The 59,951-nt window shown below is 31.9% G+C and overlaps 7 protein-coding genes across 7 annotated transcripts in view; 4 read left to right on the top strand and 3 right to left on the bottom strand.

The window, feature by feature from the left end:
• Positions 1 to 1,268: 1,268 nt before the first annotated feature.
• Positions 1,269 to 3,405, bottom strand: LOC126673390 (proteasome subunit alpha type-4-like). Its single transcript, XM_050367520.2, has 2 exons — positions 3,264 to 3,405; positions 1,269 to 2,215 (listed from the first exon to the last, which is right to left on the bottom strand). The coding sequence occupies exon 2, from the start codon at positions 2,207 to 2,209 to the stop codon at positions 1,457 to 1,459; it is 753 nt and encodes a 250-aa protein (XP_050223477.1). The 5' UTR covers positions 2,210 to 2,215; positions 3,264 to 3,405; the 3' UTR covers positions 1,269 to 1,456.
• Positions 3,406 to 9,815: 6,410 nt separating this feature from the next.
• LOC126673389 (probable serine/threonine-protein kinase At1g54610) lies at positions 9,816 to 14,687 on the top strand. Its single transcript, XM_050367519.2, has 7 exons — positions 9,816 to 10,343; positions 10,450 to 10,734; positions 12,196 to 12,513; positions 12,881 to 13,108; positions 13,311 to 13,411; positions 13,507 to 13,630; positions 14,093 to 14,687. The coding sequence occupies exons 1-7, from the start codon at positions 9,996 to 9,998 to the stop codon at positions 14,441 to 14,443; spliced, it is 1,755 nt and encodes a 584-aa protein (XP_050223476.1). The 5' UTR covers positions 9,816 to 9,995; the 3' UTR covers positions 14,444 to 14,687.
• Positions 14,688 to 22,053: 7,366 nt separating this feature from the next.
• On the top strand, positions 22,054 to 39,035 carry LOC126673391 (uncharacterized). Its single transcript, XM_056105159.1, has 3 exons — positions 22,054 to 22,507; positions 33,766 to 33,976; positions 34,100 to 39,035. The coding sequence occupies exons 1-3, from the start codon at positions 22,337 to 22,339 to the stop codon at positions 38,860 to 38,862; spliced, it is 5,145 nt and encodes a 1,714-aa protein (XP_055961134.1). The 5' UTR covers positions 22,054 to 22,336; the 3' UTR covers positions 38,863 to 39,035.
• A 1,223-nt stretch (positions 39,036 to 40,258) lies between these two features.
• Positions 40,259 to 48,454, top strand: LOC126673388 (uncharacterized). The gene is made up of 6 exons (XM_050367518.1): positions 40,259 to 40,546; positions 41,014 to 41,224; positions 41,520 to 46,282; positions 46,701 to 46,786; positions 47,857 to 47,962; positions 48,059 to 48,454. Exons 1-6 carry the CDS (start codon positions 40,274 to 40,276, stop codon positions 48,068 to 48,070), a joined length of 5,451 nt encoding a protein of 1,816 aa, XP_050223475.1. The 5' UTR covers positions 40,259 to 40,273; the 3' UTR covers positions 48,071 to 48,454.
• A 1,689-nt stretch (positions 48,455 to 50,143) lies between these two features.
• On the bottom strand, positions 50,144 to 51,338 carry LOC126674135 (NAC domain-containing protein 83). The gene is made up of 3 exons (XM_050368523.2): positions 51,038 to 51,338; positions 50,626 to 50,930; positions 50,144 to 50,515 (listed from the first exon to the last, which is right to left on the bottom strand). The coding sequence occupies exons 1-3, from the start codon at positions 51,219 to 51,221 to the stop codon at positions 50,285 to 50,287; spliced, it is 720 nt and encodes a 239-aa protein (XP_050224480.1). The 5' UTR covers positions 51,222 to 51,338; the 3' UTR covers positions 50,144 to 50,284.
• A 3,958-nt stretch (positions 51,339 to 55,296) lies between these two features.
• On the top strand, positions 55,297 to 56,155 carry LOC126671472 (mitochondrial import inner membrane translocase subunit TIM8). Its single transcript, XM_050365240.2, has 2 exons — positions 55,297 to 55,455; positions 55,821 to 56,155. Exons 1-2 carry the CDS (start codon positions 55,408 to 55,410, stop codon positions 56,007 to 56,009), a joined length of 237 nt encoding a protein of 78 aa, XP_050221197.1. The 5' UTR covers positions 55,297 to 55,407; the 3' UTR covers positions 56,010 to 56,155.
• Positions 56,156 to 57,310: 1,155 nt separating this feature from the next.
• Positions 57,311 to 59,951, bottom strand: part of LOC126673740 (probable protein S-acyltransferase 7) — a 3,684-nt gene continuing 1,043 nt past the window's right edge. The window contains exons 2-5 of the mRNA XM_050367988.2: positions 59,823 to 59,951; positions 58,688 to 58,984; positions 58,115 to 58,348; positions 57,311 to 57,994 (exon numbers count right to left, since the gene is read on the bottom strand). The exon at positions 59,823 to 59,951 is cut by the window's right edge and continues 54 nt beyond it. Coding sequence (XP_050223945.1) covers positions 57,461 to 57,994; positions 58,115 to 58,348; positions 58,688 to 58,984; positions 59,823 to 59,951 — 1,194 coding nt within the window. The 3' untranslated portion in view covers positions 57,311 to 57,460. The remainder of the gene's footprint in view (positions 57,995 to 58,114; positions 58,349 to 58,687; positions 58,985 to 59,822) is intronic.

Raw genomic sequence — 59,951 nt, 5'->3', positions numbered from 1 at the left:
TAATCATTTATAAAGTATATAAAATTATTTTATTTATATTAAAATAAATATAATTTAATAACTTTTTGAAAAATTTATTACAGATTTATAAAAAAAAATATCTAAATAAGTTTAAACTAAATATTGCTTCTTATAAAAAAATAATTATTAATACTTTTATTAAATAATATATGATATAATATATTCATAATTTAATATATAAAAACAAAAATTATGCCCTTTACGGTCATTTTATATATAAACAGCTACAGCTAATTAAATCTCACCAAACATTAATGGTCTATCAGCTATCAGCTATCAGCCAACAGCTAACAGCTATCAGCAACAGCTAACAGCCACCAGCTATAAGAAACAGCTGAACCAAACAGGCCCTAAATGATTTGAATATTGAATTTTGAGCGAGTCTAATTTAACTGTTTTTTTTTAATGTATGTTATATGTTTTTATATTTGCTATTCTCTTTATACATAATTTAAAATAATGTATAATTTTTTTTCACTCTCATATCATATTTACAAGAAAGCTTTTCTAACAAAAAAATAGTAACTAAAAAGTGTAAAAGAATTAAAGCAAAATGAAAATTTTCAATTAGCGCGAGACTTAAAAAGAAAAATCATATCAACTAGATTGAGACGAAAGAAGTATTAATTTTTTTAATATCAAAAGGTATTTTTTGTTATTTCTCCCTTCTAAAATTAATGTACAAGTGAAGTAGAGAGCGGCGGGAGGACAGTTTACGAGGGGAAAGGGTCACACTTGTAGAAAAAAAATCATCTATTAGAAATGAGAGTTAATAGACAGGCAGCGGGAGGAAAACTTCAAATTCAACACTTTTCATACTAAGCACAAGACTAATTAAATTGAGTGGTACTTGTTGAATTGTTTTTCTTCTTCTATAATCAAACTCTCCTTTTCATGTCCCTTGCATTTTCTTTTGTCTTGAAACCTACCCTTCATATCATTTTCAATTATACCAAAATATTCCTCCAGAAAATTAGACCCTTCTTAAGCCAGCGTAAGATGTGCTAACTGATAGCGATGTCACCGCTAATTTGTAGAATATTAGAAAAAGTAAGTAGAAAATCAAATTTAAATTACCTTTTTCTAGATTTGTCACTTACACCTCTAATTTTACATGCTGCAAACATATCCTGCCTGTTATGTTCCAATCTTTTATTTCGATTGTGATCAAACAAAAGATTATATGCTTTCAACCATAAGTTCATGAAGCAAAAGGAATAATGAAAGGGTGGCAAAGAAGCCACAACTGTTCAGCAAAAATGCTTTCAGATCTAGATATCATCGAACTCATAAATCATAATCAATGTCAAACACATGCAGTAAGATTCAATTTTGTTGTATCAAAGCACAAACAACTTAGGGAAATATAGGCATGTAGTACACAATTTGACACTGAATGCGCTGAAATTCACGTCTAAAATTAAACTGCAATAACTTACGAGGCTTCAGTAGTAGGTTGGTTGACTCCGAACTTCACTAACAACTTGCTCAGAGAGTCTGGTGAGCTAACCTGGTACTTCACTTCTCCGCCTGGAAGGAGAAAGACTTCAGCCAATTCAAGCTTATCAGAAGTAAGACTCGTGCTGTCCATTGTCTTGCTGAGCACCTTTAGCGCCAGCTGGACCGCCTCTTCTCTTGTGATGTCATCCTTGTAATCCTGCTTCAACATTGACTGTGCTGCTTGGTTGTTTGCTCCAACAGCTGCAGCCTTCCAACCGCTATAGTTGCCACTAGGATCGCTCATGTAAAGCTGGAAACCAAAGTTTTTGTCCCACCCAGCAAAGAGAAAAGAAACACCAAAGGGACGGAGTCCGCCGAACTGTGTGTAACCCTGCTTGGTATCACAGAGAGACTGTACAAGCTGTTCAACAGGCATTGGTTCCTGGTATGCAAAAGTGTAGCGCTGAGCTTGAACTCTAGCTGTGTTGATAAGAATGTTGGCATCAGACATGATGCCAGCCACAGCGCATGCTACATGGTCATCGATCTTGTACATCTTTTCAGTTGATGTTGAAGTCTGAAGGAGTTTAGAAGTAACCTTCTTTTCACCAACCAAGACAACCCCATCTTTTGACAATATCCCAATTGCACTTCCTGCATTTCCAATGGCCTCCATTGCATACTCTACTTGGTAAAGACGACCTTCTGGAGAGAAGATCGTTGTGCGGCTATCATATCTTCGAGACATTTCACACTGAAAATGGAAAAGACAGGGTCAAGTCAGCTAGAAAAGATAAAAAGATGTGCATGCAGTTGCACACATGCATCCCCCAAAGTATACCTCAAAGGCTCAATGTGATCAATGAGATATAACAGAACATGTATGATACAAATAGACTAAGTCATTTCCTTTCAAAATGAAATCTAAGTGCTCACTGCTCAGCATACTGATAAAACCTCCGAGTGTTGATAGAAAATCATGCCAAGCAGACACATTAGAGAACAATGTTCATTTAACTACACTGGCCAATCATTAGCATTTGGTTCTCTATTACTTATCATCACAAAAGCAATTGAGGGATCTATAAAAAAACACAATACTTCTAAGAATTTGGTTTGGAATTACTAAAAACCATGGCAGATGCTATCAAACTAACTCTTTTTTACTCTGTAATTAAAACAATGCACTAATGAGCCAACTTTAGAATTTTAGAATCAAGAATAAACAAAAAAAGGCAACATTAATACACTTTTGTGGTAGGCAAACACGAAAAGTTCCAAATTCACTGAAATATCCTAAAAGAATGATAAAGAATTATAACCAAGTTAATTGAAAAGAAATTTCACTGTGAAAAACTGATTTAATCTGCCAACATAAGCACAGTATGGCAGGAATGGGCATCAAATAAGCTAAATGTGAACTAAATGAAACTAACTTCCAAGGTATGATAATTAAATCAGAATAAGCACTCTTAAATACATACAAAATACAAATTATCCAATAAATTATGCCGTTCTCATTCGCTATTATTGCAGAATGGCAATGAAACAAAACCTACTACCTAAACACGTGAAGACTGGAGACCGAACTCTAGGGTTAATCTGCTCTGATTTTATTATAATTAAATTTATCAAAATACGCTCTCAAACATTAGTAATAACAGTAAATAAAACAAGAAATAAACAAAGTTAATTGAATTTAAGAATGAGAAGTATAGTGGAAAAATTAGGGATTTGAAATTAGTAAATTGGTTCAATTAGAGTAATATTGATTACAGAGGTAATGCTATGCTTTGATTTACCCGATATTATCAGATTCTGTAATGAGGACGAAATTGCTAGCTCCGGCGAGAGTTGATAACCGATTGAGACTGAGATGAGTGAAGGGAGTTTTCGTTTTGGATTCTGAAATATTTTTCTTGTCTTTTTGGACAAGTTTTCTATCGTTCTGATTGAGACGACACGTCGTTTAGCCAATCCTCTTTTTTTTTTCTCCTTAAAAACATTTGATGTTTGTTTCAAAAAAAAAAAAACATTTGATGTTTCGGGCTAATTACGAATTGGGCACGTTAGTTTATTCAATAGATAACTTACCCAATTATTTATTTATTTTTTTGAGAGAACTTACCTAGGCCAGGGGTGTAAACGAGTCGGGCTACTCGCGAGTTGCTCGAGGTCGACTCAAAAAAGAACTCGAAACTGGCTCGAAAAATTCGAGCCAAACTCGAGTATGAATCAAGAAGGCTCGTAAGGCTCGCAACCCTAAAGAGGTCAAACCGGTCTAAATGAGTCTCACACATACAATATTAAAATTAATTTTTTTATTATATTGGTTTTTTATATCTTTTAATTTAAGTGTATATCCTTTTTAATTATTAAATGCTATATTTAATAGCAAAAAATTTAAAATACATTAAATAATACAAAAATTTGTATTGATTTGAGTCGAGCTCGAATAACTCGTTATTGGTAGGGTTTGAGCTTTAAAATTTAGACTCATTCGAGCTCAAGTATAAAACATTCGAGCTCGAACTCAAATTTTGCCTAACTTGAATTTGGCCCAGTCTGTTTTGTTTTTCGTCGATCCCGACCCTAAACTTGCCCGATAAATATACTGTATAATAATTAACCAAACTTTACAAATTTGAGCGTGCATCAAATTTAATAGAGCTGGTGAAGTGGGTGGAGAGTTGACAAGTTATTCAGCTCAATTTACCAACGAATTTATGTCTATCGTAAAATCTATCGATAAAAAAACTGTTTTTTAGTAGTGTGATTTATTGTCAACTCTTTTCATTATCAACTCTCAAAGAATAAACATATTTGATAACTTTAACCATGTTGTTTTATAAAAGTAGGAGGGAAGCAATGGGGGTTGGTCCAAGTGGTAAGCGGCTTGGTATCGCTTAAGCAAGGTCTCGGGTTCGAGTCCTTGTGAATGCAGAAAATTCCCACTGGCAGACTCACCCACCATGCCAGGTGCGCGACGCGGGTCGGATCCGGATTAGTCAGGGCGAAGCCTTGGAAACCGGATGGGCTTACCAAAAAAAAAAAAAAAAGTAGGAGGGGCAATTGTTTATAAAGGTCGTTACACTTTCAGATTATTTGATTTTTATCATGAAATTCTTTTAATTTATTTTATTTTGATAATTAAATTTAAATTTTATTTCAACAATACAAAATCATGGTCACTATAATATAAGGGCATCTCCAACCCAAAACCTATTTTTAAGTTTCAATTTACCCATTTTTAGGTTTGCTACAGTGTTTTTACTCCAATCCATTACCCCATTTTTCACACCAAAAGAATATTCTCTATATATTCTCTTTTATATTTAATACTACTACATTTAACCATTTACCATTTCACATCTATATTTATATTTTAAACATATACATCCTCATCTATTCATTTATTTAATAATGCTTAAATAATATTAAATTAAATATTAATTTTTTTAATATTATTTAATGTCCAATTATAAAAAATAAAATAAATAATAATTAAAATTGAAACAAAATAAAATTATAATTATAATAACACATTATATTAAAATATTAATAATAAAATAACACATTACATTCAAGGATTAGTTTAATTAAATAATTTTAATGTTTAATGTTTAATGTTGTTTATTAACTATTATGTTAATTTCCGTTCTAGGATTAGTTTAATTATAATATTTATCTACCGGCTTTAATGTTTAATATAATGTAATGTTTATGTTTAATGTAACGTAATTTTTATGTTTAAATAAAAAATATGTTGTTTAAATTTTATGTATTTAATTTAAAGAATTTATTTTATTTATTTTATTTTTACCTATAAAAATAATTTGGATTACATTATTAAAAATTTAATTGGTATTTAATGAAAAGTTGGACCAAAATGAACATTTGCAAAGTTAGCTATATAAATTGTAATTAAAAAATAAATATCCAATTAACCAAAAAATGGGTTTGTGTGAATAGTGCATACCAAGAAGTGGGTTGTTACTATTCACAAACAAAGAAATGGGGTGGGAAGTAGGTATGGGTTGGAGTTGAAAATCATGACCCAAACCCAAAAATAGGTATGGGTTGGAGATGGTCTAAACGTCTAGTTTATTCTTTACTGGTTATGTGTCTATATAAAATATCTAAATATAAGTTTAACATAAATAGTTAAACATTGTTGACCGTATATGTATATTTTATTTTGAAAATAAGACAATTTCTCTTGTCAAAATAAAATTAAAATTTATTTGTTAAAATCAATAAATCAAATTTTTACTATCAAAATACAATAATTTAAAAGTTCAATAATTTTCATAATCAATTATCATATATTAGAACTTCTAATATAAATAAATGATTCTATCAGCTTAAATTTGAAACAGCTAAATTTGTAGAAAATTCAAAAAATGAATTATGCAGAACCAGGTGGACGTGTTAAAAAATTTGCGACACTATCCGTAGATCTTCTTTCGTAATTTTAAACAAAAAAAAAAATTTACTCATCTCAACATAGTTATTCATTTTTTTTATTATAATATAGTTTAAAGATTTTTAAATTGGATAAATTGGAGTATTAAAAAGAATAAAGCGGACAACTCTATTCGAACAGAAAAAGTACAAATTTTAATAGTAAAACATAACCATCCCGAGTTATATCAAAATATACTTGTATTACCATTAAATGATTCTACAAAGTTGATTAAAGAACACAAATTATTGACCAATTTATGAGAATATAATGAAATGGGTGACGAAAAAATCAAATGAAAATAAAGAAATGTTTGAAGGGGGGAAAGAGTTTGATCAACGAACATGAGTCAAATATGCCAATACTTTCAAACTTCAATTACACGTTGCTTTGAATATGTAATCCTTCAAACATTCTTATTAAGAGGAGAAATAGTTTGATCAAACTCACCTTCAATTACACCTTAAGTCAATTGTTTTCTCTCCGACCTTAAGCTTCAATTACTAGAAACTCATTTTATATTCCTTTTTTTATATAGAAGAAAAAAATCATGATGATATTTCAAAATTTCTTCCATTGACTAGCAAACTTTTTTGCACAAAATATGGATGTGCTCCCTATAGGTGTATCCATGAGCAGACCTATATAGAAGGGTAAGATCGGCAATTATTTAATTTACTATTTCGGTTTATAATATTTATCGCTTTGAACTATTTAGACTAAAAGGATAATTGATGTATCTTGATTTTTATACATTTTTAAATTTAATTTTTTTTTAGATTCATTACATTATTTATTGATAGAAATAATGCCCTTTCATATTTTCTATAATATTTGTTTTGAATATAAATTAATTTATAATAAAAGTAATTTAAAATATTAAGTTAAATCTTATTTTATCCCTTGAATCCTTTATTATTTTTATTGTTTAAAAATAAGTATTTTAAAATATAAAACTATTAAATTAAATTGTCATAATTTTTTTATTAATTCTTTTCATCAATAAAATTAATGAATATACTAATTAATTTATTAAATTAAATGTCATAATTCTTTTAATAAAATATATTACTTAATTTTGTCTGCAAGCACATGTGCGTTACATTGAGATTCTCTAAGCTCGAAGTAACATTTTCATATCATTTTAAATACAAAAGGTTTTAACTATGTAAAGAAAACATTCTGTGTTTTATAATTTAGTCCACTTAATTTCGGAATTTTCTTTTGATACCAAAGCAAATACAATAAAAAAATTAAGTTTATTAAATAACAATTCCATAGTTTGAATTTTAAAATATTTAATGTGGAAAATAATGATACTATCAATTATTCATTGCCAGAATTTGATGGGAAAAAATAGAGTAGGGAATAAATAAATAGAAATGTCAGGTGATATAAATGAGCACGGCATGGTAGGTGAAATTGGTTCTGGTGTCTCTCTGCTCTGATGGATTGTTTTCTTTTTTTGTATTTCCTCAAAATTTTGACTAAAAGACACAGTGGTCCCTTTAAATAAGCAGAAACACTTCTAGACATCTTTATTAATGCAAATGGTATCACCACAGTACATTTTAAAATCACATATATAAAACAATTAAATGCCCCTCAAATAATATAAGTTGGACAATAAATTTTTAGGTCGTGAGTTCAATTTCTCCTACAAACATTTCTCCTTTTTTTATCACAAAGAATGTCTCTTTGCTGTTCATTTGATTTATTACATGAGTCCATCCTAAATTTTTTAAATTGAATTATAATATCTTTATCATAAAAATACGTTTTACTAGTCATTTTAAATGTAACTCAAATGCTAATAAATTATATTTATAATCATTAAAACTACCGTCTATTTCGTACAAATATGAAAGTATAAATTCAATAAGTAATAGAAACTCAAAGACAAATATTGAATTGTAACTATTTAACCTATTGGATTTTTGCCCGTCTAACTAATGTTGATTTATTAAATTTGATATGACCTCAAATAGTGTTATATATGTTACTTATGATTGGATTTGGATTATATTTTAGATACCGATTGAAATAATTCGGTTTGATCCAACATAAATTCAATATATGGACAAAGCTTGAATAAAAAAAGTTGGCTTAATACATCATTTGACCCCTAAACTATACACTTTTATTCTCTGAGACTCTTAAACTAATCTGATATTCTATTAGACCTCTTAATTTTATTTTTTGTTCTATTTAACCCGTCAACTGAATTTTTTTTGCCTATCTGACCTTTTTCCTTTAACGTGGCAAAAGTGCATGTTTCAAACGCTTTGAAGCGCGTGAAGAATAATTAAAATGCATAAATTGTTTTATTGAACCCCCGAACTACACTATTTTATTCTATTCCCTGAACATATTTTATTTTCCTATTACACCTTCAAACTTTTAATTTTTATCTATTTAACCTTCTCGAAAATATAATTATTTAATTTTTTTTCCATTTAATCTTCTAGAAAAATAAAAAATATTGGAATTTAGTCAAATAATTACATAATATAACTTCTTGTACATGTAAATATTTGTTTACATTTCAATAATGATAAATGAGGTTTGTCTATTTTTAGCGATATTATAAAGTATATAAATTTACTATGTTGTGATAATATTAAAAAAAGACTAAATTTTTTAAAAAATTATAATTTTTAGCGTGTTTCACGAATTTCCAATTTTTAAATTTTTAATACACCAGCTTTTAATTTTTTGCAATTTCAGACTTTTCAAATCAATTTTGAATTTTAAAAATTTGTGTTAAAATTGGAAAACACGCTAAATTTCATGATTTCTAAAGCCTTAAATGATTTTTTCAAATAATATGTAAAGTACATCACTTTTTATTTTAAATTAAAAAAATATTTAGGCTTAATATATTTTTGACCTCTAAACTTTACCCTTTTATTCCCTATGACCTCTAAACTATTTTAGTGTTCCATTTGACCTCTTAACTATTTTTTTTTTTATTCTATTTAACCTCATGTCAGCAAAGCCATGTCAGCAATTTTATCCACATCATCGCGCGTGGTGTGCACATTCCGAATGAGGAGTTAAATAGAACAAAAAAAAAGGAGTTAAGAGGTTCAAAAGAAGACGAAATTAGTTTAGAGGTCGCAGAGAATAAAATGGTATAATTTAGGGGTCAAATAATGTATTAAGCCAAAAAAGTTTGAGCCGGTTTGATCTAAACCGAACTTAAATTTGTAGATAAACTTGGTTGAGTCTGTCCTAAATATGCTCAAACTCATCCTGTTATTAAACTTACCTTGAATTGAATCAATTCATCGATTATTGAAATTGAATCTTTAAAAATATTCAAACTAAAATATCAATAATGTTGATGATATTGAATCAGAGACTCAGAAATTTTTCATAAACTGGATAAAAATATAAAGTTATATTATATAGTAATAATTTTATAAAGATTGACAAATAAAACCCAGACCCGAACTCACCTAGCAAGAGAAGATGCCAATGCCAAGGGCACATCAAAATGGCGCCGGAATGACTTGCAGACGACCCTACCCTCTTTTATAACCCACCAAAAGATAGATTAAGGGCAGCCTGTCCTTAATCCCAAAAGTAACTTTTCAACTAATTTTCCTTTTTTTCCAGTTGAAGAAAAAGTAAATTTCCTTTTTATTGTCACTCCTCCTATCACTTTAATACGTCACTAGTAAAATCTAAGCAGTAATTATTTTTTGTAATATTAATAATACAATAATAATATACTTTTGAAAAGAAACCTTTGTCCATCTTGAAGTCCCCTGACACGTGACAGCTCATAATCAGCATGGCAATTTCGTAGATAATCTGAAACTCCATGCCCTTTTTCAGAAATGTTAAACTCACTCACTATCCACAGTGACTCACTCAACCAACTAAACAAGAAGCTTAAGCTAACTTAGAATCCTTCGCGGTTTTTATCCCCCTCTCTCTCTACAAAAATCTGCATATCTATTTATCTAAACGTCGTCGCTTAATTAACTTGAAGCTTTGAAGCGGTTTCCCGGCATCGGAAAACCACTCATTATCTCAGCTCTCATGTTTTCCTAGTTTAAAAATGGGATGCGTTCATGGCAAGGCCACAACTTCCGGAGACCGACGACGGAGTCGTTCATCCGCCGCAGGATCTTCAAATCGTGACCGGAGCTCCGATGAACCTTCTGTTACAGTTAATGAGTCTGTTAATGCTGTTACAAGGACTAAGAAGGAAAGGCAGAGAGCTAAAACCGCCGGTGATTTACACGTGGAGGTTTTCCCGGCGGATAAACGGATTCCAAGGTCGCAATCGCCGGCGGCTACTCTTAGATATGAGCAGGGATGGCCGTCTTGGTTAATGGCGGTCGCCGGTGACGCCATCGGTGATTGGACTCCTCGGCGAGCTAACACCTTTGAGAAGCTTGAGAAAGTAAATAATTATGCTCCTTTTCATTTAAAATGATTATTATTTGTGACATTTGATATGACGTGGCAGCTTTTAATTAATACTGATGAGTTGTTAATTTGGTGATTAGATTGGGCAAGGTACGTATAGCAATGTATACAAGGCAAGGGATCTAATAACAGGAAAGATTGTGGCTTTAAAAAAAGTAAGATTTGATAATTTAGAGCCCGAGAGTGTTAAATTTATGGCCAGAGAGATTCTTGTTTTGAGAAGATTAGATCATCCTAATGTGCTTAAGCTTGAAGGTTTGGTTACTTCAAGAATGTCTTGTAGTCTTTATTTGGTTTTTGAGTATATGGATCATGATCTCTCAGGACTCGCTGCTCGCCAAGGAGTCAAGTTTAGTGAGGCTCAGGTACACTCTAATTCATGCTTTTCTGGATTAGATTCGGGTTCATTGAGTAAAGTAGAATTATTTGTGGTATTTGTGTTGTTGGGGAGTTAGTTTGGTGGTGTGGTGTGGATGGGTTCGTTCAGTTCGGGTATGTGTTTCTCAAGGTTGTTTCTTTAGCTTTTGGATGTTTAGTGCATTTTACTCTTTGATTACCCAAGCAGAATTATGTGGCTATGTCTATGTTTTTAGTTCAATTGCTGAAGTTCTTCGGTGTTATTACAAATACGAAGAATTTTCTACAGTAATTGGGCCCCATGTCTAGTAGTGTTTGTATTGACAGTTTTGTGGATTTTGTGCGCTATGATGTATGGAGCTTTCATATTTTTGTGTGATGTTTTGTATTGTTTTGTGGCTGAAAATTCACCGAAATTTCATAGCTTACATCATAACATGTGGAATCATAGCAATTACAGACATCCTTTGTTGTCTCTTTATATTTATATTTAAAGTAAATGTACCTTGTCTCTTTTGCCTTTTCCTAATCAACTTTTTGAATGTGCACAGATTCACAGAAAGATATAAATTAACTTCATAATTATTAATTTCTATGGCCTGAAATAGCTTTATGAGATTCACTTGATTAAATATGTTTTACATTATGTTAGTTCAATTGAAGTTTTTATTTTGCAAGATAAGCGGAACAGGAAATATAAGCTATCATATATATTTACTTGACATTCAGGCAATGTCACAGCTAGACCAAACTATTAGTCCAGAACCTTATTAGTTCTATTAATTAATTATCTATAATAACTTAACGAGATAGTTACTCAATCAGTCAGGCTGAATTATCTTTTCTATTTTTCATTAAAAGACAGGCATTTTAAATGTTGCGGATAAAAAATCTAATAGCTTTCCTACTTTTTACTGCTGTTTATGCTCTTAGAAGTCCCAGTGCGCTTTTTATGAGCAGTGCTGTGGGATTAATGCGTGGTTTAGTTGAACTAAGAAGCCTTTGGAGGCATAAGAGAGAAACTTTTAGTGTTTTATTTAGAACGAATTAAGTGATTATCTCGCACAATTCTCTAGTTCATACTACAAAGTTGCAACTGTATTTAGTCTCTGCTTCCAAGAGGCCAAAGTGTTGTTTTCCCTTCAGATTAACAGTTAAACTAGGAACTGTTTAGTCTGCGAGAGAGGTGATATTGTTATAGCATTGAAGTCCCCTTTTCATATACTCCATAATCTTAATGCATATTAAAAATATAGTTTTGACTGCATGTGGAGCATATATTGTTTGATATATTGTATTTGGAATTCTCAACTATGCAAAGCCTGACTAGTGTCTTGCTGAAAAGAAAATAATCTCTTTCATATTAGTTCTTCTTAAGGTATAGTAGTACCTTTTTATTTAACTTTTCTCTGTGCCCTTCAGTGTTCTGGCTGACTGATATACGGTTTTTGCTATGTTCTTCTTTGTAGGTCAAGTGCTACATGAAGCAATTGCTAGCTGGCATTGAGCACTGCCACCGTCAAGGTGTCTTGCATCGGGACATCAAGGGTTCCAATCTGCTTATTGATAATGAAGGGGTTCTAAAAATTGCTGATTTTGGACTGGCGACTTTCTTTGATCCTGATCGAAAAGTTCCCATGACCAGTCGAGTTGTGACCCTTTGGTACCGTCCTCCTGAGCTTCTTCTGGGAGCTACCTATTATAGTGTTGGTGTTGACCTTTGGAGTGCTGGCTGCATTTTGGCAGAGCTACTTGCTGGGAAGCCAATAATGCCTGGTCGTACAGAGGTACTGTTCTGTTAATGTTTAGCAGGTTTAATGATCTCTTTACAGATCATTCCTTGTGCTGAAATGATGATGTGGTACTGCTAAGGTCCTTTGTCCACGATGAGTCTTGACTACACATGGTCATGATTTGATTAATATGCTCTAAGAAATCTGTGATCAATCTCATGAAATTCTCCTGATAAAATTTCCACTTGCTGGAATATTTTAAAGATTGAAATTTTCTAGGAAACTCATGCTGATGCAACAAAATTAATATCTTGCTTTCTATTTGATTTTTTGCAGCATTATCCTATTTGTCTTTTTTTCATGCCATTTCTGTCTAAGCAAGTTCATTGTTGACTTTCTGTTCATTTATTTTCGTGCTCAGGTTGAACAACTTCACAAGATATTTAAGTTATGCGGCTCCCCATCCGAGGAATACTGGAAGAAATCGAAACTTCCTAATGCAACGCTGTTTAAACCTCAGCAGCCGTATAAACGCTGTTTATCAGAAACCTTCAAGGATTTTCCTCCTTCTTCACTACCTCTGATGGAAAGTCTTCTTTCAATTGATCCCGATAATCGTGGCACTGCCACTTCAGCTCTAAATAGAGAAGTAAGTGATGTTGACCAAGAAAAATGGACAAAACTAATTGCTTACTATTTTTATACAAAGGAACATTTACGTGCTTGCTACCAAGTATGATGTTTGTGTTTTCTGGTCAAAATCGGCTTAATGTAGCTGTCCTCAAACTAGCATGTCAATTGACATTCAACGGTTTGTGAGTGTAACTATGTAATTGGTTTTCTGAATTCAGTTCTTTACTACTGAGCCTCTTGCTTGTGAGCCATCAAGTTTACCCAAGTATCCTCCTAGTAAAGAAATGGATGTGAAGTTGAGAGAAGAGGAAGCAAGAAGGTTTGCTTATTCTTTCCTCACTTCTAGTCTATTTGTTATTGGATTCATCTCAATTACTTGCTGACAGTTAATACTAATTTTATTTTGTACCTCAGGCAAAAAGGCCTAAGCGGAAAATCAAATGCTGTTGATGGTGCTAGAAGAGTTAGAACTCGCGATCGGGTTGGTAGGGCCGTTCCAGCCCCAGAAGCCAATGCAGAAATGTCATCAAATTTAGATGTATGTAAACTACAACTTTATTCAATGACCGGATAGATAAGTTGTTTCTCACATTATTTATTAATCGTCCTAGATAATAACCAAACGAAGAGTAAAATTTTGTCATTTTACATTCTTTACTACCGGAAAGGGTTCATTTAGGAAATTAGTAGCCCCTAGGGTATAGATTCGCCGCAACTATCAGTAGTGATGCCTCATCTTTGACAATCATACTGTAGTCTAATTGGTCTATCAAGTTGCTACTCTTTTCACCATCCTTACCAAAAGTGTTGAATCATGGATTCAAAGGGATTTAGTCATCAGGACATCGTAATTTTTCACCTGATCATTATAGGCTAGTTAGTATGTGAGAGAGAATTGGTCTGTCCTAGCATTATTATCTTTTGATGTATAGCATTACATTTATACTCTATGCCTGCAATTTTACATGTAAACGTTGACTTAAATTTCCATACATTGCAGAGATTGAGAGTGATGGCTCAAGGAAACCCTAAGAGCAAGAGTGAGAAATTTCCACCACCTCATCAGGATGCAGCAGTCGGACATCATATAGATTCATCACATAAAGGCCCTGTATCATTTGGTGCAACTGATACTTCTTTTAACTCGTCTATATTCGATTCAAAATCTTCATCATCCATTAAAAGTGCGGAGGCTGTCGGGGGCCCTTCCGGAAGAAGAAAAAACAATAAGGAAGATCCCAAGATGGCTCCATCGCGGAAGTTCATCCGTCAATTTAATCAGTCCTCAATAGGACTATCATTGGATCTGTTATTCAAGGGTAAATCTGAGGTTTTTGGCAGCCGGAGGTAGAGAAAGAAGTTGTTATGTTGCAAATTTTTTTCTTCAATTAGATGCTCAATTTTCGTGGTGGGGCTTCAATATTTTTGGTTATTTCCCATATTTAATTATTGTTCTCATTTATTATATAAATATTGGGTGTATAATCCACGCAACAGAGGTCCCAGTGACTGTGTATAATCTGCCACTTCTCTTGTACAGCTATTTTAAGAAGCAAGTGCTTCTTCAAGTCAGAATGAAAGTGGTTTTGCTCCAACATGTTGCGTGTTCGTCAAGTTATCTGTCTTTTTAATTATTATTTTTCATAAATGATATCTAGTGTTCGGTTTTCATATTAGGAGTAGGGCTGTGCACGAACCGAACAAGACTGGGAAACTGAATTGAACCGAATGGAAATTCGTTATTTGGTTCGGTTATTCGGTAAAAATAATTTGATTTGTTTCTAGGCTTAATTACTTAAAAACCACCCACCTTGTAATTTTTTTTCATTTATACCATGATTTAGGAAAATTTTCAATTGTACCATATTTTTGATTTTTATGTTTCATCTCTACCCTCATGAGTTGAATTGACTTTTTTTTTTTGAAAAAAAAGTTTAAATTAGTCCTTCATTTTTAACTTATATTCTAATAAAACGTTAACGATAATCATTTATGTATCTTGTTTTTAATATTTTCCTCTTTAAATTAATAAAATTATTAAAAAAATTACTCTTGAGGTACAAACGAAACATAAAAATCAAAAATAAGGTACAAATGAAAATTTTCCTAGGTCGTGGTATAAATGAAAAAAAGTTATAAGGTGGGTGGTTTTTAAGTAATTAGGCCTTGTTTCTATTTAGGTAAAGTTTAGTGTTCGGTTTTTTGTTTGATTTGGACATTTTGAAAACTGAAAAAACAAACAAACCGAACTACAATATAAAAAAATATAAAAAATAAAAATAATAATAAATATTACTACATTATGTTCCTGATTCTTTTAGAAATATTATGTTTTTTATTTTAGTATAAAAAATAATATTAAAGACTTTTTTTTTATAATTAGGGAAAGAGGGAGTGTTTGTGGGAGAAATCGACCTAGCAGATCGCTGCTCAATGCTTATACCATTTGAGTTATAACTCATTGGTAACATTAAACACTTAAAAAATAAGAAGGTTGAAAAATGATCATTATATATAGTTCGCATCTCTTACAAGCAACTTATGTATTTCGGATCTTGATAATAACTCTAACATCTTTTTTTTATGAATAACTCTAACATCTTAAAAACAGAAAATTATATAGGCTAACCTTGTGTCATGTCATTCGTGCAAGTAGGGATTAGCATTCGGTCGAAACAGAACCGACCACCCTTTAACCGAATTAACCGTTCCGAATAGCCAAAATTAAAATGACCGAATAAGATGTTTAAAACCGAACTAACCGAATAGTCAAAACGAAACCAACTACCATTAACCGAATTAACCGTTCCAAATAGCCAAAATCAAAATGACCGAATAAGAAGTTTAAAATCGAACCGACCGAATAGGTCAGTTAATTCGGTCGGTTAAAACCGACAAAACTGCGAGAAAAAAATTCAAAAATTTGGTTATTTTGGTCAGTTCGGATAATTTATTTATAATTCAAACCGAACTGATAACTGAAAAAACGAATTTTTTTAATTTTAAAACTGAATTGACCGAACTAACTACTTTAATCAAATCAAATCTACCGAAATTCATCGCTTTGGTCGGTTAATTCGGCCAATCGATTTTTTTTATCACCCTACGTGCAACAAACCAATAGTGCATTAGTATATGAAATATTTAATAAATAAAAAATTGATTATAAATTTTTATAATTTCAAATGCTAATTAATTTGTTGTAAATTACAATATAACACAACTATTATGTAGGATAAATTCTCTTTAAAAACTTATCAAAGAACACAAAAAACATAAACAGTATTAAATTAAAATGTAAACAAATTAGAGAAAATTAGGGAATTACATAAAGGCTTAATTACTTAAAAAAACCCCACCTTTAATCTTTATCTCGTTTATACCCTGACCTAGAAAAACTGTCATATATACCCTTGACGTTGTCATTATGTTTCGCCTCTACCCCAAATTTCAAAAAAAAGATGATTTCCTAAAAACAACTAAATTTAAGGGTTATTTTATACCTTTTTCTATTAAAAAATGTACAAAATAATACTTCATCTTTAAAAACGTTTAAATAAATCCTAAAATTAATTAATTTTTTTAATTTAAATAAAATAAATAAATAAAATAAAATATTTTTATTAAGTCCTATTAATAACCGTACTTCTATTTAGAAAACCCCTAATATTTTTTTTTTATTTTTACGGAAATAAGCTCCTTCCTCCATGGACTCCTCCATCCATGGAGGAAGGAGCTGCTCCTTCCTCCATGTGAGGAAGGAGCTCGCACTGCTCCTTCCTCACATGGAGGAAGGAGCAGCGTGCTCCTTCCTCCATGAGGAAGGAGCAGCGTGCTCCTTCCTCCATGAGGAAGGAGCAGCGTCCTCCTTCCTCACATGGAGGAAGGAGCAGCGTGCTCCTTCCTCCATGAGGAAGGAGCAGCGTGCTCCTTCCTCCATGAGGAAGGAGCAGCGTCCTCCTTCCTCCATGAGGAAGGAGCAGCGTCCTCCTTCCTCATGGAGGAAAGAGCTACGAGCTCCTTCCTTCCATGGAAGGAAGGAGAAGCTCAGGAGGAGCTATTTTTTTTTCAATTTTTAAAAAAAAAATTAAAAATAGATTTTAAAATTAAAGTACGGTATTATATTGAAATTAATTAGTCTGATGTAAAAAAATTTACGGTTTTTTATATTTAACAAATTATTGATAACTAATATAAATTAAATTATTATTATTAGTTGAATTTTTTAAAGAAGAAAGTGTTTTTGTATAATTAATAACATTGACGTGTAATTAGAATATATGCTAAAAATGAAGGATTATTTTAAACTCTTTTTCAAATGAAAAGAGGTCAATTTAATACCTCGAGGGTAGAGGCGAAACATAATGACAACGTCAAGGGTATATGTGACAGTTTTTCTAGGTCAGGGTATAAACGAAATAAAAATTAAAGGTGGGGGTTCTTTAAGTAATTAAGCCTTACATAAATAAGTAAAATAATAGCAAATACCTACCGCAATTTGTGGACTTAACTTTCATACCTAACCGCCTCAGCCAATTACTTTTATACCCTGATTTATTTATTTTTATACCTAAATAATACTCCACGTGTTTTCATTGTAACAAACTTCTTCTTTCTCCTCAAAACTTTCAGCTCATCTTTTCTTTTCTTTTTCAGATCTCAAAATCACGAATTCCCTCTTCAATATTTTGTCAGATTCACTCGATATACTGCTACATTATTCAAATTCATTCATTACGATCATCAATAACTACGAATTCAGCAAAAAAAAAAACGGTAAAAATTTGTTCAATCGATTTGTTTTACAGTTTTAGTATGTTTAATTAGGTTTCGGAGATTTTTCGAACATTAACGCAATAAAATCTATATAACAGTTGCAAACTGTTTCATTCGTTTATTTTTTTATCGTTTTTTATATTATCAGATTCATATAATTTCTGTTTTATTTTATACGTGTTTACAACAGTTGATAACAAGTGCAATGATATGTTTCATGAAAACTGATTTAAATTAAAAACGTATAGATCTGTTGCAAACTGTAAAAACTAAACAAAACAGTTTATAATTATATAAAATAAAATATAGTACAGTTTCTAATAGTATCAAATAAATTATAACAGTTTCAATGTGTATAAACCTAATTTTTAAATAAAATTTAATTTTATATCAAATATTTTTTATATTTTAAAGTTTAAAGCAGTTGCATATGTAATTTACATGTGTTTGCAATAGTTGACATTAGTTTAAATGTTATTTACATGAAAATATATCTATTGTAGGTTTAAATGTTGACATTAGTTTAAATGTTGATTGACATTAGTTTAAATGTTAGTTGATATTATTTAATATTAGTTTAAATGTAAGTTTACACGTGTTTATAATAGTTGACATTAGTTTTAATCAGTATAATTTTGATTTTTTAATTATTTATAGTTTTTTATATTATCAGATTCATACAATTTCTGTTTTATTTTATATGTGTTCACAATAATTGATAACAGATGCAATAATCTAAAAACTAAACAAAACAGTTTATAATTATATAAAATAAAGTATAGTACAGCTTCTAATAGTATCAAATGAATTATAACCTAAGTAGCACGGAAACGGAAACGGGAAACGGAAACGATACGAAACGGACACGGGGAAACGAAAGTTTTTCAAAATGAAGGACACGAAACGTGGGGGAAACGTGTAAATAACAAAAATTTAGGGATATATTTATAAAAATATTATTTAAATATTTATGATAATTAACAAAATAATTCAATTTAATGTACTAAATATTTAAAATTTTATAAATATATAAAAAATATAATACAATTCAACACAAATAAGTATATTTGTTATATTGTGGGCAATGCGAATGTAAAATTTATGGGTAACTAGTTAGATTTTTTTATTTGTGGGTAAGAATTTTAAATTTTTTACAAATTTTAATTTTTATTATTTACAGAAACGGCCCGAAACGTTTCGTACGGGTGTCCACGAGTTTCCGGTTTCCGAAACGGGAAACGCAACTTTATCGAAGTTTCAATGTGTTTAAACCTAATTTCTGAATAAAATTTAATTTTATATAAAATATTTTTAATTATTATAAAGTTTAAAACAGTTGCATATGTAGTTTATATGTGTTTACAATAGTTGATATTAGTTTAAATGTTATTTTAGATGAAAATATATATATTGTTGGTTTAACTGTTGATATTATTTTAAAAGTTAGTTTACATTAGTTTAAATGTTAAATGACGTGCGTTTACAATAGTTGACATTAGTTTTAATCAGTAAAATTTTGATTTTCTAATTGTTTACAATGAGTTACAATCGATTATAACAGTATCTATATTATTTACTATTTTAATTTTTACTTCAGGAATGGAAGATTTACAGATTTTATTACAATATGATGACTGATGGGAAGATGATTCATCTTATTCAAATTATAGAGTATCTGGAATTATATTACCAAAGAATTGTAACTTCACAAATCTTGTTGATATTATAATCTCTACTGAAATGAAGATCCAGCTTAAACAAAATATATTAGTTATTAAGTACAAAATCAGTGATGATCGTCCTCCAATAAGTATTGAAGATGATTCAGGTCTTACATTCTACAAAGAGCTTAAGAGAAAAGATAATGACATCACAAAATATAGAATATGTGTAACATTAGAGAAAAAGAGGAAAAAAGTCTATTCTAGTGAGACATAAAATGCAACTGTAAACCAAGATAACATGGAATTGGTTTTACAAAATAACATGTTGTCTATGGAAGGAGAATTTTCAGCATTAAGAGAGACATCAGAGAATAGCATGAAATGAGTATTACACGAAGAACGAAATGCTAGCTGCTTATGAAGACATAGTCTATCCAATTGCAAACGAAGAAACATGGGATATTCTAATAGAAATAAAAAAATCAAGTTGTTCTAACAACAAAGGGAAAGGTTAAAGCAGGTAGACCAAGAAAAAGAAGGATCAAAGGACCAAATGAAAAGTCAAGCAAAAACAGATGTGGAAGATGTGAAAAATATGGTCATAATAAGAAGACATGTAGAAATCATCCAAAAAATTGATACAATTCTTGTTTTTATTTTTTAATAGTTTTGAACAATTTTAAATAATTTTTTCTTATTGAATTCATTGTAAGACAATTTACATAATAGCTTTGAAAAAGTTACAATCAATTTCTTTATATAATATAATTTTTAGATCAGTTGCAAACTGTATATAACAGTATATAAAACAGTTAAAACTTATAGAACAAATCAAAATGAAAAAGGTTTGTATACTGTTATATACAGTTTGCAGCTATTATAAACAATATTATATACAGTTTGCAATAGTATAGATGTCAGTTTAAAATGAAATATAAATGTTTATATAACAATTGCATACGGTTTACAAAACAATATTTACTAAAATTGTCAAATGTAATAACAGATATAAAGATACAAAATCAAACAATACAAAAATATAAAAATTACGTATTGTCATATAAAACTAAAAATAATTGTTCAACAAAAAAAAAACAACATCAAACAAAGTATTCCAAAACTAACTAATCAGACACATAACCACTGAAATTCTTCCACAAACCATACATGTATAAATTTGTAGCATATCTTCTTAGGTAGAAATCAATCAGTTTCAAACGGATTCTAAAAGCAGTTTCAAACATTTCATAAAAAAATTAAATTAGTTATAAAAACAGTTTAAAATAGTTTACAAAGTTTTCAACAGTTTATAAAGGTTTCAAACAAACAATTTACAACGATTTTTAAAAACAGTTTCAAACGGTTTACAATAGTTTCAAACGTATGAACAAAAATTATCAATAAAAATTAATACATAAAAAAATAAAAAGAGGAAGAAGAAGATGCAGAATAAGAGGACATGGCGTTGGCAGTGGCAAATATAACCATTTTTCAAAGACAATTTATAAAAGAGTTTAAAACGATTTGAAAACATACTTTTCAGCCATTTTTAAAGACATAAAGGTTTCAAACAACTTCAAATACATAATTTGCAACATTTATCTAAAACAATTGAAAAATACAGTTTCATACAGTTTACAACAGTTTCAAACATATGAACAATATTGTCAATAAAAATTAACAGATAAAAAAATAGAAAGAGTAAGAAGAAGATCCAGAATAAGACGATACAACAATGGTGATTGCAGAACGGCCAATTTTTTTGAGACGAATACGGATAATTTTTTCATCGGTGATTTTTTATTTGCTTCGTTATAGTTTGTGTTATATATCAGAATTATTAGATGAAAAATAAAAAATTAGATTGAATTTGTTAAGAAATACCATTAAAAGGAATAAAAGAAGAACAAAATCACAGAGAAAGAAAAAAGAAGAAGAAAAGGAAGAAGACGAAGAGAGAAAAAGAGGAAATAGAAAAAGAGAAAAAGGAGGGAAAAGAAGAAAAGATGTGTAGCTGTCACAATGAGGTATTTTTACAAATAAAAAAAAGCTTTAATTGAGGTAGGCACAAAAACAATACATAATAGGAGTAAAAACATAAAAATTCAAAATTGAGATATTTAAAATAAATAAATATATAAAGGGAGTATTTTGTGCAAATTCCTCAACAAATTTGAACTTTTCGTGTCTTATGATGAAATTGGGCCCAACGGCCCATAATTAATGATATCTTATAATCAACAAAAGAAATAAGGCTAAATGTAGTTTGGTCCCTAAATTATACGATTTTGATTCATTAAGTCTCTCAATTTCTATTTAACTTTTTTTAGATCTCTAAACTTTTGTTTTTTATTTCGTCCAGTGCTTAAACTTTCGTTTTTTAGGCTCATTTGGTCTTTGAATAGATTTCCATAATAAATTAAAAAATAAAAATTTAAAGACCTGAATAACTCAAATAAAAGTTTAAAAATCTGATAAATCAAAACAATAAATTGAAGAAGAGAACGCATGGGGAAGCCGCAGAACAGACGAGACGAAATGGAAAATTCTGAGTTGTTCACTCTTTATTCCTTCACTCTTGAAATTCCCTTCATCTTTTCCTTTACCAATCACTGCATTTTCTTCTCTCTTTTTTCTCTACTCCTTCACGAAAATATTAAATTGTAGTTTCTTTAACTTCCCCATGAAGTTGTCTCTCACACTCCTTCACTACAACTTTAACTCCACTCCCCATTCTTTTCGTCTCTTCACAACACTCGCTTATTTTCTCTCCGTCTCCGTCTCTGTTTGATTTTGGTTTTGCAATGGCGAGTCACACTGATACTCCTAAAAATCACATTGAGAATCTCAGGAAAACAAGGTTTTCTATCGGCGGAAATGAAAATCCATTGGCTTGCATGCTTGACAAGGCTGTTGAATATCTCTCCGCTGAACTCTACGCTAAGGACGTTCACTTTCTCATGGAGCTTATTCAGGTACTTTTCCTTTCTTTGTTTGTTTCTCGAGAAAATGCAGGGTAATAAATAGTTTTAGTTGGGTTTTTGACATTTTTGTGTCTCATAGATTATGATTTTTAGTTAGTTTTTAAAAATAAAGGATTTATTTGTACTTTTTTGAATAAAAAAGAATTTAATTTCATGTTTAGACTTAATTAATTGAATGATTTCATCATTTAAGTAAAAAAATTAACAAAAATTAAAATATTGGGGTACAATTGAAAATAAAAATTTAAAAGTGGGTAAAATTGACAAATTTCCAACGTCAGGGTGGAATTGAAAAAAAGTTTAAAGGTGAGGGGTTTTTGAGTGATTAGGCCTAGAATAAAAGACTTCTAAAGCTGTTTTATTTTTCATTTCACAATTTTAATATTTCCAAAAAAAATTATGAATTCCAAAATTTTATTTAATGATACAACTATTTGTTCATCGACAAATAAAACTAGAATAAATTAGGGTCAATGTGTCCCCTAAACTTGTGATACGGGGTCATCTAATTTAATTTATACTTTTTTGACCAACTAACCCCAAAATTCTTTACTTTTGGGTCAAATAACTCCATAATTGTATTTTTAAAACACGTAAAATACAAATCAGAGATGAGAGATGCAAAAAAGCAATTAGATACTTCCCTAATTGTTGCGATTTAATTATTTTAAATCTATTTTTTGAAATAAAAATATAAATTATGGGGTTATTTGACCTAAAAATGAAGAGTTTTGGGATTAGTTGTTTAAAAAAATATAAATTGGATTAAATGACTCCGTATTATAAGTTCAGAAGGTACGCTGATCCTTTGTTTAAAAACTATTTGTCCAAATTCTCAAAAACTAATTGAAAACAAAAAAAATCATCAAAATGAATTATTTTGATGGATCTTTTTATGATTATTTTATTTTTTACACAATAAATCTTACTTTATTCATTTATTTGGATGAAATTTCATCAAATTTATCCGACGGTGAAATAGATAAATTATGCTAAAAACAAAGTATTTATAGCATTTCTCTATATTTTAATTAAAAATTTATGGTGCCTCGTAGTTTGTGTTGTTAAAATTGAACAAATGATCAATTCACCCCCTCAACTTAGCATAAAATATCAAATGAATCATTTTAGTTTTTAAACAAATGATTTCCCGAATTTGACAAAAAAGATCACATCGCACCTCCCCCAAAGAATGAAACACACTCTCCAATTTTGAATGATAAAAAGATCAAAATAATACTTAATATTTCTTTTATTTTTTGGTTTAATATTCAATAATTTTTATATTTCAATTTTATCTCTTATATTATAAAACTTCAAAATCAATTTATTTTTTAATTAAAAAATTAAGGACCAAAATTTCCTTTTTTTTCTTCTTCTTCTTCCTGTCTTCCACTTGATCCCTTCAACCGTTTCTTCCATTTTTTCTCATCTCATTCTTCTTCTTCTTTTTTTTCTCTTCCCTTCCACCAATCTCCTTCCCACCGGCGTCCTATTATTGTCACAGTGACGAGAATAGCCCAGTTCTCGTATGAGAACAGATTCGTGCTCAGTCACTGAGAACGATCATTTGTTCTCAGTGACTGAGAACTGAGAACAATCATCCGTTCTCAATGCACTGAGAACGACATGGCCGGTCGCCGGCGGCTATTTTCGGCGGTGGCAAGGGTTCCCGGTGGCGGCAAGTGTTTCCGTTGATTAGTTTTAAATAATTAATTAGAATAATTAGATTTAATTAGAATTTTACTTAGATTCAATTAGGTTCAATTAGTATTAAATTTGAATTAATTAGGGCTAATTTCTTTTAATTAGGTCATACACTCTTCTTTTTTGTGTAAAAAGGGTGAATTTGATTCGGTCTGGTAAGTTGCGGGTTGAATTGATTCGGTTTTGCCAAGTTGCGGGTCTGTTTGATCCAGTTTCGTTCAAAATAACTCATTTGATATTTCGTGTCTAGTTTAGGGGGTGAATTGATCCTTTATTCTGTTAAAATTTGATGAACCGCACAAACTAGCATCAGAAGTTGAGTGAATTGTCGTTACTACTTACTGGAAGAAAAGTTAATGGAATCAGAAAAATTGCGTCTCTTTATAACTGAGCCTAAACCCATTTACATACACCTTTTACTGGCCCAAATAATGTGAACCTGGAACTGTGTTGGTCCCATTTTTTAGCAAGCCCATTCATAAGCTTTTTTCATAAGCTAAACTGCATATAGTCATGCAATTTCCAACTTCAAAATGAAATTCTATTAGGGTACCGTATAAATATTAGCTAAACTGTCTTATCAATAATCAAATTTTGGGAAAAATTATAATGTTTTTGATTTAAATAATAATGCAAATGAAATTAGCTAAACATAACAATTTCAAACACTCTATTTATATAAAAAGAAATTAAATTAGATGTTGATTAATAGAGTGTGAATATATGGAATAATCTAGGCTTTCGGAATATTATAAATTACTCTATAAATAAGGTAGAAAATTTAAGGTATTTATATAATAGGCACATGCAATGCTTAAAGAGTAAAACTAGCAATAAAAATAGCTAAAATACAAGGAAAAATGAGCCTAAACGAGAGTAACTTCATCAATTGGTAATTCACCATTGCCATTTGTATCTTCATCCGAATTCTCCTCTTTATGCACTTTATTATTATTCCCATTACATATAGGCAATACTGAGACTACAGTATGTGCCTTATTCATTTCTTCTGCCTTTTCTGCTACGTTTTCTTCCTTTACCATTTTCTTCTTGTCCCTGTAAATTCCATATAGTACCAATTGCATTGCTCCAAATATGATTCCGAAAATGTTCGGAAGCTGTGATTGAAAATTTGTCGGTCATCATAAAATTATAAGCTTTTTATTTATTGGCATAATATATATTCGGTTCTTGCATTTCTAATTTTATAAACATTGGGCCCTAAATCATAAAAAGTGTCAACCGAGTCAATTCAGACAGGAAGCACCAGATTTAAAGACGCAATGTCAACAAAAATAAAAGTGTTTGGAATAAATTTTAATAAAGTTAAAATATGGAAACAAATGAAAAACAATTATTCCAAAGTCGGGAATACATTCTACAGTTTCATAATGAAAAAATCTAATGTCTATAAAATTGAAAATGTTTGGACTCTATATTGACAAATAAAAGTGTAGCGATTCTATGCCAAAAAAATGAACAACTATAAGGACCCAAATATATAAATGAGCAAATTTATCATTTCAGAAAATTCTTTGAACAACTCACCGCAATGTACAAATCTTTTTGTAGGAGACCATAGAGCAGCCACATTATTGCACTCAATGTCAGGCAAATTGATAAAGCAAGCGGCATGAACTGCACACTTTTGGTTCGTATCACTACCCTCTGTACATATTCACATATATACAAGAAATATTAGCTTCCCAATAATGACTAAATAAACTTAATTAACTAAAATTCAATAAATGAAAAACAAATTCAATAATATTGAGGGTTAATAACCCACATGGTTCCAAACTTTTGCCTCTAGTTTCAATTTAATACAAAAACTTCACTTTGTATAAATATAGTACCGTAAATTTAATTTATATTTCGATGATGGTTCTTGAATAAATTCAGACTAACATATGTTGATGTGAGATAAATCTCGTTATCTTCAAATATTACATCGATGGACGTATATCTGAACTTGGCCAAGTACCGTCGTCTTAAAAATAAATTAAATTTACAGTACCATTTTAATACGAATTAAAATTTTTGTATCTAGTTGATGCTAGGAGCAAAGATTTGGTATCAAACAAGGCTAATAACCCTAATATCGTCCTTACAATTACGCTTAAAGGAGCAGCAAACAAAACTGCAGAAACTACAACACAAAACCATCCCACAATGTGAATCCGAATCGATCCTTTCGCAAAGAAAGTCGTAAGAGCAACAATAGCCAAAAATCCGCAAAAATTCATCAGAAATAATAGCTGTAAAGCTAAAATCTGCAATTTTCACATCACATAAATTAGATACTCCAATTTAAAATGAAAATTAACTAATGAGTAGTAAATTTTCTTGCATAATACCTTAGGTTTTTTTGGTGCATACAAAATGTAGCAGATAATGTAGATTATTTCTACTAGACAACCAACAGAATTTATGCTGAGAAGAAGATATTCCTCAGATTTAAGCATAGCATAGTAAATCCAAAGCATGCAACTAAACAGTCCAACCAAATACGGAATCGAATGAAACCCTTCTGTTGATTTCTTTTTGTAAACCCTAATAAATGTTGGCCTGCAAATTTATATTTATCACAATTATATATACGTTTACATTCTTATATATTTTAACTTTGTAATATAAATATCAGATAAGCTAAAATCATACTCACATAGGTGCAAGAAGGATATTAAACTCCCTAGGTCATTAGGGTTACCTCAAATTACAAAATGATCACTAAACTTCATTTTGTTACAAAATGGTCACTAAACTATACCTTTTGTTACAAAGGGGTGTCACTCATATAAAACGCACCGTTTTCAAGCTAATATTATTACAAAAAGAACACTAAACTTTTCATGAATTACAAAAAAGTCATTGAATTATACTTTTTATTACAAAAAGGTCACTGAACTATGTCCCTTATTGTAATTTTGGCTTGCCACGTATGCAAAAACATTGTGTTTTATATGAGTGACACCCCTTTGTAACAAAAGGTATAGTTCACTGACTGTTTTATAACAAAATGAAGTTTAGTGATTATTTTGTAATTCAAGGTAATCTTAGTGACCCAGAGAGTTTATTATCCGGTGCAAGAAACATCAAGATAGAAATGATGTTGCCTAAAACAAAGAAAATTTTCACATTATTAACTAGAAATTAAATTGACAAAGAAAGGATAATTTACACAAATCACTCAAAAGTGCTATTGTGTTATGTTTTTACCTCACAATTTTAATTTTGACAATAATCTCCCAAAAAAATGAAAAACTTTTCACAAATCCCTCATAACCCAAAATAAGCTGCTTTTAACATAAAATAAGACAATAATGCCCCCTTCTTCATATAACAATCGTCAATGGCCATATATCAATTACCACTTCTCTGAAAAGAACTCTCTAAACACTTTTTATCTCTCAAACAGAATCTTCACATGAAATCCGACGCTTTAAAACAGAAACTCTAGACATTGCCGACGATCATCCTGCCAGCGAGGTAGATAACGGTAACAAATTGTTGGAGACTCTGAAATTATTTTGTTTGAAGATGAAATCAGTTGACTTTTGGAAGTTTATCACGATGAGGAAGAAAATAATCGAGGTTTTACGAAGTCAGATTTCATTAGCGTTATCGGAACGTGTTGATCCTTGTAGATTCGTGTTACAAGCTATATGAGAGGTTTTTCCGGTGGAAAAAAGGTGTTATAAGAGCATAAATGATTTAGGCTGGGCTTGTGGTTTGACTCTGGAGAATTTGATTCCGGTTGTTGTTGACCCGGTGATTGGAAAATCAAGACTATCAATGACGCCGAATGTTAAGCGGAGGCATTTGATTACTTTTGGTATTGTTAATAAGAAGGATGTTGATTTGTATATAAAGCTTGCTGTTGGTTCTTCTTGGCATAAACAGATGCCTAAACTTGCTGTTTCTCTTGGTTTGTGTTCTAGAGTTTGTTTTCAATTTTTGAATAATAAATGATAGATTAATTATATATGAGTTTTTGTTGGTAGTTTCATTGGTACTTGCATGAATTAATGTAAATATTGAAAAGAGATGAATAATAATAACAATAGGACTTCTACCAAAAATTCCCATTTTGTACTTTTAATCTATGGCAATTGGACTTGAAAAAGAGAAAATAGGTTTTTGTTGTTCATCAATGAGTAAGCAGTACGTATTTATAGAAAGTAACAATAGGACGAAGAACCATATTCATATGGACCAATTTTAATAGGGATGTGGACATTATGAAAGACTTGTTTCGATTATATTGGTAGAGTTCATTCACCACTTGCAGAAATAAAGATCATTTAGAAACTTCAACACAATATAACTAAATCTTTTCTAACATTTACCATTAAATAAATTAAAATTGCTTGAGACTATCAAATAAATTGTTTTTAGTTTATGTGAAGATTTGACATTAAGCTTTGTTGAGTTTAAATTAAATTGATATAGGTTCATATAAGGTTCACATCAGGTTGATTTTTGATTTTATAAACTATCAAATACATTTTATTTAAAAAAGATATTCAATTTATATATATATTAAATCTCAAAATTTATCTATATAAAATATATGTTAAGATTATAAAGACCAGTAAGAGAAATTTATAAAAAAAATGAATTAAGATAGTTCAGTTGATATAGCTTCACATTCGGTTAACATCAAGTAGATTTTCGGTTTTATAAACTGTCAAATACAATACACTCAAAAGAGATATTCATATATTACGCTAAATTTCAAAATTTTCTCTATATAAAATGTCATTTAAAATTATAAAGAACAGCAAGACAAATTTTATTAAAATTAAATTAAACTAGTTCAGTTGATATACGTTCACATCCGGTTCATATCAAGTTACTTTTCAGTTTTGTAGACTATCATTACATTTCACTTAAAAATAGTTATTCATTTCTTATAATAGACTACATCTCAAAATTCTCTCTATATAAAATATCAGATAAGATTGTAAGAACAACAAGACAAATTTTATAAAAAAAATGAATTAAGATGGCTCAGTTGATATAGGTTCATATCAAGTTTACATCGAGTTGATATTTTGTTTTATAGACTATCAAATATATTTCACTTAAATGAGATATTCAATTTGTATTTCACACTAAATTTCAAAATTTATCTATATAAAATGTCATTTAAGATTGTAAAGAGCAGGTAGACAAATTTTATTTAAAATTAAATTAAGGCAGTTCAGTTGATATAGGTTGACATCCGTTTCACATCAGGTTGATTTTTTATTTGTATTTTATCAAACAATATATTCAGTTTGTATATTATACCAAATCTTAAAATTATCTCAATATAAAATGTCAGTTAAGATTGTGAAAAACAGTAAGACAAATTTTATTAAAAATTGAATTAAGGTAGTTCAGTTGATAGGTTCACATCAGGTTCACATCAGGTTAATTTTTGATTTTATAAACCGTCAAATACATTTCACTTAAAAGAGATATTCAGTTTGTATATTACACTAAATATTAAAATTCTCTCAATATAAAATGTCAGTTAAGATTGTAAACAGCAGCAAGACAATTTTTACTAAAAAATGCATTAAGGTAGTTCAATTGATATAGCTTCACATCAAGTTAACATCAGGTTGATTTTCAGTTCTATACAATGTCAAATAAAGTACACTTAAAAGAGATATTGAATTTGAAAATTACACTAAATTTCAACTCTCTATATAAAATGTCATTTAAAATTGTACAGAGCAACAAGACAAAATTTTATTAAAAATTGAATTCAGCTAGTTCAGTTGATATAAGTTGACATCTGGTTCACATCAGGTTGATTGTCAGTTTTATACACTATTATTTACATTTCACTTAAAAATAATTATTCAATTCTTCTATAGACTATATCTAAATATTCTCTCTATATAAAAATATCAGATAAAATTGCAAAGAGCAGTAAGACAAATTTTATAAAATAAATAAATTAAGATAGTTCAGCTAATATAGGTTCATATCAGGTTCACATTAGGCTGATACTTGGTTTTATAAACTATCAAATACATCAATGAAGTAAGGCATTTAGACATCTATTTTCTCTCTAATTTATACATGATAGAAAATATTAAATTTATATTAAATTGATATTAATTTTATATTAAATTCGCATTAAGCCGACATTAAGCTGATATTAAGTTAACATTAAGTTGATATTAAGTTAACATTAACTTGATATTAAGTTTATAATAAGTTCACATTAAATTGACATTAGATTTACATTAAATCGACATTAGGTCGATATTAAATTTATCGGATAAATAAAATTTACAGTGTATTAATTTTGTTTCTGGTTATAAAAAGGGTAATAAACATCAAATAGTAGAAAGTGGTATCCAATCACCTACTACCATTGAATTTAGTGGTAAATTTGCAGGCAAATATGCAATTGTCATCTTCCTACATCACATGCATCCACTCTTCAAGAGAATAGTTTATGTCCATGTGGAAGAGATAAATGATATTGTTAGTCTTCCATCATGGAGGTATTAAAACGATCAAAAAGTGGAAGATATATCATTATAGACAAATAGCAGATAATTTTACACATAAGTAATATGAGTTTAATAAAGACAATTTGATATATATTAAATTTGGAAAATTGATAATAACTGCTTCAACTATGTCCTTCAGTTTACTCAAATCATCATTAAATCATTAATAAACTCCAAAAACTCCTCGCTTGAGATTTAACAGCTACTATCAATAGCGATAAGGACTTCAAGACCTCATTTGCAGTTTCTTTTTCCTCTCCATGCCTAAATTTTAGAACTTCAAGCAAAATAACAGAACACAAATCTTTCAATTTATTGTAATTAATTTCAAATCTTTCACTACCAATAAACAAGAAATTCCAATTCAATTAAAAATCAACAGCAAATGGATCTTCCCACTAGCAATTGGGTCTTTGGTTTATTTCTTATTAACTACTCTTTCTTTTTTCTCGTCAATGGTAATCCTTCACTTCCATTATATTGTTCTTCTTTTTCTTGATTCAATTCTTGATTTGTGGAAATCAAACTTCATTCAATTCCGACTACGTTTCTCCCATCTCCTTCTAAATCCGCTTACTTAATCTATGGATCCTCCGACCAATGGAAAATAGTTCAAAAGCACCGATAGAGAAGAAACTCAATAATAAAAAAAGATACTATCCATCGAGGGAGGGAGCAGCACAAGAGATCTGACAATCGGCAACAACAGTTGAAAGCGGCGATGAAGGGAAGGGAGCATCACCGGAGATTCGACGGTAGATAATAGAAATAACTGTTTGAGAGAAATGGAGAAGAAGAAGTGGGGTGTAATGATTCAGTGTGACAAATACACAATAGTCTATGTGTACAATAGGGTTAAAATAGGAATGTAAAACATAAAAAGGTAGGCATGAAAAGATGTTTTAAATTTTGAGAGATTTCTGCAAAAAGTTAAAACATGGGTCACTAACATAAATTTTTCAATATTTGAGGGATTCCATGTAATTTTCTCTTCTTTTTTTGTGCCTCCTACCACCAGCCCGCTATCTGAGATAGCGGGCCCATGTATTTTAGCACCAACCCGCCATATGAGATGGCGGGCTGGTAGCTAATTACGGTGATTATCTTAATCACCGTAATTAGCACCAGCCCGCCATCTCATATGGCGGGCTGGTGACTGATCCCCAATCATTGGGGATCAGCCCAATGATTGGGGAGAGAGTTAATTACTCTCTCCCCAATCATTTGAAACTGATTGGGCAATAATTGCCCAATCAGTTTATTTTTTTATAAAAAAAAAAATTATTTTACCAATGAATTGTAATTTACGTTAACTATTTTCGGGTTATTTTCGGACACTTCCGAGCGTTATTTTATAAAACAAATTTAAAGAATATTATAGTTGATCTTTCAAACTTTATAAATGTCATTTGTAATTATTGTTTGAACCAATCTAAATTTAAGAAGTTAAGTTTGACATTAATTTTGAAGATCTTATAAATGTCGAATAAAGTTCGAGTAAAAATGAAAGTCGTAGATGGTGGTGCGGACTATTGCACAGATTGATAATTTAAAGTCTAACCTAATCAAAAATACTTCTACGGGACAAAATTGGATAAGTAATTAATTAATCGATGATAAAAAAATTTACTTTGTAATATAGGAACACTCATTTTTTCGAGAAAATAAAAAGGAGAAAATCATTGAGTACATTAGACAAAACAATAGAATGTACTGTTAAAACTTTTCAAAAAAAAAAAAAAAGAATATACTATTAAAATAAATAAAAGATGTGAATTATTCCATCATTATAATTAGAAATAAAATTTAAGCAAAACTCAGTGCATTGATTTTAAATGCATTTAAAATCAAGATTAGCTTTATAGCCTTGACGAAGAGACTAGCAGTGTCTCTTATTCAAAATTTCATAATTAGAAGCATATTAATAAGCCAACACTCACATTAAGTTTGAAAATATACTTTTTTTCATAATCGAAAAGAAGAAGCGATGGTCGAAGAATTTAAACCTACAATCTAACAATTTGTTGTCCATCACTTATATCATATGAGTTATAACTCACCGGTATATCTATACTTAGGATTTTCTTCTAATTATTTTCAAAGTACATGTAAAAATGTGTTATCAACTCCAAAATAAATTTAAAAATTATACAATAAAACCGTTGCATCATGTCATTTGCATAACAAACTAATGATATGTTAGTCATATAAAAATAATAATAAAAAAGATAAGTAATAATTAAATTTTTTTAATACTCATTAACTTGTTGTAAATATAATATGGCACAAATAAACACTCAGATAAACTTTACCTCAATCCGCGTCTATTTTTTTTCTTTGATAGAGAATCAGAGTCTGGAATTAGTTCTCAAGATTTATAGGTTAGTTTTCTATTTTAAGTGATCTAAATTATATATTGATTTTTATTTTAAAAAGTTAAGAAATAGAAAATTATTTAAACCGTTTTTATTTAAATTAGAAATAAATATTTATGGGTCTTTCTTGTACCCATAAATATTTATTGCCCAATCAGTTTCAAATGATTGGGGAGAGAGTAATTAACTCTCTCCCCAATCATTGGGCTGATCCCCAATGATTGGGGATCAGTCACCAGCCCGCCATATGAGATGGCGGGCTGGTAGCTAATTATGGTGATTATCTTAATCACCATAATTAGCTACCAGCCCGCCATCTCATATGGCGGGCTGGTGCTAAAATACATGGGCCCGCTATCTCAGATAGCGGGCTGGTGGTAGGAGGCACAAAAAAGGAATTTTTGTGTCTATGAGACACAAAAATGTCAAAAACCCGTTTTAGTTTCAGTCGATTTTACAAACTCCCTGTTCTATATATGTTTAGAATAAACTGTAAATTCTTGTTTGAAATAGATGCATGCCGTGATTACAAAGTTAAATAAACATGCGTGTGTGCATGCCGTTGAATTTGATAATTTTTCATTGATAGCGATCGGTTTACAGTAGTTATAGGAGCATTTTTATGATTGTGTATAATTATCTGGTGTAGAATGCTGAAGATAATGTATATCCGGAAGGTGTTGATCCTTCACTTGAGTTTGTCATAACCTCTCGAGACATAACTGCTACTGGTGCCCCTGCCACTTTGCTTATTTTCAACAATGAGAAGGGTTTTACTGCTAAGAATATTGAGTCCATTTGTAGTGTTGGTAATTCTACAAAGAAAGGAAATCGAAAACGCGGTTATATTGGGGAAAAAGGTTAGTTTTCTTCGTATTGAGTGTATTTGTAGTCCTTTTAATTGAATTCCATGTCATTGGTTGATAAGATAAAAGTCTCAAAAGTAGTACTACTAATGGAGGTTCTTGTGGGTTGATATGCAGGAATCGGGTTTAAGAGCGTGTTTCTCATTAGCGCACAACCTTACATATTCAGTAATGGGTATCAGATAAGGTTCAATGAGAAACCTTGTCCAGACTGCAAGCTTGGCTACATTGTTCCTGAATGGGTTGAGGATATTCCATCTCTTTCTGACATTAAGCAAATCTATGGTTCCAGTTCTTCTGTTCCTACTACAACCTTAATTCTGCCTCTGAAGCCTGACAAGATGAATGCTGTAAAGCAGCAGCTTTCCAGCATTCATCCAGAAGTACTGTTGTTCCTTTCAAAGATTAAGCGCCTCTCTGTCAGGGAAGGTAACGAGGATGCAAGACTCAATACTGTGAATGCAATAGCTATTACAAAAGAGACAAATTTTAAGACAAGGAAGAACATTGACGCTGAATCGTACACTCTTTATCTGTCTACGGCTGATAACGGTGATAGCTTGGGTGGCGAATGCAGCTACTATATGTGGAAGCAGAAATTTGCCGTCAAACAGGAAAATAAAGTAGAGAAAAGAACAGAAGTCGAAGATTGGGTGGTCACCTTGGCTTTTCCAAATGAAAATCGTCTGCAGAGAGGAACCAGATCACCAGGGGTTTATGCATTTCTTCCAACAGAGATAGTTACTAACTTTCCCTTTATAATTCAAGCCGATTTTATTCTGGCATCGTCAAGGGAAACCATACTATTGGACAACCCGTGGAATCAAGGCATTCTTGATTGTGTGCCCCATGCTTTTGTCAATGCATTAATATCACTTGTCAAAAACATAGAAAATGCACCAGTATCTAGTTTGCCTCGTATGTTCGAGTTCCTGCCAGTCAACAGCTCTCCCTATCCAAAGTTAAATGCTGTGAGGGAATCAATCAAAGCAAAACTGGCTGCGGAAGATATTATTCCAAGTGAGTCATACACGGAGCAGAAATTCTTTTACAAACCATCTGAAGTTGGCAGACTCATGCCCGATTTCTGGAATTTACTAATGAAGGCGAGAAAACAAGGAGTGAGCTTGCTTAATCTATCATCACATGGTTATTATATTCTGAATTCTTCATTTGACAAGTTGGAATATGATCAGATTCTGAATTTTCTGGGAGTGAAAGCAGTGAACTATGAATGGTACGCTAAGTGTATCCAGGGCTCTAATCTTGTAATGGGAGTCTCAGAGGAAACATATCTTGATCTTCTCATATTCCTCGCTGATAACTGGCAGCTCAAATTTCAAAATAGTGAAATGATAAAAATTTCACTGATAAAATATGTGAGTGCCAGTGGGAGTGTGTGTTTGGGCAGCATTAGTGAGTCAGCAAATGGCAAATACATTATGTCCTTAGCAGAGAATGTTACTTATGCTTCTTGGTTAATTGATTGGAGCAGAGAGTTCAGATGCGTGGCAAATTACTTTTTTATTCCACAAACTACACAGCTCGCTATCAGGTCATGTTCCAAAGGGCAAGCTGTGCGTGACTGGCTTGTAGATCATGTAAAAGTTACTGACTGCAATGTGTACAAGTATGCAACTATCCTCAACAATCATGTCAGAGCTGAACCAAAACTATCCATTGTTTATGCTTACTTCTTACAGAATTCCATCTTCTGTAAGCATTTGTCGGAGTTGGATGTTACTAAACTATGTCGTATTATGCCTCTAGTTGACAGATATGGGCATGTGAAAACAAATTGGACCGCAGTTCTTGTTCCTGCTAATGGAAGCCATTGGATAAAGTTGATCGGTTCGAATCCCTGGAGAAATGATGGCTATGTTGAGTTAGGAGAAGATTACTCACGTCGTGGATTTTATGCCGGTCAAACAACAACTGAGAACCAGCTCATAAAATTCCTGAAAGAATATCTTGGTGCTGCTGACATTCCTCATATAATGCCTCCCAATGCTGGGATTTCTACTGTGTCGGCGCCACTTACCAAGCAGAACGCGTTCTTGCTGTTGAAATGGATTCGAAACATGAAGTATATTGGAGTTGGCATTCCAGAAAAGTTTTTAACTTGCGTAAAGGAGGGTAGCTGGCTTAAAATTACCATGAATGGTTCTCCTGGGTACAAACCACCATCACAATCATTCCTACTCACCTCAAACAGTGGAAATTCCAGCTGGGGAAACATAATGCAGCATGGATCTGTATTTGTGGACATTCCATTAATCGATCAATGCTACTATGGTGATGAAATTTACAATTACAAGGAAGAGCTCAAAACAATTGGTGTTATGTTTGAATTTGGAGAAGCATGTGAATTTATAGGAGAGCGTCTCATGTCTCTAGCTGCTTCATCTACCTTAACTAGAAGCCATGTGATTTCAATGCTCAATTTCATTAGGTTTTTGCGGGAGAAGTTTCTGTCTCCAGAAAGATTTATTTGCAGCGTTAAAAAAGGGCGGTGGCTAATGACATCCTGCGGTAACCGATCTCCAGTTGGATCTGTTTTGTATAATCAGGAGTGGGAAAATGCAAAGCTATTAAGTGACATACCCTTCATTGATCAAGAGTTTTATGGTAATGAAATTCTTACTTTTAAAGCAGAACTCGAGTTGCTCGGTGTAATAGTTGGACTCCAAGGAAATTACAAGCTCATTGTTGACTACCTGAAATCCCCTTCAGCATTCAATTTTCTTACAGCTGAAGCTCTTTATTTGGTTTTGAACTGCATGAAGCTCCATTCTGATTCTGCTTGCAAAATTGTGAATGCTTGTAAAGGTACACAATGTCTGAAGACTAACCTTGGGTACAAGTCTCCAAGCGATTGCTTTTTGTTGGACCCTGAATGGGGTCACCTTCTAGAGGTTTTTGGTGGCTCTAATGTGATTGATCAGAATTTTTACGGAAGGAACATCATAACTTACAAAAAGGAGTTGAAACAACTCGGAGTAAAGATCGAATTTGAGGAGGCTGTTGAAGTCTTTGTGCTCACTTTTAAGAAGCAGGCATCATTTTCTTCTATCACAAAGAATAATGTTTTCTCGTTCCTGTCAAGCTATAGACAACTAAACGGATCCTCTCATAAGCTTCCTTCAGAACTGAAGAAATGCATCCATGAAGAGAAGTGGTTAAAGACTAGACTTGGTGATTATAGATCTCTGAAAGACTGCATTTTACTTAATCCTGATTGGAAGTCGATCTCTGCAATTACTCTTCTTCCGTTTATTGATGATGGTGACAGTTGTTATGGAAAGGATATTCATGAATACAAGAAAGAACTCAAGTGTTTGGGTGTGGTTGTGGATTGTAAAGATGGCTTGGAGTTTGTGGTTGATGGTCTTTGTTTCCCCCAGGATCCGAACAGAATAACTCGTGAGAGTGTGGTTTCCCTGCTTGAATTCATCCGGCTTTATTTGAAAGCTAATTCCACTCTTCCTGAGCTGTTTTTGAAAAAGGCTTCCAGAAAATGGCTGAAGATCAATACAGGTTATGTGGCTCCAGAAATGTGTTGCTTGTTTGATTCAAATTGGCTTTTGAAGCAGACCGACGGGCCATTTATTGATGATGGATTTTATGGTCAGAATATTACGTCATACAAAAAAGAACTGGGAGCAATAGGAGTTATTATTGATATGGAAAAAGGATGCTGCTTGCTCGCCACTCATCTGAATTCACATTCAGAATTTGCAACCATTTTACGAATTTATGAGTTCTTGATTAAACACAAGTGGGAGCCTGAGAATAAAGAAGCTGGTGTGATTTGGATTCCATCTGGAAATGAAGATGGGAATTGGTCTGATTCAGGATTATGTGTTCTGCATGACAAGGATAATCTCTTTGGCTCAGAGTTGAATGTTCTAGATAAACACTATTCATCGAAATTTCTTAACTTCTTTTCGAGCAAATTTGGTGTTAAAAGCAATCCTTCAGCTGATGATTACTGCAAGCTTTGGAAGACATGGGAAGACACAGGACACAAGTTGACGTATGCTGAATGTTGTGCATTCTGGGGGTGGGCTATGAAGCAGAAAAGCTCAAAACTAGAAAAAATCCTCGCTAATGACATTGCGAAACTTCCTGTTATTTCAGGCTCTGCTAAAATATCATTGTGTGACAAGCGCGATGTGTTCATAGCTGATGACCTTCAGCTGAAAGACCTTTTTAACAAGTCTTCATCGTGCCCTATATTTGTCTGGTATCCTCAGCCAAGCGCGCCTTCTGTGGCTCAGGGTATGTTGCTTGACCTATACAGGAGAATTGGGGTTCGTACAATTTCTGAATCTGTGCAGATTGAAAAGCTTTCTTTAGAAGATGGTGTGGAACTCAAGCAAGCGAATGGAAATGATAATTTTATTGGAAAAGAGCTAGTTAGAGTCATTCTGGGATTTCTAGCTGATCCTGCTCTAAACATGGAAGCAAAAACAAGGCATGAAGCTGTAAATGGCCTCATTCATCTCACTGTGTTGGAGACTAAGATGCCCATTCATGTAAGCTACACTTTATCACTCTCCTCCGGTGAGATTGTGAATGCGAAAGCTAGCCGGATGTTGCGCTGGGACAAGGAAAACTGTAAGCTTTTCACACAGAAATTGCAGCGTGCAGGTGGTCAGAAAAATCTCATAGAGTATGCAACGAATGTCTCAGAAGTAATAGCCGAAGGAGTTTTGTGGGAGAAAGAAGATCAGATAAGTGGACTTTCCGAGCTGATTAAATTGGCTTTCGTGCTGAATTTTGATGAAGAAGCTGTGGAATTCTTGATGAAATCCAAGAATCTGCAAGTTTTCATGGAGGATGAGGAGTTTCTGTCTGCTGCCTTTCCCTCAGGCTAGTCGACTTATGTTATGTCTCTTTTAGCTGCAATCCATTTGCTTAGTTAATTATGCCATCTTATGTGTTAATCAATATCAGAATATTTCTTAAATATGTTAAGTGCCCCTGGAATCATATTATGATATGAATTAATCTTAAATTATATTTTAATTATAAGTACAGTTGCAGAGAATCAGCTTGTTAAACGGGAGCAGCTGTTTTTAAAACATATTAGGAATCTCTTTTAAGTTTATGAGATGACAGAAATAAATGGTTGAGTATTTATTTCTTGAATAATAGTATTTGGAAATTTTTTACGATAGGGGATTTTTTGTTGTTGAAAAAAATAATCACAATTTTATTCAAATTTCTATCTATTGAGGTATGTTTTATATGGAAAAAGAGGCTGCAGATCCATTTCTTTAATGATGATAATTTGATTTCTCAAGAGACCGAGCTAAATATTTTGCAGGTATACTAATTGAAATATTCTTAAATGAGTCCAAAAATGAATATTTTCATAGCAGATTTATAAATAAAAAAAATAAGGAAAACGTAGAATTTTATAATATTTGATTAAATTGAATTTAAAATTAAAACATGGATATGGTCTAGCTAATTTTTTTCATTAAAATCACTTCCTTTTTCCTGAATCTGCGTCAACGTCAACCCTTGAAATTTCCTTTTTCTTTTCTTCAACCAATAACGACCCTTCCTTTTTTCCTGTTTTCTAATACTACTTCTTTACCAAGTTGTTAAATAGTTAACTTTTGTGTAAATTTTATAGACAGTCCCTCAACTCTTTTTTTTCCCTCACTTTTACTATATTTTTAGAAATTAAATTTATGACGAGTGTTGATTTATTATCGATGTTTATATAAAATTTGTCGCTATTTGTATGTTATGGAGATTTCTGAAATAAAACTTATTATTATTATCATATAGCCATGCACATCATAAAATCAATATATTTTAATAAATTTGTTGAAAATTGACGGTAGGAACAAACGTTGAGATAATATAATTTTTCTGTTTTAATAGATTGTCGCTTAAAAATAAATTTATTTATATATGGTTGTAAGTTTAAGATTTTTAGGTAATTTTTATAATTATATTTCAAATTTGTCCTACTTAATAAACCACTCTGCTAAATCAATTTCAATTTTCAAAGTTTAATTCTCCACTAATGAAGTTAATAAATAAAATTATGTCGGTTGGTCGTAGAAATGAAAGAGTTTAAAGTTTCGTTAGTGAAGCTATAAAAGATATGGCAAATAGTCGTGGAGTAATAATTTATTCGAAAGTGACAACGAAAAAAACGGAGGAGGAGTTACTAATTAAAGTTTAGACATTATAGTGAAAGAGAAAGATAGTTGGGGGACTGAAATTGAAATTGACCCCTAACTTCCCCATGAAGTTGTCTCTCAGTACATGACTGTAACTTTTCCACTCGTCACTCACTCAAAATTTTTCGTATCTTTTCTACTCGGCACGCTTTCCGTCACTCTGTCTGTGTTTGATTTTGGTTTTGCAATGGCGAGTCACAGTGATACTCCAAGAAATCACATTGAGAATCTCAGGAAAACAAGGTTTTCTATCGGCGGAGATGAAAATCCATTGGCTTGCATGCTTGACAAGGCTGTTGAATATCTTTCTGCTGAACTCTACGCTAAGGACGTTCACTTTCTCATGGAGCTTGTCCAGGTATTTTTCTTTTCTTTGTTTGTTTCTCGAGAAAATGCTGGATAACAAATAGTTTTAGTTTTAGTCAATAATAATAAGCTAGGTAGTACGGACACGAGAAAATGGCACACATGGATACAGACGCGGTAAAACGGTGCTATTTTAAGGTTTTCTACATAAAAAAATTAAGTTTTGTGTGTGAAACATCAAATGTCGAAATATTTCCGAAACAGAACAAGTTGATTGAATGAAATGTTTACTCTACCTATATAATAAGCGGTACGTTGTTTTTGATTTTCTTATGGCATTTTTTGGAATTAATTTTGGACTCCTGCTTAAAATCGATGCGGTGATTGAAAAATTTAAGAAACATGCATGTATGAATACTGTTGAATACTTGAATGTTGATCTTTCAATTGATAGTGATGAGTTATGTTAACAGTAGTTAGAGGAGCAATTTTATGATTGTTCAAAATTTTCTGGTGCAGAATGCTGAAGATAATGAATATCCGGAAGGTGTTGATCCTTCACTTGAGTTTGTCATAACCTCTCGTGATATAACAGCTACTGGTGCACCTGCCACTTTGCTTATTTTCAACAACGAGAAGGGTTTTACTGCTAAGAATGTCGAGTCCATTTGCAATGTTGGTAATTCTACAAAGAAAGGAAATCGAAAACGCGGTTATATTGGGGAAAAAGGTAAAAAAGAACCTCAATCTATGTTTTAGTTTCAATAATCTGCTACAGAAATGGACAAGCTATGAATATTTGTCTTTAGTTTGTTTCAACTGCTTTGTTTGGTATAAATCATGTGTTATAGATCTTGATTATCCATGGACTTCTTTGTTATTTGAATTTAGAGAAGATGTTCTTTATTTTTCCTATTGCATATTAGTTCAAAGTTTTATGGATTCAACATTAATTTCTCTGTACATTAGTTAAACAGAAAAAAAAATCGCCTTAATAGACCTTCTTGTCGGTTCATGATATGCAGGAATTGGGTTTAAGAGTGTGTTTCTCATTAGTGCACAACCTTACATTTTCAGCAATGGCTATAAGATAAGGTTCAACGAGAAACCTTGTCCAGACTGCAAGCTTGGCTACATTGTTCCTGAATGGGTTGAGGATTGTCCGTCTCTTTCTGACATTAAGCAAATTTATGGTTCCCGTTCCTCTGTTCCTACTACAACCTTGGTTCTGCCTCTGAAGCCTGACAAGATGAAAGCTGTAAAGCAGCAACTTTCCAGCATTCATCCAGAAGTATTATTATTCCTTTCAAAGATTAAGCGCCTATCTGTCAGGGAAGATAATGAGGATGCAAGACTCAATACTGTGAATGCAATAGCTATTACAAAAGAGACCAATTTCATGACAAGGAAGAACATTGATGCTGAATCCTACACTCTTTATCTGTCTATGGATGAAAGTGGCGATAGCTGTGGTGACGAATGCAGCTACTATATGTGGAAGCAGAAATTTCCTGTCAAACAGGAAAACAAAGTTGATAAAAGAACAGAAGTCGAAGACTGGGTTGTCACTTTGGCTTTTCCTAATAAAAATCGGTTGCAAAGAGGAACCAGATCACCAGGGGTTTATGCATTTCTTCCCACCGAGATGATTACAAACTTTCCGTTCATAATTCAAGCCGATTTTATTCTCGCATCGTCTAGGGAAACCATACTATTGGACAACCCATGGAATCAAGGAATTCTTGATTGTGTGCCCTGTGCTTTTGTCAATGCATTAATCTCACTAGTCAAAACTATAGAAGATGCACCAGTTTCTATTTTGCCTCGTATGTTTGAGTTCCTGCCAGTCAGCAGCTCTCCATATCCAAAGTTGAATGCTGTGAGGGAATCAATCAAAGCAAAACTTGCTGCAGAGGATATTATCCCAAGTGAGTCGTACACAGAGCAAAAGTTCTTCTATAAACCATGTGAAGTTGGTCGACTGATGCCTGAATTTTGGAATATACTAAAGAAGGCAAGAAAACAAGGAGTGAGCTTGCATAATCTTTCATCCCATGGCTGTTATATTCTGAGTTCTTCATTTGACGAATCAGAATATGATCAAATTCTGAATTTTCTGGGAGTGAAAGCAGTGAACGATGAATGGTATGCAAAGTGTATCCAGGGCTCTAATCTTGTAATGGGAGTCTTAGAGGAAACATATCTGGATCTTCTTATTTTCCTTGCTGATAATTGGCAGGTCAAGTTTCAAAATACTGAAATGACGAAAATTCCACTGATAAAATATGTGGGCGCTGATGGGAGTGTTTGTTTGGGCAGCATAAATGAGTCAGCAAATGGCAGCTACATTCTGTTTATAGCAGAGAGAATGAATTATGTTACTTGGTTAATTGAATGGAACAGAGAATTCAGATGCGTGGCAAATAGTTTTTTTATGCCTCAAAGTACACATCTAGCTCTCAGTTCATGTTCCAAAGCGCAGGTTGTGTGTGAGTGGCTTGTAAAGCATTTAGAAGTTACTAATTGCAGTGTGTACAAGTATGCCACTATAATCAGCAATCGTATAGGAGCTGAACGAAAACTTGCCGTTGCTTATACTCACTTCTTATACAACTGCTTCTCTTGCAAGTATTTGTCTGAGTCAGAGGTTACTAAATTATGTCGTATTATGCCTCTAGTTGACAGCTATGGGCATGTGAAAACAAAATGGAGTGTAGTTCTTGTGCCTGCTAATGGAAGTGAATGGGTTAAGTTGATTGGTTCAAATCCCTGGAGAACTGATGGCTATGTAGAGTTAGGAGAAGATTACTCACGTCCTGGATTTTATGCTGGTAAAAAAACAACTGAGAACCAGCTTATAAAATTCCTGAAAGATCATCTTGGTGCTGCTGATATTCCTAACATATGTCCTCCTGATGCTAGAATTTCTACTGTGACTGCACCACTTACTAAACAGAATGCGTTTTTGCTGTTGCAATGGATTCGCCACCTGAAGTATAGTGGAACTGTCATTCCAGAAAAGTTTTTAACTTGCATAAAGAACGGTAGCTGGCTGAAAATTACCATGAATGGATCTCTTGGGTACAAACCACCATCACAATCGTTCTTACTCACCTCTGATAGGGGAAACTCCAGTTGGGGAAACTTAATGCAGCATGGATCTGTACTTGTGGACATTCCATTAATTGATCGATGCTATTATGGTGACGAAATTTATAAGTATAAGGAAGAGCTGAAAACAATTGGAGTCATGTTTGAATTTGGAGAAGCATGTGAATTTATAGGAGAGCGTCTCATGTCTCTTGCTGCTTCATCTGCTTTAACTAGAAGCCATGTGATTGCAATGCTCAATTTCATTAGGTTTTTGAGGGAAAAACTTCTATCTCCAGAAAAATTTATTTGCAGCGTTAAAAAAGGGCGTTGGCTAATGACATCCTGCGGTATTAGATCTCCAGTTGGATCTGTTTTGTATAACCAGGAGTGGAAAAATGCAAAGCTATTAAGTGACATACCCTTCATTGATCAAGAGTTTTATAGTAATGAAATTCTTACTTTTGAGTCAGAACTTGAGTTGCTTGGTGTAATAGTTGGACTCAAAGGAAATTACAAGCTTGTTGTTGACTTCCTAAAATCACCTTCAGCATTCAATTGTCTTACAGCTGAAGCTCTTTATTTGGTTTTGGACTGCATGAAACTCCATGCCGATTCTTCTTGCAAACTCGTGAATTCTTGTAAAGGCACAAAATGTCTAAAGACTAAGCTTGGGTACAAGTCTCCAGGTGATTGCTTTTTGTTGGACCCTGAATGGGGTCACCTTCTAGCGGTTTTTGGTGACTCTCCAGTGATTGATCAGAATTTTTATGGAAGGAACATCACAACTTACAAAAAGGAGTTGAAACAGCTCGGAGTAATGATAGAATTCGAGGAGGCTGTCAAAGTCTTTGTGCTCACTTTCAAGAAGCGAGCATCATTTTCTTCCATCACAAAGAATAATGTTTTCTCGTTCCTGTCAAGCTATAGACAACTAAACGGATCCTCTCATAAACTTCCTTCAGAACTGAAGAAATGCATCCGTGAAGAGAAGTGGTTAAAGACAAGGCTTGGTGATTATAAATCTCCAAAAGACTGCATTCTATTTGAACCTGATTGGAAGTCGATCGCTGATATTACTCTTCTTCCCTTTATTGATGATGGTGACAGTTGTTATGGAAAGGATATTCATGAATTCAAGAAAGAACTCAAGTGCTTGGGTGTGGTTGTTGACCGTAAAGATGGATTGGAGTTTGTGGTTGACGGTCTTTGTTTCCCGCAGGATCCGAACAGAATAACTCGTAAGAGTGTGCTTTCTCTGCTTATATTCATTCGACTTTTTTTGGAAAATAATTCCTCCCTTCCATATGGATTTCTGAAAAAGGCTTCTAGAAAATGGTTGAAGACAAATACAGGTTATGTGGCTCCAGACAAGTGTTGTTTGTTTGATTCGAAATGGCATGTGAAGCAGACCGACGGGCCTTTCATTGATGATGTATTTTATGGTCAGAATATTTCGTCATATAAAAAGGAACTGGGAGCAATAGGAGTTATTATTGATTCGGTAAAAGGATGCTCCTTGCTTGCCACTCATCTGAATTCACATTCAGAATTTGGCACCATCTTACGAATTTACGAGTTTTTGATTGAACATAAGTGGGAGCCTGAGGATAAAGAAGCTGGTTTGATTTGGATTCCATCTGGAAATGAAGAGGGGAATTGGTCTGATTCAGGAGTATGTGTTCTGCACGACAGGGATAATCTCTTTGGCTCGGAGTTGAATGTTCTAGATAAACACTACTCATCGAAATTTCTTAATTTCTTTTCGAGCAAATTTGGTGTTAAAAGCAATCCTTCAGCTAATGATTATTGCAAGCTTTGGAAGACATGGGAAGACACAGGACACGAATTGACACATGCTGAATGTTGCGCATTCTGGGGGTGGGTAATGAAGCAGAAAAGCTCCAAACTTGAAAAAATCCTCGCCACTGATTTGAAAAAGCTTCCTGTTCTTTCAGGCTCTGGTAAAATATCATTGTTGGACAAGCGCGATGTGTTCATAGCTGATGACCTTCAGCTGAAAGACCTTTTTAACAAGTCTTCATTGCGCCCTATATTTGTATGGTATCCTCAGCCAAGCGTGCCTTCAGTGGTTCAGGGTATGTTGCTTGAACTATACAGGAGAATTGGGGTTCGGACGATTTCTGAATCTGTACAAATTGAGAAACTTTCTTTAGAAGATGGTATGGAACTTAAGCAGGTGAGTGCCGATGACAGCTTTATTGGAAAAGAGCTGGTTAGAGTCATTCTGGGCTTTCTAGCTGATCCTGCTCTAAATTTGGAAGCAAAAACGAGGCATGAAGCTGTAAATGGCCTCATCCATCTCACTGTGTTGGAGACTACGATGCCAATTCATGTATACTACACTTTATCACTCTCCTCTCATGAGATTGTGAATGCGAGAGCTAGCCGTATGTTGCGCTGGGACAAAGAAAGTTGTAAGCTTTTCGCACAGAAATTGCACAGTACAGGTAGACAGAAAAATGTGATCGAGTATGCAACAAATTTCTCAAATGTAATAGCTGAAGGAGTTTTGTGGGAGAAAGAAGATAAGATATATGCACTTTCTGAGCTGATTAAATTGGCTTTCGTGCTGAATTTTGACGAAGAAGCTGTTGAATTCTTGATGAAGTCCAAGAATCTGCAAATTTTCATGGAGGACGAGGAGTTTCTGTCTGCTACCTTTCCCTCTGGCCAGGTCTATTCCTAACTCAGTTACATTTTTAACCTTTAATTACGCCTCTTTCAGCAGTAATCCCTTCGCTTGTGTTAATTAGATAGGTTTATGTGTTATTTGATTTTCTTCCATTATAATAACCCATTTTCTTAGCTATACTAATCATGACAAATTACCATATTTTCATACACTATGCGTTTTTCTTTCTTGTCTGCAATATATCTCGAGATGTGATCCGTATAAAAGGGTTAAACAAAGAACATTTTACATCTTCATCAATTACTAATTACATGGGAAACATAATATAATATAGATTGATGTGTCTGATTAAGTTAAAAACAAAAGTTCCTATACGAGAAATTGTCTACCGAGAAGATTAAATCCAAAATGAAGAAGATAAAAGAAACTAAAATTAAGCGTCTGCTTTATTTGCAAGTAGACGAGCATGGTCGTGGCCAGCACAGGCTGGATTATAGCACGATTTAACATTCAGCAGATTCTTTACAGCTCCTGCTCTTCCCTTAGGTATCACTCTTCTTAATCTGCTTCCTCTGCTTGGTTTCTTCTTAATCTTCATCATCTCTGAATCCTGAAATGTACAAAACCAGCATCACTTTGTCATTTTCTTAAGGCTTAATCACCAAAAAAAACCCCACCTTTTAGCCCCTTTTCAAATGCACCCTGACGTTGCAATTTTGTCAGATGCACCCTAATTCGCACCTTTGGTTTTCAATTCCACCCTCAAGTACTAAATTGATCTCTTTTTCATTTGAAAAAAAGTTAAAATAAGTAATCCATTTTTAACTTTTTATGTGGAAAAGAGTTCAAACGAGTACTTTATAAGGGTTTTTATGAATTTTTTCCGAGTGAAAAAAGTCCAATTTAATTTTGAGGGTGGAATTGAAACTCAAAGGTGCGAATTAGGGTGCAACTGACAAAATTGCAACGTCAGGGTGCAACTGAAAAGGGGCTAAAAGGTGAGGGTGTTTTTGGTGATTAAGCCTTTTCTTAAAGAATTCTCATGTTAATAATGAAAACAAAGACAAAATCTGAACATACCACATTAGAATTCCTTGATTCAGTTGTCTCAGAAGAGTCCTCCCCATGTGATTTTTTGTCAAAATCATCATCCTTGTCTGCATGATCCAGAAGTTCTGCTCGAAAACCACGCATCATTTATGGTCAGAATTTGTGAAGCAAGTCATCTTACTTGTTAAAATTCTAAATATGTAAACTCATATACATATATATATATATATATATACATATATATATATATATATATATATATATATATATTTGCTTACCATCCTCATCTTTGATATTGGCTAATGATTCAATAAAATACACTCTGAAACTCGGCGATCCTGGACAGAGACTGTCTGCAGTTATGCTGCTGAGCCTTCCAATATCACGATCATCTTCTTCTTCGTGTTTGTCTCCATGTCGTTCATCTGAAACATGCACACTCGTTTTAATTGCTTTCACGGCTGTGAAAATGGCTGCTGTAGGCATTGTCTCAACTCCATCTTTATCTTCATGATCTTTATTACAATTCCATTTAATACTTTTCTGTTGTTTGGTCACTTTCTCAGGCTCAGGAGCTGCCACAGGCGCAGGCGCCACCTTCGCAGATTTGACTGGAAATGGTTCCTTCACTGGCTCTTTAGAGATTGTCACATTTTCTTCTGGCGCTACCTTGTGAGTATCTTCTAGGGAAGAAACACTTTTTCGTTCAAAATCATGAGTCGGAGAGGAAATATTATCATACTGATCAGAAACGCCATCTTTAAGCAGCTCTTTCTTTGAAAGGCGGCTTGGGGAGTCTTTCAATGCAGCTCCATTTTTACGTCGATTCCGAATCTCCTCAAATCTCCGTCGGAGAAGCGGCCGGATTCTGGCAGGTACCGTTACATCTTCAGAGTCAAATTTCGATGCTCCACAGCCCATTATCAATTACAGAATGAAAAAGAGTTAAAGACAGATTTGAAATCAAAATGTTAATAATGATTAATGATAAGAATTGTGAATTTGATAGAACCTTAAAACAGAGGTAGTTAAGGTAGGCAAAGAGTGATGGGGCAATGGTTTGTTCATAGAGACTGTTAGTTGTTTTTAACTAAATATAGCTATAATCAGTTTACATGTTGTAACCGAGTAGAAGATAATACCAATTAATTTGTTTTTGCTAAATTTATGAGGACAGAGTCAATTGTTTTAGTTGGTTTTCTGTTGGCGACTGTAATATTGGGACTGTTTTATTAGTTGTTCAACCCTCCATTACAGGCATCTGAAAACATGTAATAAGCTTTTTTGTTCTGTTTGTGTTTTACTAAATTATTAAGAAAATTCGTTTCCAAATTAAGTAGGTATTATAAGTCCAAAAATTACCAACAGTCAAACAAAGAAATAACTGTAATATATTGAATTCCAAAATTAGACTGAAACATAGTTGAACCTATTTTTGGAACATGAAATCTTAATTAGGTCATTCAAGGCCATCATTTGGATGTTCTTTCTTTGATAAATGAAATGTAAATATTTATGTTAAATGGATTGTAAAATAAATTTATTCGATAATTAAATGAATTCTGGATATAAATTGAATGGGTTACAAACATTAGAAGTCACAGTGCTTTAACTAAATTTAAAAACATAATTAAAATTGACTTATTTTGAAATTATACCTTGCTTTGATTTTATAATTACCGATTTGTACCTTAATGATTTCGGGCTAATAATTTGATGGAACTTGAGGAAAAGTATCCATAACTTCACACTCTACCAGTTAGCTATTTTTTAAAAAGCCATTATCTATTTTTAAATTAAATATAGTGATTTTTTATAAAGAAATTATAAACTTTTACAGTAAAGAATTTCAATAATTTTTTTGATAATTCAATAAACAATAATACTATAGTCTATAATCAAAATTATCAAAAACTTTACCATGAATGACATTGTCAGTTAATTATTCTAAATTTTATTCATTATTATATCTAATTAAAATTTAATGAAGTTTTAATATTTTAAAGCGTGACACTATCAATTAACTGATTCTAATTTTTAGTTCAAATTGCACAGTTAAAATTTTATTAATGTTTAAAATTTATATATAATGATAAATTTGAATATATAATTTAAGAAGACGCCAACTTGTATATTTTATTTAAAAATTGACATTGATGTATAAAGAGAAGCTGAGGTAACAGGTGAAGCGGCGAATATTTCATGAACATTTTTACTTCCGTTTGACTAGTTCAAAATCAATATTAGCGTGCACTAGGCGATAATGAAATTAAAGTTTAATAACTGAGTAAAAACTAATAATTTGATTTCAATTTTTCAAATTAAAATAGAATCAGAATTAATATTTTTTCTGAATTAAAGAACTTTGTTCAAGTGTTTTATGCAATTATATATTTCATTAGTTTAAATACCTATGTACCCTGGTAGACAGTCACTGGTTTGACTCAGCTTGATAAACTAAAGGTTTCTTTGGAACATCTCATAAGCTAAAAAGGACTCAAAGACACATTATCTTTTTCACCTTTACTACTTGCTAATCCTACTCATGGATATCAACTTTTTGCAACACAAAATAATTAAGGTAAACACTTGATAATGTTCATTTATTTTTAAAGGAATTTAACATATATACAATTTTCATTGTTTAATATACACAGGACAAAAAGACCTAGTCAAATTATAGAAATTCACATTACTTAAATTTCTCCAAAAAAAATGAAATACTTTTTTACATTTTTATGATGGTAAATTTTAAATTAAATCTATATTTTTGAGAATTAAGAAACATATCATAAAATTTATCAACTACTTTTGCTGCGAAAATTAGTCCTTTTAATACATAAATGTCAAATGTGATTCTTGCAAATAATAATAGTTCTCCATTATATGATAAAATATTTTACATTTTCTTGAGATACACGCAACTAATGAACATGAAATAATTAAAATAAAATATTAGATCAGTTTGCCGCAAAAAAAAAAATCATTTGAACTTCAAATGAAATTGCGGCTGCAGCTACTACTTTGTTCATCATCTTCTCCGCTCGAAGAAACCTCAGTCATGTCACTAGAGCTCGAAGATGAAGAAGAACACGACGAAATAGAATCCCAATATACGTTATTGGTAAAACCAAAACTTTCAAACTCATTCGTCACCGCATCGTTTACAGTATTGTTGAAAAAAACTTTACACAGAACCCAGTTCTCCAGTGGATTAAAACAATTCTGCACAAACAATAAATTATAATATAAGTTATCAATGTATCATAAATATCAAAAACAAAATGCATAAAAATCAATATTAACTAACAAAGAATGAAAAATTAAATACTTGCCTGGGCTGAGTTGTCTGGCAGTGAAAAATTGGGAAGAATATTATTTCCAAGAGTAACGAGTCGATATTCATGCATGACCCAGTGAGTCCTAGAAGATGCATGGGGAGGTTTAGGTTTATAAAATATGAGTGTTTTTTTAAACCCTAGTGCATGGTTCCTGCTTGAAGAACAGCTTATTATTTGTTTCTCTACACCAGTGGGTTTCCAATATCCAGAAGCAGTTGGTCTGTAATTAATTCTATTTCCATTTGGATAATTATTGGCTTCATTCTTGCAGAAGAAATACCTCTCCTGCTCCACATCACCTGAAAATAAATAAATCACAGCTTATCAATTACTATATTGCATTGGTTTTGAATGTATTACATTTGCTTCTACAGCAAGGTATCTTAAGAAATAAAGAAAAAATTACCGGGCAAGTCCCAAGGGTCGAAACTGTAGACATTGAGATCAGGGATGACAGAAGCAGGCAAAGGCCATGAAAGGACCTTACGTTTGAGGTACTCAAACACGAGCTCTTCATCAGTTGGTTGGAAACGAAAGCCAGGTGGCAGTTTGGTCATTCCATCTCTAATGAAGTTCAACTTATGAGCCATTGATCAAATTATACTATATAGCAGTTTTTCAAACGAAGAAGAATGTATAATGCACACGAGAGAAATATGTGCACTATAGAGTATAGAGAGAAGAGGTTGGGCGTGCGTTTCCGAACAAAAGATACGCTCTTTATTTATAGTTATAGTATGGCGACTGTGGCTTGAGGTGGATGGATTTTATAATAAAAAGATGTAGTATTTGTTATGCAGATTGAAATGATATAATATTGAAATTGATCCAATCGTAAGAAATTAAAATAAAGGCAACGTGATTTTAACAGTTTTTTTCGGTAATTTTGCGAGTCCGAGCAATTATATCTAAACAATAAATAAAATAGAAAATTATATTTTAATCTCTTAACTTATTTATATGATAAGTTAGCTGTGTCTCAAATTGTATAAGCGCTGGACAGCAAACTGTCAAGATCGTGTGTTCATTCCTCCCACAAGCGCTCCCCCTCCCCAATTATCAAAAAAAAAAAAGTTGGTCAGTAATTATAAAAAATTGATGAAAATATATTTTAACGTCTTAACCTATTTATATGATAAATTGGTCCATAATTATAAAAATTGATCAATACTTAAGAAAAATATATTTAATTTTACAAAAAAAATCTATGTTATTTTTAAAATATTTTGTTATTATAGAAAATTTTAAAAAATATTATTCAAATATGAACTAATTTGCGATTGAAATAAGTCACAAAATTAATTAATGGATCTGCTGTCAAAATTATTTTAACAAAATACAATTAATATGGATTTAATATTATAGTTTTATCTATTTAATAATTTTTATTTGCCCACTTTAAAATTTAAATTTTATCCACATTTGAAAAATTGTATTAAAATTTATATATTTATTTTATATTTTTGCCCATCTTGTGATAAATTTACGTACTGAAATTATCCAAATGAATCAAAAACAAAAGGTGATATTTATTCTTAAAAAAGGCTTCGAAGCTGCACAAAATTATTCTCAAGGAAACTAGGTGTGAAAGGAAGATAGAAATGTAAACATTAAGCTCTAAGCAACACATCATCTCTTAGACAAGAATCACTATCATATCGTTAGATGTCCATTCGTTTTTATTACATTTCTTTTTTAATTGAATCTATCTATGAATTTTATATCCATGCATTATAATTAATTAGTTGTTTTGAATGTGATTCAAATTGAAACTTAATTTATTCAATAAATATATAATAAATGAATAAAAGAAAAATATTTAAAAATATATTCAAATCCTCATTGACCTCTACCCTTAGGGAACCATTTCTATAAATCTATATTTTAATAAAAATAATAAGAAGAACCACAAAACTCTATTGTTCTTCTGTTTTATTTCCTTTTCTTGTAATTGGTGGTGCTTTTCTCGTATGCTTTTTATGGATATAGTGGCTACTGAGCTTTAAATCTAAAGTACTTTAATTTTTTAGTTTTCTTTTGTTTGAAGTTTTTAAATCAGAATTTCCTGCTAAAGAGACACAAAGTTTAGCTTTCCAGAGTGTGTGAAATTAGATTATGAATGTATGACACATCAAATCTTGTATCTATTCTTAATTACACAGCCATTTAGGCAGGTGGCCTAAGTTTATATTTTTATGCATATGTGTTTTCAAAATTTGTAGCGAGGGAATTTCATTGTTGGATTGTTCCATTTCAAAGGGTTGAATGCTTCCTTACTTGGGTTTAATTGGAAGAGAAAGTATAAAAAGGGACTTGTTTTTTTAAAGTAAAGAAAAATCTTAGAAACTTTAAAAGGCTAAAAAGTCAAAGAAGTGGTAGGACATATATATGAGATCGTATACTATTGGTACTTTTCTTCATTGCGAAGTTGTTCATTTTTCTCTTTTTGATTTGAGATCCCTAGTTACCCATTCTTGCTAGAAGTTTCCAAAAATTAAACCAAACCGAATAATTGTATCGGATGGATAAATATGATTTGATTCGGTTTAATATCATAAAAAATTAACTTTTCAATATTGAACATAGCAAAATCAATTGTATTTAAAATATACTACAAAGAATATTAAAATTAGTAGCATATATTTTTGTTGCTAATAGTGCTAAAATTGTTACTATAAACATATAGTAACAAAAACAATTATGGTATGTTACTGCTAATAAAACGTTGTGTTAAGTAATTGACAATAAAATTTGTTATAAAATACTGCTTATAACTAACTAATGGCAGCAATTTTTAAAGCAAACAAAAAATTAGCTATAAAATTATTGTTATCAAATACAGTATTTCGTAGTGATTACTAATTAAACTAAACTAAAAAGTTAATTTAACAAACTAAATTGGTTTGTTCGATTTATTATTTCGGCTCAACTCGGCTTAAATAAAATAAATTTTAATTTTGTTGTGTTCGGTTTTTGATTCAGTTTAAACTGAATGCACAACCCCTGGCTACTTATTGTACATCTTCAGGATTTATATTAATTTACTAAATATTGTCAATATTGCTTGAGACAACAGCAACAGAAGTCATGTTGCTGTTGATTATTTGACTGATAAAAGTCATGAATGGTCAATAATTGAAGGCTTTGTTTACTTTATATTTATCATTTTTATCATATTTTGTATATTTAATATATTTAATATATTTATAATTTATTAAATTTTATTTTCTTTATCATCAATAAAGTCTTCATTAAGGCAAATTCAAAACAAATACATTGATAAGACATTTGGGCAAACTTGAAAATCAAATCCGATGACCTAATAAGGAATAAGCGTTATTGTTAAAAAAAACAAGAAATAAGCGTTATGCGCTAACAAATGCGGAACTTAATTCATTATATTTGAAATTTATTGAACAAAAAAATATATTTGAAATTTAACAATTAATATAAGTCACAAATAAGCTGAAAATGGAAACCATACATTAATTCTATGAATTGCAAGCAGATTCCCAACCAAATAAGATTTTATTTTGACTATTTAATTTAGTTGGTTCCTTCTAATATTGTAGATCGGTTACAAATTATTGGGCATGCATGCATGTTTATAAATAAAAAAATTAAACAATAAAATATTCAATGCGTTTTTTCTATTGGAGTGATCAGTGATGTATGATATTAAGGTGAATGGTGAAAGCAAAAGAATATACAGTATATGCTATAATTAATAGCCAAAAAGATTTTCAATCATTCATATAAATATATCATCAACTTTTTATTTTATGATAAAGTATATAATTAATAATAAAAAGAAAGGCAATGCTTAATGTAGAAGGAAGTTTACTAATTCTATTTTCTTACCCTTTTCTTTTGCATACTATAGGCTATAGCTTTTATTACATAATCAACAATGAGGATTCCTATCAATGAGCTTTAGCTCAAATGGTATAAGCGCGGAGTAGCAAACTGTTAGATTGTGGGTTTAATTTTTCCCACAAGCGCTCTCCCCTCCCCAAATTATCAAAAAAAAAAAAAACAATAAGGATTCCTTCTCTTAATGCCTCAAATTAAAGGAAAAAAAAAGGTTATCCTTTTTTCCACATTATTAAATTTTAGAAAGAAATATTTGACCATACCACCAGTGGGTAATTTAACAGCATTGTATTTAATTATATATATGCATATATCTTGATTTCTTTCTCTTTTTATTACTTAATTTGTTTACTTATGTTAAACTTTAATTAAGATTTTTTTATAATTATAATAGGGGAGCGCTTGTGGGAGGAAATGAACCCACGACTTTAACAGTTTGATGTCCAGCGTTTATACCATTTGATGTACATTGGTAACTTTTAATTAAGATTTAATTAACATACAAAGTTCAAACTTTTGATATCTAAAGCTTTTCTATCAAATTTTGTTGACATGTGATAGGTGAGTCACAATGGGTACAGGATTTACTTTACTTTATATGAATGATGCAGTAAATAACTTAAAAATAAATTAAATTTGGATGAAAAAGAAATAAATTATTCTTATAGTATCAATTAAGAAAAATAAAAAAAATAGGTGACCGATACTTAGATTTGAGCCCATTGGGCCTAATGACCTGAAATAAAAGCTCTGGGCCAGGCTGACCGTGTGTTTTCTATTACTTGGAAATGCGGGCAGCTGGCTGTTGATGTATATCTATTCATAATAATAAAATTAGGGTTTTTGAGAGAGGAGTAGTGATCAAAATAAGTTACAGACAAGGGTTTTAGAAACCAAAACAAAATGGATCCTTCCTCTCTTAATTCTAATGAAATGCAGCGCTTCCTCACTGTAAGCTTCAATTTTATTTTATTTTCAATTTGTTCCTTTTTATTGTGAATTTTTTCTACATAGGTACAGGTTTTTTTTTTGGATAATTTATAGAATATTTTGTTTGATGTATCTCTTAGATAGTAGCAGTAATTGGCAATTAGGTTCTGCAATTTGAAAATTCCTTAAATATTCGTAATTATTAGCATGACTGTGTGACTAAAATCTATTTAATAATCTTTCTCAGATTGAGATTCAGTTGTAATCTTAATTACTCTGTAAAATTGAGTTTATTTTTGCGCTTATAAGAAAAATTGTAGATTGCTAAAAGTTGAAATTATGAACTGTTATGTCGCCCTTGTTCTGAATGATTTTTGGTTATGCAGCAAGAAAAGGAAAAGGCTATGGTGAATGAGATGGTGGCGAAGCTTACAAGTGAATGCTGGGACAAGTGTATTACTAGTACTCCGGGGAGCAAGTTCAGCTCGAGTGAATCATCTTGCCTTACCAATTGCGCTCAGCGGTATATGGATATGAGTCTTATCATCATGAAGCGTTTTCAGTCTATGCAGTGATTTTTTTAAGAAACGAACCGATTCATACATCAGTTATTACAAGATGTTATTGTTTCATTCAACTCTTAAATGTATCATTTCAACATCTTACCGTGAAATTTTGAAACTTTCTTACTTATTCGATGAATGATTGGCATCGTTTTGCATTTCGAATGGCAATGCTCTGTTGATTTTGGCTGCGAGAAAACAGATACAACAAGCTATTCTTATATTGTTAGTCCATTGTGAAACCTGTTATGAATAATGTATATTAGGGATTAGAAGTGAGACATATTTATCAACTTTGTAGCCAATTAAAATAGCCCTCGAGTTTGGATGCTGTTCTTAACTTTCAATTAATGTTGCATTTGTTATGGTGTTTTTTAGTTAGCTGTAATTGTTGCTAGAAGTTGATCATTGGTTGAAAAAAATTGTTGTTAGAAATTGATCAAACTGGTAGAAGGAAAAATTTCATTATTGGATCTTATTTATTTGGAATAATGTAGTGAGGCTTTTTCATCCCAAAGAATTACAAGTTATCATTTTTTTGAGAATGTTTTGCTACCGTTATTAGTATAGTTTTTAAATATTAATTCATAACTAGAAATAAATTATAATCATAATTTTATGACAATAAATATTTTCTTTAACAAGTCTCTATATTCGCCAAAATAGATTGATGTGGCAATCCCCTGGCAAAAATAATTTTTTTAATCATTCTAATTTGTTCATTTATGCCTTATGGGAGGATTTTATATCAATACATTTAGAATTCTCACCTGATGTGGATTTAATATGATTAAAAATATATATATAAGGTTAGTCCCATTACTGCAAGTCTGCAACATCAGTTCATCTTGACTGAAACCAATATTCATTAATAAAATGTATTTTATTATTGAAAATTATAGTCTAAATATATTTTAGATAAAAATTAATTACTAATTTTCTGATGAAGAGATAAATCTTTTTTTTTTTTTTGAGAATGATAAAAATTAAAATTTAGATAACACAATGAGAGAAAGAAAAATGTAGATACCATCAGTGACAATTTCTCTATTTCCTAATTTAGGAGTTTTTTCAGCAATAAAGGAGAAAAATGATTTATTCCGAAATCTTGCTCAAAATAACCTACCATAAATATATTTCGTGATGTTCTAATTGGCAAATTTTCTCATTGTATATGAATGCTTAAATGAATTGATTCTGGCTAATACATTTATAGCTTCGGTTCACAAGCAGGCACACAGAAATAGAGTGGGGGAAGAAAGGCTACAAGGGCACAAATTCCATTTTTGGAGTTAAAAGCCTAAAGCTCACCCTAGAAATCAAAATCTTCTTTTTACATACAAAGGAACAATTACACACAGTAGTAGTATTGCAAGGAGATTGAATACCTAATAGCATCACTATTCAATCAATTCCCAAACCAGACCCTCTTTTTTTACATAATTGTTTCTTCCAATTTAACTTTACATCTTGATGTTTGTTTCAGATTGTTGAGCTTCTGATGTCAAGTTACCGCTACTAACCCGCTTTGACTCCCCGACTGCGGCTGCTAAAGCAACAACATCAGGTGATATCTCCCAGCTTCCGCTTTTTCTTCCCAAACTAGAGCGCCTAGAGTGCAACACACTACGTCCTTCCAAACCTTGCGGGGGAAGAATCCTACTTAAATCCGGAGAAACATCAGGTAACCCGCCTTCTTCATCTAGACTGTCATCATTTCGGATTGCGCTGTCATAACGATTTCCCTCTCTCCCGTTTTCATCCCATATCGGCTTTCTACCCATCTCTATGTCACCTACTGATTTTTCTGTGTTTGAACTGACAAAACTACTGACCATTCTTGGTGGAAGTTCGGGTTCCTTCCGAACTTTAGCTCTAAAATTGTTCTTAGATGGAGGAATACTGGAGCAAAAAACTTCCATGAAATTTTCAAATATTCCTGTGTCATATGGGTTTGGTAGTCCATCATATCGATATCTAAAATTTTCGTAAGTGGACTGCCAAAAGAAGAGAGGATAGCATCAAATTAGAGAAATTTTATATGTGAATATGATAGATAAGATCCAATAGAAACACATTATAAGCATCATTATACCATGGCTATAGGCGTTTCGTACCTGATTTTTACTGATGAGATACAAATGAAACACTGTAAGGCCACCAACAAACCAAACGGCGATAAAGGTGTAAACTACTAGCACAATAGAGGCAGGAGTCTTGGCCATTGCTTTCCAAATTGTTGTATCTTCACTATTCATGATCCTCTTGATGTAAACCCAGCAAAAGGCATGTACATACAAGCAAAGAATAGTTGCCGAGAAGACAAACATGAAGAAGAACCTGTAATTCCGCTGCAATCAAAATTAAAAAACTTATAAAAATAACCATATTCATAGTATTAACTCATGCTAACAAATTTACATGCCCCGCCCCCCCTACGGCCGCTACATCTGTAGAAAGAACTTTTTCTTAACACCGCAGAAAAGAAAAGGCATGCACTTGTAGTTTTTTTGAAAGCCTTCCCTCGGTAAACCTGTTATAAAGATGAACTAACTAGTTTGATTTCATTACACCCAATAAGATTGAGATATGCAGATAATTTGAATCAAGTGAAGCACCCCAACCCAAATGAAGACAAATGATAGAAAAGCCAGGTTTTGAAGTAGATGAGTTATAAGAATCAAAATTACCAGTCCAATGCATTGACCAACCCAAGGGCAGTGATGATCGAATCTTTCCACACAGTTATTACATATTGAACAGTGAGAACAGCGTGGAGGCCTATAAAGCATGCAGGTGTCACAGTACTTAGTCTTGACAATTATCCCATTGATCATAACATCCCTTGTGCGTGGCAAGCGAAATGGTGGAGTTTGGCCATTTGTTACTTCAATTTGTCCTTCATAACCTTCTGGTTCCGGAGGCTGAGTATTACGAGGTATGATACCAGGATCTCTTCCAGAGGTTAGGAGTAGAAAGATTAAATCCTGAACAACAAAATGCATTCATTAGATCAAGATCGCAGCAGCAGCAGCCAACAGAGTAGGCTCTTTCTGATTGGGCAGTCTTGATAATTATTAATTTAAGCATTTACCAAACAGAAAAAAAAACACCAAAAAGAAACCAACAATCAAACTTCATCCTTTTGCAATTTTACAGCATTCTTCCTCAGCTTGATGATATTATTTATCATTAGATTCAAGGTTAGTGAAAATAACAAATAGTACAAAGTTGCATAGTCCTCTTGCCCAACCCACCCTTTTGTTCCCTTACAATTGGAGAAAAATAAATGGGAATAAAATAAAAAGAGAATGGCATGCAGTATAGTGTACAAGAGTCATTGATAAAGAGTGGAACTCTAGAAAGGGAGACACGACTAATCCTTTTAACAAGCACTAATCGAGCTTTTAAAGCATGACCAGTACAGTTGCAAAGTTTTCAGAGCAAGACAGGCTCAACAACTTAGTGTCTTAAAATAAATTATATGACCAAATATCACTTTTATTTGTTGCAAAAATTTATTTCTTCAAAGCTGAATGAGACATGGTGATTAAAATTGAAAGCAGCAAATTAGAGCTATTGTTAGTTTGTTTCTTGTCTCACAAGAGTTGCATTAAAAAGAGGTTTCTCATTAACCAGAGATAATAATATCTACTCACTACAGTAACTTTAGATACCAAACCATTGGCAAAAGCTAATGCTAGCTTTCCCTTCATGTAAAGTTTTAGCAGTATAACAGATGCAAAAGATTTAAAACCCTCCTAAAAATAGAGAGCAAGTCGGTGCTTAAATGGCTGAAAAAGTGGCTTTAAGGAAGGAACTTACTACTATCGTGAGGACAACAATAATGACTAGTATTGATATTCCTGAGTGATTAGGAAAATCATCCATTAGCTTTCTGGCCACGAACACACAGAAAACAGCAACAGGAGCAACAATAAGAAATATGGTTAG

Source organism: Mercurialis annua, linkage group LG3, assembly GCF_937616625.2.
Source record: "Mercurialis annua linkage group LG3, ddMerAnnu1.2, whole genome shotgun sequence".
Taxonomy (NCBI): Eukaryota; Viridiplantae; Streptophyta; class Magnoliopsida; order Malpighiales; family Euphorbiaceae; genus Mercurialis; species Mercurialis annua.
This window is presented reverse-complemented; position numbering and strand designations above follow the sequence as displayed.

Excerpts from the sequence above, each read along its gene's own strand:
- LOC126673390 (XM_050367520.2), bottom strand. The coding sequence starts at position 2,209 with ATGTCTCGAAGATATGATAGCCGCACAACGATCTTCTCTCCAGAAGGT.
- LOC126673389 (XM_050367519.2), top strand. The coding sequence starts at position 9,996 with ATGGGATGCGTTCATGGCAAGGCCACAACTTCCGGAGACCGACGACGG. Across the intron at positions 13,412-13,506 it reads AGAGAAGAGGAAGCAAGAAG|GCAAAAAGGCCTAAGCGGAA; the intron begins GTTTGCTTATTC and ends TTTGTACCTCAG. Across the intron at positions 13,631-14,092 it reads AAATGTCATCAAATTTAGAT|AGATTGAGAGTGATGGCTCA; the intron begins GTATGTAAACTA and ends CATACATTGCAG.
- LOC126673391 (XM_056105159.1), top strand. The coding sequence starts at position 22,337 with ATGGCGAGTCACACTGATACTCCTAAAAATCACATTGAGAATCTCAGG. Across the intron at positions 22,508-33,765 it reads TTCTCATGGAGCTTATTCAG|AATGCTGAAGATAATGTATA; the intron begins GTACTTTTCCTT and ends TATCTGGTGTAG. Across the intron at positions 33,977-34,099 it reads CGGTTATATTGGGGAAAAAG|GAATCGGGTTTAAGAGCGTG; the intron begins GTTAGTTTTCTT and ends GTTGATATGCAG.
- LOC126673388 (XM_050367518.1), top strand. The coding sequence starts at position 40,274 with ATGACTGTAACTTTTCCACTCGTCACTCACTCAAAATTTTTCGTATCT. Across the intron at positions 46,283-46,700 it reads CTACCTTTCCCTCTGGCCAG|ACGAGCATGGTCGTGGCCAG; the intron begins GTCTATTCCTAA and ends ATTTGCAAGTAG. Across the intron at positions 46,787-47,856 it reads AGCTCCTGCTCTTCCCTTAG|GCTCAGGAGCTGCCACAGGC; the intron begins GTATCACTCTTC and ends TCACTTTCTCAG.
- LOC126674135 (XM_050368523.2), bottom strand. The coding sequence starts at position 51,221 with ATGGCTCATAAGTTGAACTTCATTAGAGATGGAATGACCAAACTGCCA. Across the intron at positions 50,931-51,037 it reads CGACCCTTGGGACTTGCCCG|GTGATGTGGAGCAGGAGAGG; the intron begins GTAATTTTTTCT and ends ATTTATTTTCAG. Across the intron at positions 50,516-50,625 it reads TGCCAGACAACTCAGCCCAG|AATTGTTTTAATCCACTGGA; the intron begins GCAAGTATTTAA and ends TTGTTTGTGCAG.
- LOC126671472 (XM_050365240.2), top strand. The coding sequence starts at position 55,408 with ATGGATCCTTCCTCTCTTAATTCTAATGAAATGCAGCGCTTCCTCACT. Across the intron at positions 55,456-55,820 it reads AAATGCAGCGCTTCCTCACT|CAAGAAAAGGAAAAGGCTAT; the intron begins GTAAGCTTCAAT and ends TTGGTTATGCAG.